This window comes from Prunus persica, chromosome G3 (genome assembly GCF_000346465.2).
Source record: "Prunus persica cultivar Lovell chromosome G3, Prunus_persica_NCBIv2, whole genome shotgun sequence".
Taxonomy (NCBI): domain Eukaryota; kingdom Viridiplantae; phylum Streptophyta; class Magnoliopsida; order Rosales; family Rosaceae; genus Prunus; species Prunus persica.
In genome coordinates this window covers 12,705,567-12,777,655 of record NC_034011.1, presented here as the reverse complement: position 1 = coordinate 12,777,655, position 72,089 = coordinate 12,705,567, and the positions used below count along the sequence as shown (strand labels likewise).

Below are 72,089 nucleotides of genomic sequence, written 5' to 3'. Positions count from 1 at the left end.
TCTGTTTCTTCTGAGCGCTAGGTTTTTTTCTCTGAGCCCCTCTTTCATCTTAAGGCCTCCTATTTATAGGCTCTTGTAGGATGTTTGACCTAAATAACTTTCCCTATTTAAAACCTTGTTTTGTGGGATTTTGATTTGATTTAAATCAATTCCCATAATCTGGCGATTTAACCAGATTATCTTCAATTGATTGACTTGATTAATATTTGATTTAAATCAAAGTCAATCACAGAAGATTTTTTCCTTTAATTTTGTCTTCATCTTGAACCGTTTGATGCATTCTGTCGAATGTCGCCATGTGTCATTTTTGACAACTAATCCGATTTTGATGAGTCACACGTCACATGGGCGAATTACGGAGCTCAAGATTTAATCCACCGAACCCTAATTATTTTCTTGTCCAATTGAATTTATTGCCCTAAAATTTCTTTGTCTAGAGAGCCCTTTGTTATTAATTATCATGTGACATACACGTGATTGAGAAAACAAATAAAAAGCTTCGACGAACATGCGGAAGCCCTCATGTGCACCGGAGCTGCTTATCTCTGCGATCGATCTCTCTCTCTTGGAAATCTCATCCTCATCTATATCCCCAAATCAGAATATGGGCGTCTCACATCTGCCGACCACAAGATGTAATAGCCATCGAACATTTATACTAGAACTACTAAAACTCTAAACCTAAGATCGAAGTGGAGGATAACACAGCAGCTAACGCACAACGATGGCTTCCTGCACACCAGGCTTTACTTTCTCACCTGGGAACTCTCTCTCTCTCTCTCTCTCTCTCTCTCTCTCTCTCTATATATATATATATATATATATATGTGAAATACTTGGGAAAAATAAAACTAAATGTATACAAAACTCCAATTCTCAATTTGTGCGGTTGATCCTTCTTATCTTTTTGGTTGAAAAGGGGGCAACCTGAGAGTGGAAAATTCAATGCTTTCCAACTCCTCCTTTAGGCCGCAGGTTACAAATTGTTGTCATTTCTCAGTGTGTTTTTTAGCTTTCTTCCCAATTTGGTTTTAATTGGTACTCTTTCTTAATTTTGATTTATAAACATTTTGCAGGTAACTTCCGGAATGAAAAAAATGGCAGCAGTTGGTTAATGTAGCGCCGAAGGAAATTGGTACGAAAGAGAAAACTCCAATTGACTGCTTGGGTAATCTTTCTTGTTAATAGTGTGAATCATATGACAAAACAAAGAAATTTAATTTGGGAACCCAATTTTAGAGTTTTCACATGTCTAAATCAATGTTTTGAAAGGCGAGGCGTTAGAGTGAGGCGTTTTATACCTTATGAGGCGAGGCGTAAGCTTTAAAGCGTTGAAACGTAAGCCTTTCGGGTATTGAGTTATTATAATTACAAAAATATAAAACAGCTATTTAATGTATTAAATGCCACTCTAGAATATAAATTAACCATCAAAGCATGTTTATTTCAAAATTTCTCTTACTATTGCTCAATTCTTTACTATATATCCTTTTGGTTAAATTATCTCTCTAAGTCTAGTGCCTTTCTACCTAGTTCGAATAGATAAAAGAGTAGATTATGGAGGTGGACTGAACTGATGGTGGAAGGCGGGAGGCGGTTTCTGTTGGTCTGTTTAGGAACTTTGGCTTTTGGGAGAGGGAAGGAATAAATGGGTAAACTAGTTTCCTTTGAACAAAACGGTGCGTGTCTAATATTAAAACTTAAAACTGAAACGCACAGCTTAACTAAAGGGAAACAAAACAACACAGCCCGTGCAAATGACGTCGTCTGGAATCAGATTTTTCAAATAAAGGAAGTCTGTCTTCCTCGCGAGGCTTGCGCCTTTTACAGCGCATTTGTGTTTAGCGGCCGCCTCGGACCGCCTCGACTTCAAGGCGTACGCCTTTCATGACATTCGCTAAACTGAGCTGCGCCTGAGGCGAATCACCTCCGCCTCGCTCCGAGGCGCGCCTCAACGCATGCCTAGGCATGCCTTTGAAAACACTGGTCTAAATTGAAGTGTTTGTATAAGTGAAAGCTCATCATGAAAAAGGCATAGAGTTATGTAAGTTATCGTAAACTCATGTTTTCATACTCTCTCTCTCTCTCTTCCTAAACCAAGCTTTTGGATGCACAGTTCTGTTTCTAATTGAAGCTTAATATGCTTTGGAAATTAGATTCTTTAAAGTGGGTTTTTCTTCAGGGTATTCTGAAAGCAAAACCCAACAATCTCAGCTAACATTTTTTTGAAAGAATTACATAAATTGGTGGTATGTTTATGCTATTGAGTCAAGTTTTGTTTTTGGGTTTTCCTAATAGGTAGCAGTTTCTATGACGTGGCTCTTTTGCTCTGCAATCACCACGCTTTTGATTTGTAATCTTGAATACTCCATGATTTTAATTAGCATTAGCAATTGGAAATTGAAAATTGGCTATGGTTTTCTTGTGCAATCATTTTTAGGAAGGTGAATTCCCAATGTGGTTTTTAAAGGGCTTTGAAGAGACCAACTCAATCACTTGAAAAGCTAATGGATGTTATGAGGGAAGAGCTTCCTAACACAATGGCTGCTGTTTGTATATCCGGGATGGAGCTCAGTGTCTTGGGTTGCCATTACCATTTCAAAGATTGTATTGCTAAATCTGTAAGTGTATGGTTCATGATTGGTATTGGTTGCTGTGATTGCCGTAACTGCTATATATTGGTTGCTCTGACTAAGGATTCAGGAAAAGAGCAGTTAAGAAAAGTGCATTTTTGTTACACCTAAATGTGTTTTGAGATACCGTCACAGTGTTTAAATAATCTCTCTCTACCTCCCTCTCATTTGCAGAGAGGGGTATGCTCACTTGGACTTTTCATGCATACTTGGCGAGATTCTCACCTTCTTCTGAGAGCCTAATATTTAGGGGCTAATATTTGTGTACTCTACAAGTTATAAATTGAGCTAAACGTATTACAAAATATTTAGGTGAAGTGTTTTCTTTATTTATGTTTCTTTTTTGAGATCTTATTTCTTATTTATGTGACATGTTGTCTTGGTTAGAGAAAATAGATTATATCACATTTAATTTTCTATAGCTTTTAGGTAGAAGCAGATTATCCGTATTGTCATGCAAATGAACGCACACAAAAAAGAGGCCCTCTAGCCAAAAAGAGGAAATTTGTTGATCTTTGCATACATTATAAGAGTGTGAGCCAATGAGCCTTCTAGTAAAAACAGAAAAAGTTAAAAACCAAAAGAAGGTTGGAATGCAATTGCATATTGTAAATTAAGAATTGCAAACCGATGTTACGAAATTGCATACATATATATATGCAATTGCATATTATAAAATGAGAATTGCACATAGATGCTATGAAATTGTATACAGGTATACGCATATGCATATTGTAAATTGAGAATTGCACACATGTGCTATCAAATATGCGATATATGCCCACAAAAACCATTAAACATGGCTAAATTGTTGATTTAGTTATTGAACTAGTATCCAATTTTCAATTTATCTCATGACTTTTTTTTATAAAATTATGGATTTGAATTTTTCTTTATTGCCAATGTCTCCTCTACTGTTTAATTCCCTAACATTTCGTCCAATCTGTCATTAAATATGACGACAAATTGGTCATTTCATACGTTAAACAGAATTGAATTCTGTAAAATAAAATAATATGAAAGGATGTTAAATATATGCCCTAAAGTCAAACATGTGATGTTGCTTTCTTCTCTGGATATTTCACCATCATTTATGGACAAAATCGTTGTTTTGAACTATGATATTTAGTATACAATCATAACAGCATAACAATCCTTGGAATATGATTCGTATGTGGGCTGTGCAATGAGATTGGATATAAGAAGACTTCTCATACTTCCACTTCATTTCCTAAACATTCGTGGTCGTATATTATCAATTGGGCATTGATCATAATCGAAAAAGTCCAGTTTTCTTTTTTGTCAATTCAATGTGGCTCAATTAATCGACCATTAAGTAATAATTTTTGTTGAAAATTTTTAAATTTATATTCGTATCAACAATCATATGTTTGATATTATTGATTTTTTTAATTAACAATACAGTAATAATTGGAGATAATCAACAAAGTTCAATTTTATTCCCAATAGTTCATTGGGTTAAATTAGTAGTAAATCATGAAAGTTATTTTCAGTAATTTATGCCAACAAACCTACCTAACGAATGCTAAGCGACTCATTCATCGGGTAAATGATGTTGTCCATTGACCAAATTACCCAACGAAGTCCATGATTTACAAAACAAACAAGGTATTTTACTTCGAGGATGCAAGGGGTGCGCTCGTTGAGTAAAGTTCGTCGTTTCCAGGGAAATTGGACCAACTAAAATACTTTATCAAATAAACGCGCTATTTTTTCACGCGAACGCATGGGGTGCGTTTGTTGAATAAAGTTGATCGTTTCTCGGGAAATTGGACCCAACTAACTTACTTTTTCAAACAAATGGAATATTTGTTCACGCGAATGCAGAGGTTGTGTTCGTTGAGTAAAGTTGCCCGTTCCCTGGAAAAATGCGCCCAATTAATTTTCTTTTTCAAAAAAACGGGCTATTTGTTCACGCAAACGCAGAGGTTGCGTTCGTTGAGTAAAGTTGTCTGTTCCCCACAAAAATGGACCCTACTAACTTACTTTTTCAAACAAACGGGCCATGCAAACGTAGGGGTTGCCTTCATTGACTAAAGTTGTCCATTCTCCCGGAAAATGGACCCACTAACTTACTTTTTCAAACAAACAGACTATTTGTTCACTCAAACACAGGGGTTGCGTTCGTTGAGTAAAGTTGCCCATTCCTCAGGAGAATGGACCTCACTAACTTACTTTTTCAAACAAACAGACTCTTTGTTCACACAAATGCAGGGGTTGCGTTCGTTGAGTAAAATTGTCCATTCCCCGAGAAAATGGACCCAACTAACTTACTTTTTCAAACAAACGGGATATTTATTCATGCGAACGCAAAGGGTGCGTTTGTTGAGTAAAGTTGCCCGTTCATCGGGAAAATGGACCTCACTAACTTAGTTTTCAAACAAAAGGGCTATTTTTCAGGGGAACGCAAGGAGCGTTCGTTGAGTAAAGTTTGTCGTTCCCCAATAAATTGGACCAAGTAAAATACTTTATCAAACAAAAGCACTTGTTTGGGCCTAATTTGGCACGCCCAGTCCAAAATCAAAAAGCCCACAAAACAGAAAAAGAATGGGCCTTGATTCCAGAAAAGCAGCACAAACCAAACAAAATAGGCCCATGTCTTCTACAAAGTGGTAGAGGTGTAAAAAGCACAAAATAAGTCAATAAAATTGCCAATTAATGGCAATTCATCACCAAAATAGATCGATAAATTTCTAAAGAAAAATTGGATTGGGCCCAGCTCATAAATTCTCACCATTTATCTCAAAAACCCATAGTGCAAGTCCACGTGACTATCTGACTTTGAAAGAAGCCCACGTGACTACCTAACTTTGAAGAAGTAAAAAATCTCAAATATCACAGAGGAGTTGATAGAGAGTTAATAAAGGCATGTCTTACAGGAGGACTTCTCCATTTTTGCAGCCAAAGGAAGAAGATCAAAATCTTTTTTTTTTATTATTATATATAGAAACTCTACACCAAAGCAGGTGGCCTTTCCAAGAGATAAGTAGGGAGCAAAGGAGTTGTTCAAACAGGGAAAGCAAACTGACCATCATGGCAGATTGAGTTTTTCTCTTTATAAGGAACAAACAGAGAACAAAGGGAGTTGGTTTTTTCAGAAAAGTGAAGAAAAGACCTCTATGAAAGCCTATTGTTGATGGTTCTTATCTGCCAAAACAATGACTTCCTTCTTTTACGGCTTTGAAAAGAGAAAAGATTTTTTTGAAGATCTGCCGTCCATTATTAAAAAATTAGAATTCCCACTCCAGCATTTCCTATAAAACTAAGAGAAGGTGAACAGATCAAGGACAACCAAAAAATCAATCAAAAACAAAAACTTAAAATGATCACTTGATCTCAAAAGCCTTCAAAACACTGAAGCAACCAAAAGCTCATTGAGCCACAAGAAACAAGTCAGCTATAATCCAGAATCTCTAACTTCAGTTCAGTTTCAGAGAAATAGTCATTCAATGCTAGATTTCTCTCGTTACAAATTTGGTTCAGTTTAAGCCAAGTCAAGCAGAGTTTAGGTTTTTATCAAATATGAAATCCTCAACAAATTTATGGAGAGCCCTGATCAAGCAGAACAGGTACTACACTGCAGTTCCAGCTTGGTAATCATCAGGTCCAGTCATTTTTGCCCCTTCTAAACTGAAGAGGTCCCAATTCTTCTCATTCAAAAAGCCATCCAGGGCTTGAAATAGATTAAAGCTCTGCCAAACTCGAACGTTGGTATCGATTTATAGTTGAAACCTAATGGTTGAAGGTGTTGATAGTCCAATCTAGTACATATATACCCAGTCCAGCCCAGATCAGAAGCATTCATCTAGGCAGAAATGGAAGTCCAGCCCTCTTTTTGTCTTTTTTTAGAGTTGGTTTTTCCCTTTTTGAGTTTTGTAAAAGGCACTTCTGCCTAAAACAGTTTACTATCTTATCATTTATTCTCGCCAGAACTACCAGTTTTGTACTGTAAAAAATTGTGAAATCCTCACCAGTCTGAGGCAAGAAAAGAACTTACTTGTGAGATATTCCTCACCCAAATTCACAATCGTTTGTTTAGAAATCAATAACTTGGGGCGCAAGTTATCTATTTTTAAGAAGTCTGCTAGGATTTTTCATTACTAGCAATGGCCCGCTCGCACACTAACGAAAGTTGATTTGTTGACCAGTCAATGGTTTTCAAGGCAATGGGGAACTTTGCCCCACCATCACAGGAACAAACATAAAACGGGTGAACAACACTATTTTTTCAAGTGAATGCAAGGATTGCGTTCGTTGAGTATGTTGCGTTCATTTAATAAATTTAAATGTTGGTATGTTCGGTAAGAAAAAATAAGAGTTCATGAGAAAGAAGAAGACACAAATTTTTTTGTTTTGTTTTGTTTTGAGTCGAAGAAATTATTATTATTATTTTTTAAGGAAAAAGTGTATGGGTGTGATATATACTATTGTTAATTTAATTGGATCTTTCCCCTTATATTTTCATGTGCTTCTTTTTTAAAACAATTTAAAATATTTTTCTTATAATAAAAGAAGAATAAAATTGCGAATATATTCACATAACTAAGACTCGAACCTAGGCCTTATACCAAGGGATATACAGTAGAAACCAACTCTACTAAATACACTTTTGTGTCAATGTGCTATACGTTGGAGTATATATACAGTTGTTACAATACTAATATATATTATATAAAGTAAAAAAATTTCGGGGGTCTTCAAAAATCAGGGGCCCTATGCAGTGGTGCCACTTGCACCATGCCAAAGCCGCCCCTGCCTTCTAGTTGGGTTAATCCTAACTATCCCATATATTTGAGGACAGTAGGGAGCTCAAGAGAGACCTATGTGCACCATGTTCAAAAATGGCTTCTAAACTGCTCAGGTTACATGACTTGGTATGACAATTGTATGAATCTAGATGGTTGTTCCTCATTGTTTGAACCTCATTGGAGCTCTTCATTTATGTAGATGGACACTTATCTAAATTGTAATCCAATGTCTAAACAAACTATGGATTTATGCATGGTTTATTCATTCTAATCAATATTTTATTTTCAAAGTTTTCATTAACACGAATTACATACCACTTTTCATCATATGTATATCTTATTATTAGTAAATTGTGAGTTTCATTTGTTCAATACATTCATTGATAATGTACATAACATTTAGGAAAGTTTTACACCAAAATTAGGTGGTGAATGCCTACGTCTGTCATTTTTGTTGATTTTTCCCCGATAACTAAAACGATAACGATATATCCCCTGAAATATCCGTAAATTGAAGGCCTGAGATTATCTGCACGGCTATTTATAACGTCATCCTTTGACAAAAACCGAAGTGGGTACAGTTTTGTACGTCGGTATTGAGTAATATTATGTCAATTTAAATGTTTTAGACGTTGATTATTCAGAAAAGGTGACGTCTAACTCTGTCAAAGGGGCTTCTTTATACAATTTATACCACGATTTCGCAAGAAACAGACGTGGAATAAGCTTAAAACCTCGGGTTTTTCATATTCTGCGACGTGGATAATAACAGATGCGTCGGTGATGCCAAGTGCGGGATGTGGTTATGGCATGTTATGGCTGTTATTGAGAGACAAATGACATGTAAACAAATGACATGTAATACTCTTTAAACGTTTGTTGATTTGTGTGCACGTCGTCGTTTAATTTTAGACGTCGGTTTCTTTGTTTGTTTAACGTAGTATAAATTAACCACGACGGTTTCTAGCTTATCCAAGTCTTTTTTCCTTCATTTAGGGGCATGGATTTTTGTAGTAGTGATTTTTGTAGAAATAAAATGACAATAACTCATAAAAATTTAAATTAATTCCCAAAAACCGACGTCGCATTCATATTTACACGTCTCATATCTATAAACAACCGCCGTCTTATTATAGCAGGAAAGAAAACATCGACGGCACTTCTCAAAAACGACATGTAAGGTTGCTAAACACGACCGTTAATATATAAAACTGAAATCTACGAAAAAATTTGTATAGATATACTACGTCTGTTAGTACAACAGACAGGACATGTTAAAGACATACAACGTTTGTTATAGGTTAAAATGTGACGTTGTATATCTAAACATCGTCGTCCTCAACGTAATAATCAACGATGTAAATTCTACCCACGTCGATTATTCAGAAAAGAGGACGTTGTAACTTACTAACCATGGCGATGAGTACGTTGCGACGTCCAATGTGTTCTACGACGACATGATGTATTATTTAACGTTGTTGTAAACGGATGCAACGTCGGTTATATACATTTGTCATTTAATTTTTATATGACTTTTATATTTTATTCCTAATATTCATAATATTTTCAAAACAAATTTCATAAAATAAACTGACAACTACCTTGCACTCATTGAAAGATTTTACCTCCCCTAAATCTTTGAAAAATGTAATTTTAAAAATATTTTTAATTGTATTTAATTACTAATATTCATAATATATTAAAATCTGAAAAATAAACCGACAAATTCTATGCACTCATTGAGACAATATCTCCCCCTTACATGCCTGAAAATTTTAATTTTAGATTTCAAAATTAGAAGTGATAAAAAAAAGTCAAAAAGATTTAGAGACAAACACAATAGTCATTATACTTTCCATAACATAGCCATAAGGTTTATGTGATCCATTGGTGGTCATAAAATTCAAAATTATTTAATATGGATTCTAGCCTACTAATATAATATAGAAGGCATTGTTGTAAGGAGTCTGTAGCAATTTTCGGTTCATTTTTTCTCATACTTGTGTATTTTGTTTTTATAATTATTGTAAAATTTAGGTTTGGGGTTTAGGATTTAAGGTTTTATTGAAATGACGCCGGGTTTCTCTCGCTCTTTTTGGTCAATTACGCGCATTCGAATCCCAGGAAACACACACCAAATCTAATTATTTAATATTTTATGCGTCGGTTTTTGTAGGGGCGACGTCAAAATGCTTTACAACAACGTCAGTGTATTGTAACCGTCGTCGTAAATATGAAATTAAACGACGACTGGGTTGTATTTACCGTCGTCTTTAATAAACATGGTCATTTAAAAATTTTGACCGGGATCTAAAATTTTCAGAATTTCCCTTCAACCCTAAAGTATTTCCTTCTCTCTCTTCAACATAAATTTGTCTTAAAGTTTTTGCTTTCTCTCAAAGCATTGGGTATAGTCTCTAAGCTCTCTCAAGCATTTGTTATTTTCTCTCAGCTCTCTCTCAATATCCATGTAAGTATATTCTCTCAGCTCTCTCTCAATATTCTCTTAGTTTGTATATTCTCTTAGCTTTGGTTTTTTAATATATGTTTTGGGAGCTATGGGTCTTTTATGTTTTGGTGTTTGCATTCTGTTGAAAAGGAATGGGGATGGAAGAATTAGGCTTCGGTTTTTTGTAAACCACGATGACGGTTGGTGGAACCAACTGCCGTCTAAATTTTTATATACGTCGGTTTTTTATTTCCTACCGTTGTCATCGTTAGGCCACCAAAACCCGGACCTAGTTCTTCAAAAATAATACAAATATCTTGTTTAGGTTGCTTAAAGACAACGGTAAATAGATATACCGTCGTCTTACTCTATGTTAAGCGACGATTATTTTATAAAAACCGTCGTCTGATTCTTGTGGAAATTTTTTTTTTTTTTCCACTTTGTTCTCTTCTCTGTCAATATAGTAGTGTTTCATTGCTGGTCTTTTACTTTATTATATGTATGAGATGGATAAGTCATGGATGCATGCGGATAGAAGATCGAAGACATATGAGTTAGGTGTGGAGGGATTTTTGAATTTTACTGTAGAAAATCTTGGAAATACAACTCATATTCTTTGTCCATGTGTTAAATGTGGGAATATTCGATTGTTTGGAGTTGGAATTATAAGGGACCACTTATTCTTTAATGGAATTGACCAAAGCTATAAGATTTGGACATGGCACGGAGAACCTTGGGAATGGACTACTAATGCTAGTAGAAATCTAGAAGAAGATGAGCAAAGTAGGTTCAGTTTTGTTTCTAAAGAAGTAGGGATGGATGATAATGATTTAGGTGATATTGGATTTGATCCTTATGAGTTTGCCAATGTGATTGGGGATGGAGATCAACCCTTGTACCTTGGTAGCAGTAAGTACACGATGTTGTCGACTTTGGTGAAGTTATATAATTTGAAAGCAAAACATGGTATGAGTGATGTTTGTTTTAGAGAATTATTGATACTTCAAGGAGATTTGTTTCCAACAGGAAATACACTACCTTCCTCTATGTATGAGGCAAAAAAGACATTGTCTGCTTTAGGGATGAGTTATGAGAAAATCCACCCATGTCCCATGAATGCATCTTGTATAGGAAGGATTATGAAGATTCAACTAATTGTCTTACTTGTGGTATCTCAAGGTGGAAGGAAGGCAAAGATTCAACTTCCACCTTGAAAGAGGGTGTGCCAGCGAAGGTGGTGTGGTATTTTCCTCTAATGCGAAGGTTTAAAATGATGTTTCAATCACATAAGACAGCTAAGAGTTTGACTTGGCATGCTGCTAAAAAATCAATTGACAGTCATATGCCTCATCCAGCGGATTCCCCGTCTTGGAAACTTGTTGATGATAAATGGCCCGAGTTTGGTGAAGAGCTGAGAAACTTGAGATTGGCTCTCTCATCTGATGGATTCAATCCCCACAGTTCTTTAAGTAGCAGATACAGTTGTTGGCCAGTTATCTTAGTTACATATAATCTCCTACCATGGCTATGCATGAAACGGAAGTTCATGATGTTGACCTTATTGATTTTCGGTCCTAAACAGCTCGGAAATGATATAGACGTCTACTTAGAGCCTTTGATTGATGATTTAAAATCTCTGTGGGACGGGATTAGAGGAGTGTATGATGCACACATAGGAGAATACTTTACACTCAAAGGTGTATTACTGTGGAAAATTAATGATTTTCCAGCCTATGGGAACTTATCTGGTTATGTCCTTAAAGGATATAAAGCTTGTACAATATGCGGCAATGATACACCTAGTCACAGGTTGAAAAATGGCACAAAATTTGTTACATTGGGCATAGAAAATGGTTACCAATCATCCATATCAGGGGCAGCGTGCAGCTTTTAATGGGAAACCTGAATATGGCACGCCTCCGGAGTCATTAAACGGAGAAGAAGTGTTGCACATGATGGAAGATATTAATTACATATAGGGCTTGAAAAATGGGGGAAGTGTTGTTGAGAATGATAGTGACAGAATTTGTTGGAAGAATAAATCAAAATTCTTTGATCTCGAGTATTGGAAATACCTTCATGTGAGGCATGTCCTAGATGTTATGTATATTAAGAAGAATGTTTGCGTTAGTATCATTGGTACATTGTTGGAGATCCCTGGAAAAAATAAAGATGGGATTGCTGCTCGGTTAGATTTATTAAACATAAGGATCAAAATTGATTTGCAACCCGAGTATGGACAAAGACGTACTCGCTTGCCTCCAGAGCCTTGGAATTTGTCAAGAGTAGAGAAGAAAGCGGTTTGTAATTCTTTCTATGGTATGAAGGTCCCTGAAGGTTATTGTTCAAATATAAAAAATCTTGTACCTTTAAAAGATTCAAGACTTCTTGGACTTAAATCTCATGATTGTCATACCTTGATGCAACAATTGCTCCTTGTATTCTTCTGTTTTGGAGAAGCCTGCAAGGTATGCAATAATTCAATTATGCTTCTTCTTCAATGCTATATGTGAAAAGACGGTAGATGTTTCCAAGCTAGATTAGTTGGAAGAAGATGTAGTAGTTACTTTGTGTTTGCTTGAGAAGTACTTTCCCCCTTCATTCTTTGATATCATGGTTCATCTAGTAGTACACATTGTCAGAGAAGTTTGTCTATGTGGCCCAGTATATTTTAGATGGATGTATCCGTTTGAAAGGTATATGAAAGTACTAAAAGGGTATGTTCAAAACCGTACTCATCTGAAAGGTTGCATTGCTGAGAGGTATATAACTGAAGAAGTTGTAAAGTTTTGCACCGAGCATTTATCTGATGTTAGTACAGTTGGAGTGCCTTCAAGCCATAAAATGGGAGTTTTGAAGCCATTATTAGGTTCCACAGTAAGCTTAGTTGATCAGGACTTGTTGAACTAGGCACATCTATATGTCTTGGAGAATACAGAGGAAGTCCTACCTTATATCGAGTACGTATGAGTGTTATTTTTCATATGGAGCCATTTAAAATATTATTATTCCTTATGTTTATCTTATATACAAGGGACCGTAATGCTTGATTTTTTTGTGTCAATGTAGGGAACATATGATCCATATCAAGACCACTTATCCAAAATTTATAAAGAGAACAAAGTGGCTACAAGATAAGCACAATAGCACTTTCATTTAATGGCTCCACTTTAAGGTATATATATGTTATTGAATGACATGCATATTCAACTTTTAATTTTCTTCCATTCTATATGTTAGATTGAATTAAGATATATATGATTAATTTTCAGGTTCAAAGTGAACTTAATGTGGAAGAGCATAATGGTGTATCAGAAAATTTGAGGTGGCTAGCAGTTGGTCCAAGCATGGTAGTGCCATCATATAGGAGCTATCTTATTAATGGTGTTAAATTTAACACCAAGGTACAAGATGATGTGCGAACTGTCCAAAATAGTGGAGTTTATTTACTGGCAGATACTATGCAAGTTGCTAATGCCAAGAATAAAAACCCAATTGTCTCTAATATGGGTTTTTATGGTGTTATTCAAGAAATTTGGGACCTTGACTACCAAAAGTTTAGAATCCCAGTCTTGAGGTGTGATTGGATAGATAACACTTCGGGCCTTGTAGTCGACGAACTTGGATTACCCTTGTAGATATGAGTAAAATTGGACATAGGAATGACCAATTTGTTATGGCTTCTCAAGTCAAACAAGTATTTTATGTTGACGACCTAATGCATCGTGGTTGGTCGATAATGTTATTAATGCCTAACAGAGAATATAATGATGTTATTGGTGATGATGTCCTAGGTGATACTAGAATTGAGTGTGAGCCATTTACTAGAGGGATACCAAATGTTGACACATTTGATGACCTAGTGGGTAAGTTTGGGAATGAAAATATTAGAGATGGGTGTGAAGATATATGGATTGATTGATTGTTGTAATGTATGACATTAGTTATTTAGTTAATTGTATGACATTAATTAATAACTTTGTACATCATTTTAATTCTGATCGGATTTCCATTATGTATGTAATAACCCAAACCAAAATTAATATTTAATTAGTAATTTATTAAGAAGAAAAGACAATTTCGCCCTTGGAATAATTTAGTAAAGAAAAGTTGACTTTTTGACCGAGAAGGAATTTGATAATTCCACATACACAGTTGCATAGAGCACTACGAAACGAGTTCGTAGACACGAAATGGACTCGAATCGGAGCTTTACCGAAGTAAATACGGTTAAAATATTATGAGGGGCAAAACGGTAATTTGAAAAATCAATTTTTTTTTACAAAACCTCACTTCTCTCTCTCTCTCTCTCTCTCTCTCTCTCTCTCTCTCTCTCTCCCCCCTCCCGTTGTCGTCACGGACCACCACCGGCCACGAGACCGGTCTTGTTCAAACCGCCACCTCCTCCTCTTCTCGTCCCACCCGGTTTCCGTCGCCGTCAGCTACTCCAGCCGCCGAAAATTGCAGAAATCTGAGCGGGTGTGATCGAAACTTCACGGCCGTCGTTCTCCGTCGTCCAGCCACCAAATCGAACAAGCCAGGTACGGATTTTGAACCTCTCGAGCTGTTCTAGCTGCCTGTTGGGTAGGATTCAATCGGTTCTTACCGTCGAATTGGAAATTCGGCCGGTTTTCGGCCTCCGAGTTCGGTCACTTCCGGTCAGTTTTTGGGGTAGGTCCAAGAACAAAAGTGGTTCCAAATATGGTGTTATACCTAGGGTAGTAGTTTGGAGCCGTGGTTTTGAGATTTTTCGGCGATGCGTAATCACTTTGGACACCCAGCGCTGCAGGCGCGTGCGGCCGCGTGTGGGTGAGGGTAGTGAAGTGTCACTATGTCTTGATGAGATCCTTAGGTTGTCACGAGCGTGTAGGAATTCGCGGATCTCAATTTGGATACCGTTTGAGCCTCGAACGGATATTACATATTGTGCGATTTTCGGGTTCAATACTGTTGAGCCGTTGGATCGTAATCTTGTTCAGATATGTTACTCTAGATAATTTCAAAATCGTGTAGGATTCGACGGATTGTGAATCGGAGTCCCGGATACTTCGAAATTGCGAACCCTATGGCTAGGGTTTAGAAATTATGCGATTGCATGATCGTGATCAATCCGACCATCCGATCGAAACCAAACCCTCGGGACATGTGTCCTAGCTATATTGGACCTTCTAGCGGCTTCCGGATCATAATTGCGAGGTTATGGACCCGCGTGGTCCCAAATTGACTTTTTGGGACTTTAGCGCTTTTTGAGTCCCAAGATATTGCTAAACTAGTCCAAGTAGAAGGAAAGCTTTTATGGGCATAGGAATAATTTAATTTGATACACGTACTTCTAGGAGCCGGGGGTCAGGGTTTTTAAATTAATACTATATTATATTAATAGAATATTATGGTCATTAAATCAGGCACCCGGGCACTAGTTGACCTGCAGGAGGGGCAGAGGTCCAGCAAGCACGGACTACCAGTGAGTGGACTCTTTATTTTTATAAATGAATTTAAGCAGTTCAGTTTCAGTTACAGTATTTGATCTTGAATAAATTTTGTTCAAAGATTAGTGTTATAAGCTGTTTTATGCTTTTGAATATTTTAGTTTGCATACTGCCGAGTGGAATACCCTTTAAAGGATATAGGAAAAGAAATTATAGTTACTTATCAGATAAATGGTAGCAGAATTTGAAAGGTTACAGAAACTTTATATTTTCCTAAACCACCTTGTACCCAGATATTAAATGTTGCCTTCGGTAATTCAGTTGCCTTCGGATTTTATTGCTAGCCTTCGGTTTAGTCAGCATGCTTGACAGTTGCCCCACGAGTTCTTTTGTACTCAAACTCGTGTGGAGCGAGTAATGCGGATCAGGTTGACTACGGTCCCCTGAATCCTGCGAGTTGTGCCTCGGACTGACCTCGTGTCACTGAGACCTTTGAGTATGTGTCACCCATGGTGATGCAAGGAATTGACGGAAATAAAGAGTACACCTAGGTGGTGGTTTTAAACTGTTTTCAATGCCTTAAGAAATTAATGTTGACCATGAGTATGATTGGCTTTATACGTGCATAATTATATGAGTGCATTGATTTCAGAAATAAAGAGAATAATTTAGTTTGTATAACTGTTTTTACAGTGGGGTTAGTATGTTCATATGCTATTTTCTAAACTTTGTTTTTGGGTCCACTCACCCTTTTTAATGTTTTGCATCCCCAGGTAGTAGGCGTGCACAGGAATCAACCACCGGGCCGTTTTCCACCTTCCGCTCCTTCCTTTTGATATAGGACTTGTTGTTTTGTAAAAGGATTAACTCCTTTGTAAATTCTTAGTTGTCGCTCTGATAATTTGCCCTAGACTTAGAATGTAACTGTTGGAATGTATATATATGTATGCTGGCAGTTGGTTGTATATATATATACTTGTTTCGCAGGTGAAAACGTTTTGGTATTGAGCCAGTTACAAGGGAAACTCTGCCAGTTTTTCGGTAGAAGTCAACCTTGTTATTTTATCGTGCTTCCTAAGAAGGGCAATTAGGTCATTTGTGCCCAACATCCGCCAGGTGTCAGACACACACAGGACCCGGCTCGAATTCCAAAGCGGAATTTGGATCAGGTCCTGTCAATGTAGGCTTTGGTCACGACAAATCAAAAATTAAAAAAGCTGGGTTTAAAGTTGTAAAGTACGACAGTCCAGTAAAAAAAATTGGAAACACATACGTCTAAAATAAAAACAACGTCAGGTTTTAAAAATGCAAAAGACCGTAAAACAAAGAAACAGACATCTGAAACAGAAATCAAGTCGGATTGATAAACACAGCTCAAAATAAACCGTCGGCTAAAGAGAGAAATAAAGGCCGTTCAATTCCATTAACTGTCATGACAAATGTTCTGCACGTCGGCTAGTCTAAAAAAATTGACGTCTCCGAGCATACATACGTCAAGGAAGGTTAAACAAGCGACTTTTATAAGGACAACCACGTCATCATGTAATCAAAACTGACGTGGTATGCAATTACAACGTCAAGCAGTTGGATCTCTTGACGTAGTGAAATAATTAACCACATCCTTTATTTTAATGCCGCGGACATTGAATATCTAATCCATGTGGGTTTTTTTCCTGTCCACGCCTTCAATATTATTTATAACGTCATCCTTTGACACAAACCGATGTGGGTACAATTTTGTACATTGGTATTGAGTAATATTATGTCATTTTAAATCTTTCAGAAAAAGTGAAGTCTAACTCTGTCAAAGGGGCTTCTTTGTACAATTTAAACGACAATTCACGCAAGAAACAGACGTGGAATAAGCTTAAAACATCGGGTTTTTCATATTCCGAGACGTGGATAATAACATAAGCGTCGGTGATGCCAGGTGTGGGATGTGGTTATGGCATGTTACGATGGTTATTGAGAGACAAATGACATGCAATACTCTTTAAACGTCTGTTGGTTTGTGTGCATGTAATTGTTTATGTTTTAGACGTCGGTGTCTTTATTTGTTTAACATAGTATAAAATAACCACGACGATTTCTAGCTTATCCAAGTCTTTTTTCCTTCTTTTAGGTACGTGGATAATTATCTGTACGTCAGTTCTTCTTTTGATCTTGACATGTAACACTCTTTAGACGTCTTAGTTTTCATAAAACTATCGTCTAATGTTGTCGAAGATTTCATTTTAGGCTAATTATATAGTAATTACACTTCGGTTCGTAATAAATCTGGACGTTGAATGCCTTAACGATGTCGGGTATTAACCGTCATTGTTTTTTGTACAAAAAATGGCAGTCGATTTTATGACGATTGGAAAACCTTCTAGACAACGGTGGTTTCCCGTCGTCTATTTCTATTTTTGTAGTAGTGCTAACCAATGTAATCGTATAAGTGGAAAATTTATATTAGGGTTTTGACAAAAGTATCCATACCCTGATAATATGAATTAGGAGCACTATAGGCACTATAATAGAGGACTCAATTGCACGGCAATTGCAACTTGAATAGGTTCCTCACCTTTTCTATTTAGCTTGAGTAGTCATGACATGCTGCTCCATCAACCATGGCTTGTGGAAGTTCTATAAGGTTAAATTATAATTGGCCTTCGCTAATAGGAAGAATTAAATGGTGAGATTTAATTCACAATAAACTTAGAGAAGTTGAGACAACCCACTGCCTCGCTAAAAGGAACTTACGGATCTACACACCAAAGAATGTAGTTAGCAGAACAAATGAAGAAGAAGAAACTTGAGAAACAAAGGAAGAAGATAAGACGTTGAAAGTTCAACGGTTAATGGTCAAAGTTAAAGTCAACATGTTTGACCAAAAAGGTTGCCTAAGTCATATTATTCAAACTAAGGATATGACTTAATGGTTAAGTCACAAATCATAATTAAAATATTAATTGTGAAGTTAGTTTGACGGTTGGACTCAATTAGGGCTTTAAAGGAATTTTGAGAGAAAGGGCAAGATAGTGCCCCATTAGGCCTAGGAACATGTGTTGTATGACAACACAAGTTAAATGAGCCCAAGAGAGAGCCCGATAACACTGTGGACGAAATTCCCATAGGGAATTTTTCTTCTCATCTTTTGTATTGGCTTTATAAGCCACATTAAGGCTATTTTCTCATTAGGGTTTGAGCCTCCTAAGAAATTGGGTTATGGTGTTGAGAAGAAGGAGAAATCCTCTCCTCCACCTTTGCTAAAATCGGTCCCCAAGAGGAAATCTAGCATCTAAGTCTTCTTAGTTGTTTCCTTCTTCATCCTCTAAACATTTGTTGTGGTGAACTAGAGGGTAGCTACTTTGATACCTTGTGAAGAATCTCTACAAGATATAGAAGAAGGCCTTTCCAAGGATGATAACTTGGAGACTTACAGGATCCGCCCCCAATTTCTCGGAATCCATGACGGACCCCATGATTTTTTAGACATCTAATCGATGTCGAGCCCACTTATTAAAAACATCCTCTTCTTTGAAATAAAGAAAAATGGGTCGAGACTCCTAACGAAATTTCGGCAGAGTCTCCTGAAAAATGAACTTTACCAAAATTTTCCACCTCTGCAAAACAACAGAAATAATAGTCCGACTGCTAGCATGCACAATACAATAGTACAAAGATTACAAAATAGGCCTCCGGCCTTAAATTCAACCATACACGGGCAATATTAGAGTAAGCTAAGAATCTTTAGTTAAACAACCAAAGTAGAAGTTTAAAAGAAACAGACAACAAGTGTCCTCCAATTTAGCCGACCCACAAGAAGAGGAAGGCTCGGCTTGACTGAGAGGGTCCTATCTGTTGAGTTCATAGAGCTTGAGTACCTATTTTGAAGAACACGAGGACTAAATTAATAAAAACACCTCGAATTAGCACTTTAAAACAAACTCCTAACTTTCCCGGGACTCAAAGTGTGTGTATGACTAACAGGGAGTTTCTAAGGCCAAACTAAGACTTTTCGAAATATGAAATGACCTCGGAAGATTCACGATCAACCGATTGGTCACACTTCCCATATTGGCCAAACAAGCCTGTGGGGCCCACTACTTCCGATTTCTGATCTGAAAGTTCTTATAGGTCCAAGATAGTGTACTAAACAAGTCCTGTCTCGATCGAGCAGTCAGAACTAAGCCAATCACACGATCGAATGACGATCGTTTTGCCTAACCCTAGACTAGTTGATTAGGAGTATCCGGGACTCCGATTCTCGATCCGTGAGTTCCTACATGACCTAGAGGCATAGAGAATATATTTGAAATTGGAACGGATCAAATGGTCCGAACCTATCGAATCCGGATATCGCATAATAGGTGCAATATCTGTTTGATAGTCAAACGGTAACCAATTCCAAATTCGAGAATACCGTCATGCTCATGACGATGTGGGGAGTGTTTTTGAATACAATGACGCAGTGGCCCATGCGCTGCCAGCAGTGCATGGGTGTCTTGAAAAAATTTTAGCGACAAAAAATTCACTAAACACCCAACAATATCTATTCCTACACGTTCAGACTAACAAGGGGAGTATGTTTGGGTCTTGGACCATGGCCAAAAACTGGCCGGAAATAGGAAAATCATGGCCAAACCCGTGAAGGTTTTGACCGGATATTCTCGGCCTCACAATGGCTGCGACAGCCACCAACGGTGTCACACAACCTAGGGAAAAGCAAGAGGGAGGAGAGAGCTACCTGATCCAAGTGGTGGCGCAACCTGAGGTGGCCGGAATCGTCGCTGGCGTCAATGGCAGTTTCTGTCGAGTTTTCCAGTCGCCACCATCGTTAGCCGACCTAGTATCGAGGTAGGAAAAGGGGTGGGATAGGTAGTGGCTAGAAAGGCGGTTCTTTTAGGACCGGAATTGTTGAATTTGGTCACCAAACGGCGATGATCTCGCTGGTCAAAGTGGTGGCATCGCGAGAGAGAGAGAGAGAGAGAGAGAGAGAGAGAGAGAGAGAGAGAGAGAGAGAGAGAGAGAGAGAGAGCTGATATGTTTTTAAAATCCAACTTCAAAAAAATTACAGTCGTGCCTCTACACTTCTGTTGACCGCAACTTCATTGTTAAAACTCCGATTTGGGCTCACTATGTGTCTATGAACTCATGAGAGCGAGCTCTATGCAATGGTGCCACTTAAATCCCAAAAATCCTTATAGATCAAAAAGTGACTAATGTGACCCTACCCCTAAGGGCAAAATTGTAATTGCACAATTAAATAAATTGAATAAAATGGTTAAATTGGGCTGGGGTGCTACAGAGACCATCCAAGAGAGCTTTAAGGGTAAGAAAGCTTCATCCGTTCCTCTTTTCTTTTTCTTTTTTTTGTGTGTGCATATAAGAGATTAGGCCTATAAGATGCTTGGCTAAAATTGGATAGACATTAGCTTAATAAGTTTTAAAGATTTGCTTCCGCTTCTTGAATGTTTGATTCATGTTTATTGTGGCTAATAATCCAATTGAATGTCTGACAGGGATGAGAAAGAAAGAACGGAAAAAAAGAAAAGGAGAAAAAAAGACATAGATAATTAGCCTTATTTTATCTTGATTTTTTGTTTATTTTAATAAGATTATTTACTCTCTTTTTTAAATTCCATGTGGCATAATATGTGTGTCCACGTAGACTCACTTATTGCCACATCAATATTTTAACGGAGTGATTGATGGATTGACTAACATATGTATTAATTGATGCAGAATTAAACATTATGTATTCTACTGAGACGAAAAAAAACTTATTGTATAGATGGATGTGAATACTATTCATAAGATAAATATGAAAATAAGTATATAAAAGTCTATCTGTAAACTGAAAACATCCGATTTTAGTTGCGGTTCCGAAATACCCCATTTCGACAAATGTAGATTGTCATTGGTTTTGAGAGTTTGGTTCGGTTACCAAACCAAACAGACCCTTACATAAGCATCTCAAAAAAAATTCTAGTCCAAAACAAGGGAATACTATCATAGTTGTATTGTTATCTTGCTAAACCAACAACTATAATCTCTTTGTTTTAGCACTCATATATAATTAAAGGCTTGTCATAGAAATAACTGGACATCAATTAAGGAACCTTTGAGTTATGCATCGTGCCCTTGTAAGTTGGTCTTTTTTGCAGTTCTATGTTCAAGTTCCATAAGGCTTGGTATTTGGTCATGTGGCTATTGGACTTCCATATGCCCTCTTTCACCACTACCTCCTCCACCACCACCACTACCACCACATGATTAGCGCATAACACTTTCAACATCATGTCTATTTTAGTCATTATTCACAATTACAACAGTTTTATATTAAAATTTATCAAACAGTTTTTACACTACTTTTTGCATCAACAACACTTTAAAATATTGATTACCAAACATGGAGTTGCTTTACTTTACAATAATTATTTTCACAGCACAGTAGAATCAACTTTTTTTAAAAGTGACAGCAAGAAAACCAATTCAAGGATGGTTTGGATCAGGTGAGAACGCTTATGTGCGAACATTACGTGAAAACACCGTTGGATCTAATCTAACCGTTGCATCACAAGCAATTGTAAATGTTGTATTAGAACGAGGCCTTCTTCTCTCTCCTCCTGCCAAAACATCGAGTCAGAAACAGAAGTCCCTTCCAAAACAGACGTCTCCTCCAATCCAGCTGTTCGTTTGTTCGAAGTGGCCAATTTTTTTATCAGCTTTGATTGAGCAAGACCAATAACACTGAAGAGAGAGAGCCCCTGTTATTCCTTATTCAATTCTAGGAAGAACACAGAAGTATTAGCCCTCATTTTTCTGGGTTCCTCATTCAGGCGAAAGAAAGTGTTCGTGTATTTTATATTATCATCTTTGTGGTTCGGTCTTTGTGGTTGGAACATTCATCAATCCTTGAGCAACGTCTTGAGTTGGAAAGAACATTCGTCAATCCTTGAGCAACGTATTGAATTGGAAACTAGTGACTGCGACTATTGTGTTGTTCTCTTGGTTTTGAAATCGTTGAGCACGGTCGAAACAGGGGTTGAGGAAGAAGAAAAGTGTTTAGGGTTGACGTCCAGATCTAAAAGGGCGACATTGTCATATTTGTAGAAATTTTGAAGTTGGAAATGACTCACGAGGTAAGTGATATACTGTATTTGTCAAGTTTATTATTGGGCATAAGCATGAGTTACATTAGTTTGTATGTAGGTCTTTAATATTTCACCAGAGAATCATTTTCGTATCATATATGTTAGTTAACATATATATTTTAAAGATCTTTATACTATATTTGTCAAGTTTATTATTGGGCATAAGCATGAGTTACATAATTTGGTATGTTGGTCTTGAATATTTCACCAGAGAGTCATTTTTATATCATATGTTAGTTAATATATATATTTTGAAGCTCTTTACACTGTATTTGTCAAGTTTATTATTGGGCATAAGCATGAGTTACATTAGTTTGTATGTAAGTCTTTAATATTTCACCATGGAATCATTTTCATGTCATATGTTAGTTAATATATATATTTTAAAGCTCTTTGAAAGCATGTGCCAATGTTGGTATGATGGTGGTGAATTCAGGGTTAAATTGCAAGAAGTGCAATCGAGTGTGAAGGACAGATGACACCGGAAGTAAGGTAAGAGTTGAAATTAAAATTGGGACTAGAATTTGATTGCTATGACAATGTATTCAATTTCTATAATATGTATGCTGCGGAAGCCAGATTCGGCATTCGGTGTTCTACAATGAGGACGTGCACACTGACAGGAGTGGTAACAAGGAAGGAATATGTATGTTGTAAACAGGGGTATGCGTTGATAAGCACTGTTAGTCATAAGAGAAGATGGCGAGGTTGTACTCGAACTGGTTGCAAGGCTAAACTTGTGATATTGAAGGTGAAATACAAGAATAAGTACATTGTTGTAGGATTCAATGAGGTACACAGCCATGACATGACCACAGTTGATAAAGTCCATCTATTGAGATCTCACCATAACTTAACAGAGCCTACAAAGGCCTATAGTGCAGATATGAGCAAAGTTAATATTCCGGTACATAAACAGTTAAACCTTCTTGAGGTGCAAGTAAGGGGATTGGAAAATGTTGGGTTTGTTAAGAGATATGTCTATAATTATATAAGGGACGTGCGTGGAGAGGTGATTGGCAATGATGCAGAACTGCTTAAGGAGCGTTTTATGGCTATGCAAGAAAAGAATGAATCCTTTTATTTCAAGATGGAGGTAGATTTGGAAGGAAGGATGGGTAATGTTTTCTGGTCAGATGCAAGGTCAAGACGAGCTTATGAGTTTTTTGGAGATGTGGTGGTATTTGATACGACGTTCAACACGAACCGCTATGGGATGTTCTTTGTGCCTTTGTTAGGCGTTAATAACCATCGGCAGACAGTGTTGTTTGGTTGTGCATTCCTAACTAGTGAAACCACGGATTCATTTGTATGGTTGTTAGAGGAATTCAAGAAAGCCATGCTAGGTGAGCCACCCAAAATGATCATCACTGATCAAGATGCAGCCATGTCAAAGGCAATTGCTGTAACTCTCCCGACAACATTCCATAGATATTGCATATGGCATATCTTGAATAAGATTACAGAGAAACCCGGCATTGGAGAATGTTTTTTGGAAATGAACAAATGCATATGGGGTATGGATAAGAAAGAAGAATTTGATGCGAAATAGGAGGAAATCATCACAAACAATGGGCTGCAAGATCATGCGTGGCTGAGCTCAATTCATGCTATGCGGGAGAATTGGGTTCCATCATATGTAAAACATGTGTTTTCGGCTGGAATGTCAAGTAGTCAACAGGCCAAAAGCTGTCATTCATTTTTCAAACAATATATTAATCGGAAAAACACATTAATGGAATTCATTGTACGTTTTGAGAAAGCTCTTGCTTCACAAAGACACAAGGAGTTAATGGCTGATCATGTTGATAACAATGAAAAGCCTCCACTGCATTTCAAACACCAATGCAACATCAAATGGGATGCGTTTACACTCGGGAAATTCTGGAAATGCTTGAGAGAGAAGACTTCGGAAGTCTTTTATGCTTGTTCGAACTTGTAGACAAAGATGAGACGCACTGCAGATACAAAGTGAATGAGAGGGTAAATCCGTGGGTAACACGGATGAAGGAGCTTGTGCATGATAAAGATGCCGATAAAGCTTATTGCAGCTGCAAAGGATTTGAATTTTGAGGTATTCCGTGCCGACACATCCTAGCATTCTTAAGAATGAAGCAGGTTGAGCACTTGCCAGACAAGTACATATTGAAACAATGGCTTCAAAGTGCGAAAAGCGATGTAATATATGATAAGAATCACAAAGAAGTTAACGATTACGTTGATGGTTTGCTTTTGGTTAAGAGATCGAAAGTTTGCAAAGTTGTAAGTGATTTGATTGATTCGGCTTTATTGTGTGATGAAGGTTTCGAGTTGCTAGAAAAATCTTTTGAGGACATTCGTGGGAAGCTTACAAGGTTGGTGTCATCAAGAGCTCATGTCGAAGAACCCAACTGAGATGTCAAAACTAGTTATCCCCAACTCAGAATCAAAGATCCACATCGAGTGAAAGTAAAAAGGCGTGTGAAAAGAGTTAAAGGAGAAAAAGAGAAGGCAGCGCAACGACATAAACGTCGGTGCACTGAATGTAGGAAGACTGATCATGATAGACGGAGTTGTCCAAAACTTGCAAGCCCGTAAGTGAATATGTGTTATATCGTGCTTTGAAATTTTTGTTGTTGATTTTTATTTTTTTTTTGGATGTGGCAGCTCTTCATCTTTTAACACAGAACTTGGTGGTCCAGTTGGTGAGAATTTGCAGCCCACTCAGAGCACGCAGGACAATGAACCTACTATGACAGAGTCATTTATGCAAGAGTTTGATTTCATGTATGGTCCCGTAGTTTGAGCACTTATTGATACTTATTTACATGTTTTTGAAAGTATCTGGAAGCGTTAGTGAATCTTAGGTAAATGCCTCATGTCTATTGATACTGGACTATGGTTTATTAAACACATAACTATCTGGAAGAGTTTGATTTCATTTATGGTCCTGGAGTTTTAACATTTATTGATACCTATTTACATATTTTTTGGTCGTGAACGGCACCATGCTTTCAATTCGTAACTCGAAGTTTCGGATCCATCTTTTGTTGAAGGTGGATGTCCCGGATGTCCTCTGGGGTTTGGGATTTTCAGAACCTGAAGCCCTTGCTTGACGGAGAACGAGTTTGGGGGAATCATGCAAGGGGTTTTCTACACAAATTTGCAATGGTTGCAATGAATATGAAAATATCAAAGGGAATCTTGAAACCGTGACTATGTGTGAGTAAGAGAATCTTGAAAACATCACTATGTCTCTGTAAAGTCTCAACCAACGAATATCTATGTCAGAGAATCTTGAAACAAATTGTCTCCCCACTGACAATGAATTAAACAAAAAATTGTGAGCACTATTATGAAATGAACGCTTCTAATCCGGAAGTTAGTGATCAAACTGTGATTGAACTCTAGGTTTGATAGTAGTGTAAAACAAAATAATAAGTTGCACGTAAGCATGATCGGGTATTAACATTAAAACAGTAACCCAGATCGGGCATTCACATTTAAACACTAACCCAGATTAGGCATTCACATTTAAACACTAACCCAGATCGGGCATTAACAAAAACAAACAACTACTAAGGGATTGCCTACGGATTGATACGACTATCACCAGTCATTATCGTGGCCTTTTGCTGGTTGGTGGCCTTGCTCTGTTGGGTGTGCACCGCTGGAGATGATTTTCTGTGCAACAGACGGGGTTATGGCGTCCCAGTCAATATCTTTGTGGACATCTACAGCGAATCGTTGGAATTTCTGAAAACCTTGGTTGAAAGCCACAGACATTGCCTGACCTTGGTTGTCGCCTCCTTTGTGGATGCTCAAAGATTCGTACATAGCATCCTTCTCTGTCATATGCAAATCCTCTGCTGTGTACTTTCTTCTTTGGGCACGAATTCTCTGCTTCTTTTTTCTGTAACGGGCTTTGTTAACTTGCCGAGTCAAATAAGCCAACTTCTGCTCAGCTCCAACACACTTTTGAGTCCAATAATAGACCAAGGAAGAGTTGTGTTCTAGTTTGTTCTTCATATCATTTATTTCCACAGCGGAATCATCGGAGTCCCCCTCACTTGCGGACGAGGCTGGAAGAGGCAGCGGTGGTGGTGGGGACCTTGGATAATTGGGGGCATATTCCCATGAGCCATCGGAGTCCCCCTGATTCGCTTTGGCGCTTGAATTGGCGGACATGTTGAAAAAATCATCAAATTGGGGGATTCAGCTGAAGGTTTGTATGCAAAAAAGACGTCTGGAAAGAAGAAAAGAGAGATGAAAGGCATGAGTAGCCCATAGGCATAAAACAACGTTTATATATCATGTAAGGAAGTTTTCCATTTTGTTTTTTCTCCTTTTGTCCCATCACTTTAATATATATATATATATATATATATTTTAAGTAATCAAAGTATTTGATTTAGTTAATCACAGGAGCCTCACATGATTAGTAAAAATGTTAGTACACACTTGAATTTTGATTTATCAAGTTTGAATGAGTTCGTAGCAATTTGCGAAATTTTTTCCCGATTTTTGTATATTTAGTTATGAATTTTGTAAACAAAATAGCAATATTAATTTAAATTCACACCGAAAGGAAGGATGTGGCAATGGCCACTGGCGTACACGTGTGCACCTACTGAAGGGGGATGCGGTCAGCTGTCGCCATGTGTGTTATTTCTTTATGTTTTAAATTTTTTAATGCAAAATTATTTTTAAAATGGTAATAAATAGGAGAAAAATCGGAAAATTGCCCGAAAAATTGCTTCCAACTCCTTGTGCCGTTACAAAACTGGGGGAAGCTATAAATCATCTAAAGTGATTATGAAAACTCAATTTCGTACTTAATTTCATCGATGTGACAATACAGAGTGAACACTCCATCTTTGGAATATGGTGATAACTTGCTTTCCTTTGAACCGTAACATTATATTTTGCAAAAATTAGAAGTGTACTTCCTTAATGTTCATTATCTAATTTATAAGAACACAAGTATCAGTTTCATTTGCTTCATATATAATTGTTCGGAAAAATATTTCTATATTTTCCCCTTTCAATTGATATTCACAATATGGTTCTTGTTATTTCATTGCTAAAATTATATATTTGAAACCAATAAGCAAACCTCTAAAATGCCAAGTTACGAACATAATTAGCTACCATATAAGTGATCAAATAAATGCTCAAACCTCAAAACTCACCCAATTACTTAAAAAAGGGGGAAACAAAAGCAGACTGCCAAATAAATTTATTCAGCACTGTATTTACTAATATATTTTTCTGCATAGCTACATTATTTTATTCAAATGACCCAAAATGGAAACACACAAGAGCATTTACCTCATATATAAATATGCGATGAACATACAGAGTATCAACTAAGTTTTATATTTTATATTAGTAGATTATATTGTATACAAATCTTAAGCCACAATACTTATTTATTTAGTTAACTTCCAACATATATATAAACATTGTTATATTGTCTTCTAAGTATGTATTCTATATATTTATTATGTTGTCTTACTACTCTTTTTTCTTTTCAACATAGTAGTTATATGATTGGTTTTTTATTCCCTAATGGGGCGGGCCATGGAAATGGCAAACCCATCCCTGATTCAACCCATTGACATCCCTTCTCAAAAGAGATAAAGCCAACCCTCCATTACTTGATTACTATGCGACATAAATACCTGGACTATCAATAAATCCACCTCTGTTGTTTCTATTCCATGCCTTTTAGGCATTATAAAATAACACAAAGAAATATGTGATCAAAAAATAATATAAACAAACTTCATAAAAGCACAACAATTTATGTAGACAAAAGTACGCTTGAAAAACCCAAAACAGTTTCCCCATTTGTTTACAGTTGTCCTTCACATCTTACAGTTGGATACATTACCTAAGAAATATGAACACTTCAAACCACATTGTTTACACCTTTAGGAGCCCACACAAAATGCCAAAAAACGTACCTAAAATGAACCACACATTTGTTCCAAACAAAATACTGAAAACCCCCAAAATGAACTTTCTCTAGCGACGGTTTACTCCATGGTGATCCCGTCCCAGTTGTAGCTTGGGACAACACATCGTGCAAACTCGCGGAATAACTCAAACCCTTTGCGTGCTTCTGCTTCCCTCATCTGCATAGACTAATTCGAAGTACTGAACCTTCAAACGCCTTTTCCTTTCGCAAGCCTAACCCTCACTTTCATTATTTGGACTAATCGAAGGTGGAATTTCACTTTCTTTTTCTCCTTCCCCAATGTTTCTTCATACCATCTTAAACGTATCTTCAGGCAAGTGGAGGTGCAATGGGAGATAAAATATTCCTACATTGGTATTTATAGAGCAGTCCCCATTTTCATTTTACCCGCCAAAATGCCAATGTTGACTTCAAGTGGGGAGCTGCAACTTTAGTTACCTTGAGAACTGGTGATGTCATATTTGCATTATTTGTATCATATACGATATTTTAATTTTCTTTACCTTTCATATTTAGCATCATATATTTGCGAAGATGAAACTGTTGACTTGGTCATGTTCAAATGTAAGTTACCTTCACAACTTGTGATGTGATATTTGCATTATAAGTACCACAAGCACATTTTTTTATTTCTTTATTGGTGATATGAGTTCATATTTAGTATCATATTTCAGAAGATGAAATTGTTTACTTGCTCATGTTAAATTCAAATTACCTTCATAATTGGTGATGTCATAAAACACTGTTTTCATTTTCTTTACTGTTAATGGTGCGTTCATATTTAGTATTATATTTCAGAAGATGAAATTGTTTACTTGCTCATGTTAAATTCAGATTACCTTCATAACTGGTGATGTCATAAACACTGTTTTCATTTTCTGTACTGTTAATGGTGCGTTGATATGATATTTAGTTTCATACTTGGCTATTAAATTATTCACATGGTCATGTTAAAATGCAACGAATTTTACCTCCATAAGTAGTGATGTGATATTTGCATAATCATTATCATAAAAAGTATATTTAATTTTTTGACTGCTGATGTTGATTATTAGTATCATAAATGCGAACACCCACGAGCTGTACCTAAGCATGGAGCCGCGAGAAGACCATTTTGCTGCCAAAACCTGGATCGGTTGGGAAATGAAGCCAATAATACATGATCTAAACCCAATGTTGTCTTCATCCATAGTTTAGGTGACGACGGTTCATTCCAATATATACCTTTCTTCCTGATTTGTTCAGACACACCGTTCATTATTCCTCCACATACCTTTTGCACTCCTTCTTCTCCAACAACCTAGATGGACATCCCAGACTTGGCATGGTTTAAGGTGCTGCTTTTGGTTGCAAAGCACTCCTCTGAAGATCTGTACAGCATGGCGGGGACATGCAAGTTATTTGAAGAAATGCTGAATGATCCTCAGGTTTGGCGAACCGTGTCTGTAGAGAAGTACTAGTGGCATCCTAACTGGTACGGGTTTTATCAAGAGAAACTTGTTGAGTTCTTGCACAAGTGCAAGGAACACAACAATCCAGAAATCATTTACAGAGAAGCTGTAACTCAATTCTTCATATTCAAAGATGATGAGGCTGTCAACAACTTCCGGATGGCGGCTAAGGCAGGGCATATGGAATCCACCTACATTGTTGGCTTGCTAGGGCTGGTGAACCCTACAGAGGTCGAAGAGGATGCGATGGAATTTTTGTGCCATCTAAGCAAAACGAAGAAAATTGACATGCAAGCATGCAAGGCATCAATTATGAACCGACGAATGAGGTATACAATTTCGGGCGTGGTGAGTCCTCCAACTCTTGCAACGTTTACTGCTAACAGAAATTTTTTTCTTAACTGCGGTAACTGTGAGGGTAATCGAGAGTGGTATTTCTCATGGGACTTGGCGGGCAACTACTCTGACACGGTAGCTGCCTGGAACTGCTGTGAACCCTGCAAATGGAAGAGGAAGCTGTACTGCTTCCAGCGCAAACTCCGTAGGGAGACCTGTTGGTTTTAATCAATTAAATATCCATGGTATGATATGTGTATTAAGGTGTGTTTTGGGTTTTGTTTGTTTTTATTTACAGGGGAAGTTTACCTTCTGCTTAATGTTTTTAATTCAAGGTCTGTTTATGGTAATGTTGTAGACGTTTGTGGTTTTAAGTCCTCTTTATGGTTTGAAGGTCTGTTTTTGTAATTGGTGCACTTTTAAGATCCAATTTAAGTACAAGTTTGTAGACGTTTGTGTTCCATAGGCCTTTGTAGCTTGCGTGCATATGTTTTGGATGGTTTTGGGTCCTATGGTTTGACTATGTGTTCTGAAATGGGGAATTGCTGGTTCCGATTTCCGAAGCAATCATTCGTTGAAGATGACAGACACCCAAATGCCAGGGAGGTTGCGTGTTGTCAACGCATGAGGGATTATCCTTTCAGTCAAACCGGGTCTAAGCTATCCTTGATCTTCTAAGATACTCTAGTGATCCTTTAATTACGTTTTCAATTTCCCCACATTTCCTGATTTGTCCTGCACTTGAAACGATATTTGAAATATAAAAAATAGTTTAAAAAAGAAATCCGAAATTCTATTTTCACTAATAAGAGTCTAGGGTTTGAAAAGTGTACTAGTGTTTTGATTTGCATCATCCAACACTAGGGTTTGTTCCCTAATTTTATTTTTCCCTCACACCAAAATCCGTTATTCTACTTTTAGTACGAAGTATTCATCCCGATACATACTTAGGAATCCCCCCCCCCCCCCCCCCCATTTTTTCTGAAATTCCTGTATTTTTTATGATTTTCTGAAGAAAAAAAAAAGGGAATAAAATACACACGGAATGCCAAGTGGCGGAGCTGGAGTGGGAAGCTGCAGACCTCAGCGACACGCGGCGCATTCCCATGCCGCCACACGCCCCTTTTCAAATTTTTTTATTCATTTCCAATTAAATATTCATTTAAAAATCGAATTTAAGGGGAAAAAATTCTAGAAAAAATCCTCCAGACTCATGACGACATTTCCTTCCATGAAATATCCGAGAAAAGGCCACGTCATATAAATATCCACACGGAATTAATGTGATCGAACAAATAAGAGTCTAGGGTTTCAAAAGTGTACAGGTGTTTTGATTTGCATCATCCAACACTAGGGTTTGTTCCCTAATTTTATTTTTCCCTCACACCAAAATCCGTTATTCTACTTTCAGTACGAAGTCTTCATCCCGATACACACTTAGGAATTTCCCCCTATTTTTTTTTGAATTTTTCTGTATTTTTTACGATTTTCTGAAAGAAAAAAAAAGGGAATAAAATACACACGGAATGCCAAATGGGGGAGCTGCAGACCTCAGCGACACGCGGCACATTCCCATGCCTCCACACGCCCCTTTTCAAATTTTTTATTCATTTTCAATTAAATATTCATTTAAAAATCGAATTTAAGGGGGAAAAATTCCAGAAAAAATCCTCCGGACTTGTGACGACATTTCCTTCCATGAAATTTTCGGAAAAAGGCCACGTCATATAAATATCCATACGAAATTAATGTGATTGAACAAATAAGAGTCTAGGGTTTGAAAAGTGTACTAGTGTTTTGATTTGCATCATCCAACACTAGGGTTTGTTCCCTAATTTTATTTTTCCCTCACACCAAAATCCGTTATTCTACTTTCAGTACGAAGTATTCATCCCGATACATACTTAGGAATTTCCCTCCATTTTTTCTAAATTACCTATATTTTTTTTACGATTTGTTGAAAAAAAAAAGGAATAAAATACACACGGAATGCCAAGTGGCGGAGTTGGAGTGGGAAGCTGCAGACCTCAGCAACACGCGTCGCATTCCTATGCCGCCACATGCCCCTTTTCCTTTTAATTTTTGTCTTACTTATATTTTCATATGATAAACGCCTTTAAGGCTATGGTTTAGGGTAAATAAATTATTAAAAATTCCCCACAGCAATGTTTTTTATTTTCCCGCTCATGTATTAGGGTAAAAAATATAAAAAAATATTCAACTTTGGAATTTCCCGCTTACGGATTGTCGGGACCAAAAAAGGTGAATTCAAACTTCAAACTCCATATATGTTTCAACCAAATAATAAAATCCAATTCCTTTTCAGAATCAGAGGAAAATAATTTGGGGGTTTTGACCAAATATTTGGAAGGGTACAATTCTTCTGTTTTCTTCATTTTCAACTCTGGGCAAAGCAATGTCGATTTCTTCATCAAACACTGAACCAAAGAGGTGTCGGCACTGCAATGCTGAGATGGTGAAGCTAGTTTCCAAATCCAAAAGGAATCTGGGCAGATCGTGTTGGAAGTGCTTCAGAAAATATGTAAGTATAATCTTCCCAAACCTTGTATGTAAAACCGAATAAGTTGTATATAATAAACAGTAATCCGAAACTGAAACTGCTCCAGATAAAAGAATATGGTCTGACATTGTAATCCCAGACTGAAAAATGTAGTTTTTTTTGTTTTTTTTTTTTAATAGGGAGCTACAAGGTGTAGTGGCTATGAATGGGTGACAGCAGCCAACACCCCAAATGAATCTGACATTCTAAACCAGGTGGATGTGAAGGAACTTAATGCTTATGCTGAAGTAATCCATATACTGAAGGGCATTCATAAAATCCTCATACTGCTGTTAGTTCTATCATTTCTAAATTTGGCTGTTAAATTGATGAAAAAGTAAGAAATGTTTTGGTTTTAAGTATATGTTATGTAATTTTGTAATCCGGACAGCTACATATAAGACATGTTTGGAAATGTAGAAATATAATTACGACTTCAGCACAATTAGTCAATGAAAAACTTCAACATTTCATATGCCTGCATCTTAACTTCACAATCGTGTTGCCCTAAACAAGATAGATTACTATTTATTCGACATTTGAAAAGAATCATGCATCATTTAGGGTTCGGGTTCAGCATACTGTCAACAATATGTGTTGAGGGTTTCATATAGCTTGTATTTGAACAAAATACAAAAACTAATTCTTTAATTTTAAGTGAAAAGGGGGAGTTGGATCATAAAGAAGACTTTGTTCCTTAACAAACAAGAAAACTACCTTTTCAAAACCTTACTAAAATAGAAAGGAGAAAGATGCGCTCAAGCATGCGAAGAAAGCTCTTCAAACTTCACTTATATTATTATAGAAAGATTTGTTTTGTAACTTGTGAATATAAGGTTTGTTACCAACAAAATTGCCACCCGATTAAATTAACTTTGCAAGTTCATATACTACACTACACCCTCCCAGTTAAAAACTTTGCAAGTTATAGTATCTCCTAATGAATCACAGCTACCAATATCCCTACAACAACTGTACAACGAGCTTCAACAAATAGAAGGGCATGACGTCATGGGAAATCTTGGCCAAGTCTATATTCGAGGTCAGAAACTCGTAGTATTTGAGGATGTACATCCCACAGTTGCCCCTGAAACATATCGAAGAAGCTGTGATTCATTGTACAACAAATCCATTTCATAAGACAATCCTTTAGGTGGAATATTACTCACCCGCCTACTTGTTGGGGTGCATCCATGACGCGAATAACTGGCCACTCACTTTTCAGAAGTAGACCGTCGCCAATATATCTAGATTCCTTTAACAACCGGGGCAGCATTTTCGTCACCAGCTGCGCAGCCCATTCGATGGCTTGAGTTCTGCACAGATCTATTTTTGAATCATATGCCCTTATCTCACACTCTTTTAAATCGACAACAAGTAAGATCTAGTGCTTCTGCCTTTGTAGGTTGAAGGGCAAACAAACGCAATTCACAGACGACCATGATTTAGCCAACTTAGGCCCTTCGCCCTTGACCATTCCCAGTACACCCTTGCTGTGCTGCCTGTCCTCCTTTCCCACATACGCCTTTATTTGCTTGTAATCCAAGGCAGCACATTTCTGTATAGTGGCACACGAGTTATGCATCATAATAGATACCAAATTTGAAAATAAACAATGCTTAAGAAATAATACAAACTTGAAAAGTGGTGTCCAGTATCGTCCAGTCAGAACCTACCCAGTTGCCAGAGCTCTCGTGGCGCTCCCGTAGCAAAAGCAAGGCCATGTCTATGTTCTACATAAAAGGGTTGTTTCCATTATCAAATCAATAAATCGCTACATAGCATGGGCATTTCGACAAAATCTCAAATCAATCAATGCTTACCGAGCCATCCAACCAACCATCCTTGGTCAGCAATCGAACAAAGAAGTTATGCGAACCTTCCATACCGTCTTCTCCACATAATCGCACATGTGAACTATATTTGCAAATCATTATTATTATCGATTCCGTTTCACCATTCACTCAATAACTAATCATAATAAACCATTTATATTTTACTAAGGATGACCAGTGGGAACTTACTTTTCTTCTTGTCCTTACTCCCAGCAGAATTTCGCAACCTCCAAAAGGGAATCATGAGGAACAGGCCTGAGGGGGGTCAGCAATTGTGTCCTCCAAAATGTTGGGAATCTCCCGACCTATCCATGGAGTTTCCCTCACCACTGCCTTTTGCCTCTTCATCGCAGGGCCAAGAATCTCACTCTTTCCCCGACCCCTCTTTTGCCGGACCCCAACTATAACATCTTCGCCACATTCACCCTCAGCAGTGGACATGTCAATCTTTCGAGGAGGATTCGTAAGAAATTTAACAAGGGTAACACACACCACACCCGGATCATCCCAATTTATATCCAGGGGCGTATATTGCACCTCTTCTTTAGCATTTTGTACACACTGCTCTCTCGATTCGGCTACTACACCATCCTCAGTTTTATCACTCTCCTCTCCAACATCCTCAGTCTTCTGACTCTCCTCTCCAGCATCCTCATCCTCAGTCTTCTGACTCTCCTCTCCAGCATCCTCAGTCTTATTCCTCTCCTTTCTAGCATCCTTAGTCTTATTCCTCTCCTCTCCAGCATCCCAGTCTTCCTCGCCATCCCCAGTCTTCCTCGCGTCTGCATGACTAGTACACTTTTCCAAGCATAAAACTCTCTCCTCTAGCTGACCCTTCTCACGGTGCAATATTGCAACCTCATTCCTCAACTGCTGCACAAGAGAGTTTAACTCATCAAGGTCCTTACATACCCGCGGACCTACACTGGGTGCATCACATTCAGGAACATCTGATCCCCAACCCCAATATGGTTGGCTCATCTCCAATTGACTTGGTCGTAAGAGGCGCAGTATAACAGGCTATCAAACAAATAGAGTTAACAGGTCATACACAATACTAAACAGCTTTCTTCATGAAACGAACTTAGTACTGAAATAAATTATTAACTACATACCTGTTTGCTTTGAAATATATAAGCGTTCAGCTTTCTAAACTCAGGCACTTTATCCATGGATTTCCACCAGCAAATTCGAGGGACTAATGCAGGTTCCTCAATCCGCTTACAATATCTAAGGGGGGGAATTCCCAATTCAGCAATTAATTCATACACCCAAATCTACAACAAATAGATTATCAAAGTCAGTACTTAATTACGAACTAAAATTTTACAAACACTAATTTTGAACTACATCATACCTGGAGAGCATAGCTCAATCCCTTTATACTTCATCCAGGTCTATTAATTCTTTTAGGCTTCTCATCTTCCACGTTTTTCTTCCCTTTTCTCACTAAACTCCGCACCGCCTTTTTTCCCTTTTTATGTCCTTTTCCCTTCCCATCATTCTCTTCATCACTCTCTTTCTTCCTGGGAGCAAACAACAGAGAATCTTGCAGAAACTCAAAAGATATAGATCTACAAGGATAATTATTGAATTCGTCCATTTTATGAACCAAATGTAAGTACTCCTCGTTTATCTTCACATTTTGGGGTTTACCCATTATCACAAACTCCACAAAATACAGCAGTCTCAATTTGAACGAGTCCTCGCTTCCTCTTTCAGACTTTAGGAATGCATTTTCTAAGTCAGTGCAAGTAATGTGACCCCTGTTGCTAAAATGCGCTTTCATAAATCGATTATGAGCATCCCCCCGGATGTTATGTCAGGCTCTGTTCCACATTTCAGACCACTTATCAAACAAAAATCCTTTACACTAAATTGAGCAACATTGGACCCTATTGCATAACTAAGGCCCAGCATGTCCTTAACATCAAGTTCTCCGACTCACCGGAGTGCCAGAGCATGCACAATTTGACCACTAAATGCAATTTTATGGAGGCCCAACAGGTGCCCAAAACAGCTCTCTCTAAATCTTTTCATAAGCAACTCAATGAAATGCGCCCCAAAATTACACAGAACCGAATTCGCAGCACACAAATTATTCACCCGCGCAGCAGAGACCTCTGACTCTGGCAAACAAAGTTCAAACCCACATTCCATTTTATAACTGCAACAAACACCTTTTGCTTAAGAAACAGAAGTGATACCTGATCACAAAATTATGAACACATTAACATATAGAAGTGATACCTACTCACAATATTATCTACACATCTTCATCACATTAAGATACATAATGAATACCCACAAACACTATTTTCAACACATTCACATACATAATGGATACCTACTAACACTATTTTCAACATATTAAGATGCAAACTGATACATTATTTTCAACTTATTAACATACATAATGAATACCTACAAACACTATTTCAAACATTCAGATACATAATGGATACCTACTAACATTATTTTTAACGTATTAAGATACAAAACTGATACACTATTTTCAACTCATTAAGATGCATAATTTTCACCTACAAACACTGTTTTCAACACATTCACACACAGAACTGATACCTACCAACATTATTTTTAACACATTAACATACAGAATTGATACCTACTACAAGATGCATTGATCCTTCTGCATCCCAAATCATCTCATATTCACAGTTAAGATTAATTTTCTCTTCTGCGTTCTACTTCTAATGGTACTTATTCTTTGTTTTCCAAACCCCATTAAATCCCTAAAATGATGTCATATACTCACACCACTAGATGAGCAAAGCAGGATTACAATGACCAACACATGAACGTTCCTGGAATTTTAAGAAAAGACAACAAGCAAGCACAATGCAAAAAAAAAAAAAGGAACAACCAACAGCTGTGAATCTACACTTCAACAAATTACCACAATAAATTGCGATAAAAAGACAACCCAACTTTTGGAAAAAGTAAATAATATTTAAACCGCAGAAATACTTTAAAAATTAGTTACTATGCTTCAACAAATTACTAGAAACTAGAAAAAGACGCAAAAAAACAACTGAAGCTTTTATATTTTTGCAAACACAACTACTACAGAGACAAACTACTCTTACTGAGAAAATCAAAGCCTAAAATCCTATACCAGAGACAGACTACTCTTACCTAGAAAATCAATGCCCTAAAATCCTAAACATTATTTAAACATTAAGTGATTTAAACATTAACTAAATGCAATATAACATGCAAACTTTAATATGAATGAAAGAGAGGGAATTCGAAAGAAACATACCTTCTCAAACGTTCAAATGAGAAATATTAGATGAGGGAGGAAGCGAAAGAGACAGAGTACACCAAGGAGTTTTTGCGACAAGAGAAATACACAAATTTATGTCTGGTTAGGTATTTTGGGTGTTTAGGGTTGATTCATAAATTCATCAATTCATCAATTTATTGACAAGAAAGGCGCGACTGGCCACTGTCAGGAAGAAGAAAGGCGCGTTTTTTCGAAACAGGCGTGATTTGACACTTGGGCTAAGGGGAACTGCAGCCTACCCGTTTTTACCGTAAGCTTGCTTTTTTTCTTTAGCCGTTCAGAAAATTTGGATGACTGAATTTGGTTCTCATATAACATTCGCACATAAACTTTCTCACTAGATAACCGCCCGTTCAAGAAAATAATAAGAGGTTCAGACCAAAAAATAAAAATGATTAGAGGCCTAAAAAATTGGGTCCGTTAATAAGTCACCCTAAACAATAGTAAAACTTGGCCCATACTCTTGGTCCTTTATATGTCCTAAAGGCCAAAACATTTCGCGTTTTCGCTCGCAACGTGTAAACCCTAAACCCTTGTACTACTGGGGCCTGCAAATTGGGTCCGCCAAATCTCCGGTTCCGCTCTGCTCACTGCGTCCTTCGTTCATCGTCGGCAGACCTATTGCTAAGGTACCACTGCGGTTCTGCGCTCTCCGATTCTTTGTTTTGGTTTTTGGTTGGTTTGCTGTCATTCCTGCGATTCTGCAAAACCGATTCTTGGGTTTTGGGGTTTGCTGGTTGTTTTGTTGAGCTTTTAGGGTTTAGGGTTTAGGTATTTTCATGGAAAATTCCTTATTGGCGTCGCGCCCCCTTCACTGCCTTCATCTACCAACAACATATTTCTCTGCCTGTTTCTTTTGCTCTGAGCTCTGATCTCTAAACTCCCTCTCCTTCTATCTCTTTCTCTCTGTTCGGCGCCGCTGCCATCCAAAACCTCCATTTAAAGCCCAACATTCAGACCTAGAAATCTTCTCCATTTCTTTCTCCTCTGCCCCAAAGATCTATCACCTCCACTGGTACCCACCACCACCACATCTCTCCTTTCATTATATATTTTTGTCTAACGTTCTATTTGGTAGCTGAGAAAAGGATACGGGAACAAATTTTATGTTTTTATATTATTTGGTCCACATTTTCTGCCTGGTTGCTGAGAGTAGGGTTTTTTAAACAAAAATTGTAATTCTGGTTGTGTTTGGTTATTTTTGGACGATTTCTTGTTTATATTTTGAGCCCTTGTTTTATATTTTTGCTGTTCTTATGGCTGAGACCTTGAATTTCAGTTTCTTGGTTGTTTTGATTTTCTGAAAAAGATTGAATTTTGTGTTTTGCTAAGAGAATATGATATTCCGAAATTATATCTAAAATTCTGAAAATAATATACTTCCGAAAATTCTGCATCAGAATGGATTTATTATATTCCAAAATTTTGGAAATCGGAATCGGGACTGAAAATCAATTCCGAAAGTTTTCGGAACGGAATTCAGAACACTTGTTTCCGATCGGTTCCGGCCGAAACACAGCCCTAATTGGAACTGCTTTCTAGTGAGAGGAGTTAGTAAGTTTAGTAAGTTTTCAGATTCTCTTCCTTGTTCATTTAGCAAACCTCTAGCAATTCATTAGTTGCCTAATAAGCACTTGCTCCCTTATTTGCAGTTCTTTCCAGATTCACATTGCTCTGTCTAGTTTGCAGCTGCACTTTAGGCTTAGAATGTGGCGCTCATGACTAAATATTTTGTTTAATTTTCTTGGTTCGTGGTACATTTGCATTTACCACATTGTTTCTTTATATGTTCTCAGCAAGGAGGAATATGAATTTCAACAACGTTAAGGTTCCCAAAGTGCCAGGCGGTGGTGCAGTTTCTGCTTTACTTAAAGTGGGAATAATTGGTGGGCTTGGCTTGTATGGAGTTGCCAACAGTATATACAATGTCGAGGGAGGGCATAGAGCCATTGTGTTCAACCGTATAATTGGTGTCAAAGACAAGGTATTAGTTCTAAAAAATTATTAATTATATATATACAGAAATATATACACTGATGGTGCATTTGCATTCAAACTGTCGATTTGAAACTTACGGCCAATATCACACTTTATATACATTTAGACACAAATTTATGATCGTGTTACTTATATCAATTCAAAATATTCCATGATTGACTGCTAGTTTAGTCCATACTTTTGTTGATTTTCGGAGCGTATTTTCAATAGAAATGCAGTTATTTTGTGGGTTTATTCGTTTAAGAGATGTCTGTTTTAAGTCTCCATAATATCCCTTCAGTAACTCTATTTATATGTGATTTTATGTTTTCTATCTATTGAGATGGATCCAACATGAGTAGCAATCCTATTGATAATAACAGAACAGATCCGCCAGTGATGATGATACATATTTCAGAGATATCTCATCTAAAAATCATTTAACAGATATGAGAAACTTTCTGGGATGGTGGTATCCTTTATTAAAAGAGTTTTTCAATGAATGGAGTTTGCCACGCAATTTATAAAGTTAAAGTGGTGCCTACCAAGTCATGTTCTTAATTTTTCCAAGTGAAAGATGAATCTAACAGCTTGTACACTTACTGTGTACATGTCAAACATATTTTAGATCTCAAAATATGTTCTTTATTGTTAATAAATCTGTACTTCATTATCAATCTGTTGCAAAATCTGTTTGCTTTTGCCCTCTGTTTTATGGTCTGTTATATAATATTGTACACTAATGTTGCATGTGCAGGTTTACCCAGAGGGGACACATCTTATCATTCCCTGGTTTGAGAGGCCAGTCATTTATGATGTCCGTGCACGACCTCATCTGGTGGAGAGTACTTCTGGCAGCCGCGATCTCCAAATGGTCGATACATTTTCTCTTTCTTACTGTTACATGAAATTTTGACGTCGTCATGGTTTGTAATATATGCTTAAATAATTCTTTTAATTCTTTGGTTGCACATGTTTAATGTGATGGAAAATTGGGAACACATGTTACTCATTGCATCTCAGTTTCAGTGGCAGGTGATCTCAAGCAACTGCCACAGTAACTGTTGTGTAATAGAAAAGTATATTATACATTGTTACTCTACTCATCATGTTTTGATTGTTTCTCCTGTCTTAGGGTAACTTACAACTCATTTGTAGTTATATTTCATTTAGCTATGCAAATTTGCAGGTTTATCATGTTTGGGATTTGGGGAGCACAAAATTTTGCCGATGAATTGTTTATTCTTCTACTTGAAGATTCAATGCAAGTTCAAATTTTAGAGGACAGTCAGTTGGACAATCAAATTTTAGAGGACAATCAGTATTCTGTTTAATTCATATATTTTCATTGTTGGTTTTCGATGGACAATCAGTTCAAATTTCTAACCTTAAATTAAATGTCGCATATAGTTATGGATTAAAATCGTGAGTTGAAAGCAAACCTCTGAGATTTATTCAGGTGTATGCTGGCATCTAGTTGTTTACTTTTCTGTTCGGTCATTTTGCACTTCCTTTCCTATAAACCGAATCTCTACCCCCTTTTATATATGTGATGTGTAGTGCTAACTTTTCTTGTTGCTTCAAACGAAGTACTTTAGTATGTTTCTCCTCATTTTATGGGGAAATCCAAATTTGAATTTTACCAGTATTCATCTTTTAGCACCTGCATCCTATGTTCCAAACGTGCAATCATCAGAAAAAAAGTTTAGCAACTAGGTTTAATTTTAGAGGTAATTCAGTGGTTTCAGCTTATATTGTCCGTAGTTGCGATCCTGAATGTTATCTTTTGTTTTCTCATTGTGCTGTACAGGTCAAAATTGGGCTTCGAGTTCTTACTCGTCCTGTACCAGACCAGCTTCCTACAGTTTATCGTACTCTTGGTGAGAATTATAATGAGAGAGTCCTTCCTTCTATTGTTCATGAAACTTTGAAAGCTGTTGTTGCACAGTATAATGCCAGCCAGCTCATTACTCAGAGAGAGGTAGGGAGCATAGCCCGTGTTTGACAGTTCATGTGCAATGAGTTTAGTTTATTGTATATTAGTTAAACACTTTTGAAATTGCTAATGATGTAGGTTTAAGATGCAAATTGTTCATGTTCTTGGTCCTTGCTTTCTATTTATGCATATGCTCTTCATTTTCCTATGTGGTCACTTCGAAGTTTTATACCCCTTTTTCCGTTGTGCATCTACTCTCATATGGTTTCTGGATTAAGTGTTGTGTTAGTGTTGATTGTCCATTTTATGTTTAGACTGTTAGTAGGGAAATACGAAAGATTTTGACTGAAAGGGCAGCCAATTTCAACATTGCGCTGGATGATGTGTCAATCACCACCCTCACTTTTGGGAAGGAGTTCACCGCTGCAATTGAGGCGAAACAAGTGGCTGCACAAGAAGCTGAGAGAGCTAAATTTGTTGTGGACAAGGCTGAACAAGACAAGAAAAGTGCTATCATCAGAGCAGAGGTCAGTTATAACACATTCTCAAAATAGATAATATATACTAGACCTGGCAATGTTGCACACGACCTGTTAACACGACACAAATTTGCACGAAATTATCAGTATTTGGGTTGAGCTTAATGGGTCGGGTTGAAAACGGGTGAACCCGTTAGCCACCTGTTAAGTTAACGGGTCGTGTCGGGTCCATTCGCGAATATTTGCTATCCACCCGTTAAGGAGGGTAGTTTTGTAATTTTGTATCACAATTCATATTTAAAAAAAAAAACACCCACCAACTTCACTTTGTTTTTTACTCTTCTTCTCTCTCTGTCTTCACTTTATTTTTTATTCTTCTCTCTCGTTTTTTCCTCTTCTTTTTTTCTTCTTCTTTCCCTGGCACAGTTTTCTTCTTCCTCTCTATTTTTTTTTCCTTCTTCTTGCTGTTTCCCAGCTTTCTTCTTTATTATTATTTTATTTCCTTCTCATAAGTATATCTCCTTCTCTCTCTTTTTAGAATCCAAATTTCCTTTCTTTAGATGTGAAAGTTGAGAACCAGTGAAGAAGACTTCTTCACTGCCCGTCCATGTCGTTTGGGCTTTTGAGTGGTTGTTATGGTGTTTATGAGATGGAAATTGGGGGAGAAAGGACAGAGATAAGGGGTTGCTGGCTGGGCTCGGTGATAGTTTTTTATTTTATTTTTTCTGGTTTATTCTTAACGGGCCGTGTCGGATATTCACGAATTGTAATGGATAGTGTTTGGGTCTAATATTTGTCACCAGTTAACTTAATGGATCGTGTAGTGTCAACCCGTTACCCGTTAACACGACCCGTTTGCCTGGTTATATACTGATCTTGTATTAATTGCAAGGTTACCAGCCATTAAACTGAAAGTGTTGATTCTTATGGATATATCCTGAGTGAAGTCATGGAGAAGCCGTTTGCATGTAACCCAGTGCCTTATAGCTACAACTTCAAAGTGCTTCCCTATTAAGAATTACTTTGGATTTATTTGCGAGTTCCAAATCATAATATAATGGTTGTCCTTGAATCAACATCAGTGATTTTTTATTGCATAGTCCTCCATGGATGTTCTTTAGAAATAAATCATAAAGCTCTGTTTATATAATAAATTTTTTAAAATCATTTTTACTCAAATATGTCCTATTACTGTCTTTACATTATATCTCTGTTCGTTCCATGTGATGAACATAAAATAGCAATGTTGCACGGTTATTGTCTGTATGAACATGGACATCACTTTTAAACACATTTTACTTAATCATTTGTCCCTGTTGATCAGGGTGAGGCCACAAGTGCCAAGCTGATTGGTGAAGCTATTGCGAACAATCCGGCATTTATTACACTGAGGAAGATTGAAGCTGCAAGAGAGATTGCACATACGATCTCAAATTCATCGAACAAAGTTTACTTGAACTCAGATGATCTGTTGTTGAACCTTCAGGAGATGAATTTGGACTTCAACCGGAAGAAATAGGCTCTGCAGGTTGTACCTGTAATCTTTTCAATTTTCGGATTGTAAAATTGTGGAAATATTTCCTTTAAAAGTTGAGTAAATGGACCTTAAAAGTTCAGTCATTTGACGCACCACCAGTTGGCATGGCAAGCGGCTCTCTGTGGAGATAAATTCTAAACATTTAATGGAACTTTTGAGGGTGCAGTTACTGTTAGGTGTTTCACATGTTGACATAGGATGCGCGTATTTGTCTGTTCCTTAAATGTTGCGTTTCTCATGTTGATTTATGATGCTCGTATTCGTCCGTTCGCTAATTGTTGCGTTTATCACATTGATGCTACTGTTTGCGATTAAGTTTCACTGCTAGACATGCCCTTGTCGGGCTTTGACATCGTTGGGTGGCTCAACTTGTATTGGATTGGAGTTGGAGTCAAAGTTCATACCTATGAGTCTCACCATTCTAGGTGGCACTTGTAAGACTATGTTACTGTTGTCCAATTTAACAACTTGAGTTTCAACACACCAAACGATGGGTAGGATTTTGTCCGTTTTAATTGAAATAGTCTAGTTCAGTGTTATCTGCCAAACATTGTTGATTTTACTCAAGAATAGAGGTTAATTGACCCCAAACCAAAATAAAAAAGGCTTAGGGCCCATTTGTTATCTATTTTATTTTTAGTTCTTAGTTTTCAATTTTTGTACTCGAGTATGGAGGGAAAATGAGAGTAAGAATGAAAGTAAGGATGAGATTGAGAAAGAGGATGGATGGGAGGTGGAGGAAACAAAAGTGAAAATAATTTCAAATAGATTTCAATTTTTAGTTTTTATTTCCACTTTTGTTACTCATTCCTATCCTCCCCTCATCTTTTCTCTCAATTCATCTCCACTATCATCCTTACTTCCATTCTCTTTTTTTTCTCTCTATACTTTAACACACAAAAATAAAAAATAAATAAAAATATTTATCAAACCAGACCTAACTAAATGTAACCATCAATTTCGGAACCACAATTAAGGTACATAACAAATATCACTTTTTTTTATCTACCTTTATCCCTCTCATCATCGCAAGCCTTTTGGCCAGTCTATATCAATTAGTGCCTGCATTGAATGTTTGAACGCCTTTAATTAAGAAGTTTTCAAACAAGTCTTTGTCTTGAAGTTGTCTAATCGCTATCCAATCTCCCAATAATTCAGTGACCTAACAGTGGACAAGAATCATCAACTGGATTATACGTATTAATTTTATCTCCGTTGTGGAAAACTTTTGTCCTCCTAATTAATTTGATGCTTTATTCAATTTTTTTTTTCTTCAAGTTCCCCCTAAATGCAGTTTGTTTTCGTGGATTTTCTTTCTCGAATCTTTGTGTTGGGCATTCTCTCTCTCTCTCTCTCTCTCTCTCTCTCTCTCTCTCTCTCACTCACTCATAAAACAGATGGTCCCATTTCCCTTCCTAAGAAAAGATAGTAGCTAGCTAATTAGCCTTTATAAGAAAGAAAGAGAATGAGTGCGCTTTTAGGTTTGCTTTCTAAGGCAAAAAGAGAATCTTCGATCTTTTATGTCATTGCATTATTACATGATCATTTTGTTGGTAGTAGCTAGCTTACAGCATGTCCATAGTCCAACATACCACAATACAACAATTTGACTCTTCTCAATTAGTGAACATATATATATATTTTAATTTAGTTAAAAATTTGAAATTCTTGACTTAGTTTCACACATATACATTTCATTGAGGATGCCTCACTTATTTGAGGGACACTCTTATAGAGCCTATTCCTTATTTTATTTCACGAATCCAAACCGTCTATTTTGTAGATATTTATTCAAAGATTATCTTTACAAAAAATCACTTAAATCCAATATCATTTGACAACTCAATTAAATTATTGAAATTTAAGTACTTTCTTGAAGCACCATGTTTATTGATTTTGTTGGTCTCAATTAGATGCCTTAATTGAAATACAACTCAGTTTGCATCGTGTTTATTGGTGTGGGACTCCCAAATTGAAATGCATATGATAAGATATATTCTTGCTTCTGATTAATTAGCCTCTTTGATTAATGGTCTGGTTTAGCTACGATTTTTCAATAATTTTTTTTTATACAACTAATTGAGGGCATGAAAATCTCATTATATAATCAAATGACAAACTATAAAAGTTCCTTGGTACCATGAAATAATTCTAGACTGAAGAAGATTGCCGACTTTTGATTACCAACTGATATGTTGTGTTGGTATTTTATTTGATGTGCACGTATAAGGTTGAGATTGAGTGCAAATATAGAATAAACGAGACAATGCCACATGGGTTTGTGGTGTCTCCAAAAATGGTGTAATAAGTTTGGGTGATACATATTATAATAACTTAAAGAAAAAAAAGGAGAAAAATAAAAATGAAATAGGTGGGTTTGCAAAAAGTTTATATTCTCCAACTTTTTATAAGCGAAAAGCATGTGAGTCTCTGCAATATGGATTCCTTAGATCCAAATCTGGTCTCCTTTTTTCTGGAATTTCGTTCAAATGTGAAAAGCATTCTCCCTCTGCACCGTTTCGAAACCTAATTGATAATTTGTCCATTGAAGTTAATTCCTGAACTTGCAATTACTTAAACCTACAAAAATTACTAATTATTAATATTTACCTGCTTCTCTACGAATTCTTACTACAAAAACAAACCCTAGGGTCTTCTTTTTCTTCTTGCACCCTAGGGTTTCGAAGAGTGCAATTTGCAATTATACATGGTACATAGATAACATAAATTTCATCCTATTTATTTTTGTACTGTATGTATAAAGCATTCAGTCGAATCATATATAGAATTAATTAATTAGGTGTACTGTAATCTCACATGAATAAGGTTTCGTTGGATGTTTGGTTCAAAGTTGGGAACATGTCCATGCCTTGAAATCAGAGAATACTTTCAAAAGCTAGTTTGAATTGAATTGAATTGATCAAACAAGGTTTACAGCAATAATAATAATGCAGTCTTGTTCATTTTCAAGGTTATAAGACAAGCCAGGAAACAAACATACCAGTGGTGACAACATTTTGCTTTTACCCAAACCCTTCTATTCAAATATCTATATGCATGGTTCCTAACTCATAAGAGAGAATTATATTTGTCTGATCTATTTGTTTCGTCCCTAAGACTACAAATTGATTGAAATTAAACTTAATTAAGTAATAACTAATGCAGGAAGAGAGAGAGAGAGAGAGAGAGAGCACATATTAATAATTATATTGCATATTGCATATATTAATAATTATATAGGAATCTTATAGCTAAAGGAGGGCGGGCCTTGAAAGTTGAAGCCTTTTGGGGGGAGTGTTGGAGGAGGAGAGAATATTCTGAGGACACCAAAGTTCAACAGGAAAACTCCAAAAATCAAATACTAAACAAACTTGGAAAGCAAAAACATGATTAGATTATGATTATGGGTGAGCAGGAAAAGTCAGCCCACAAGGAGACGACTGCTCACACTTCCAAAAATTCACTGCCTTTGTCAGCTGGCTGTCTTCTCATCGCTTTCATGCTTAATTAATCCCAGTAAATTCACTCCTAAAGTACTCTGTTGCATTGCCAAGAAAACCCTCGTTTAGCATTAACCTTTAAAACCTAGCCCTAGCTCGCCCCTTACAAAATATAATGGAAATTGTGGGAGCTCAAATTTCGTGTCCAAATGAAAAACCGGAATCAAGTCACGCATATATGATCTCTTCGCTCGCTAAGCAGTTAATGACCGAATTCTGAGTCATGAATTAGAAGTTCTTGTGTTGTTTTGGTTCTCTTACAGTATAGCATGTTGCAAATATTTATTCTAGTTTGTTGCTATAGTTAGAGGTGAAATTATTGGAATTAATTTGTAATAGTTAGTGGTGGAATTATTGGAATTAGTTTGTCATAGTTAGATGTGGAATTATTGGAATTAGTAGTTTGCTTTCTTTTCTTTACTTTCTTTTTTTATATAAAGATTTTATAACTTTATATTACATAGAAATGAGAGCACCAGGGTGAGAATTTAGAGAGATTGAGAAAATTGAACCTTGATGTTTGAGAAACTAAAAGAATGAGAGCACCACAACAAAAGGAATGAAGATTTTAGAGAGATTGAGAAAATTGGAACTTGAAATTTGAGAGAATAAAGCTTGATAAGTTAGAAAATTGAGTGAAGAAGTATAGTATTTAATTGAGTATTATATTTATTATTTATTATAATTATGGCCAGGGCAAGCCGGGCCAAGACGGGCTTAACTAGGCTCGGGTTACGAGCCTAACTAAGATTTCAAACCCTTAGCCCAAGCCCTATCCAATCTTAGAGCGGGATGGGCCGAACGTGCCTAAACAACGGGCAGGGTTGAGCTTTGGATCATGTCTCGTACTACCGACTTCGAACAATGGGCCGTAGGCGAGATGGTGATCTTAGTTTGAGTCATGAATTAGAAATTCTTATGTTGTTTTGGTTCTCTTACACTAGAGCATGTTTCAAATATTAACCGAGTCGGCCCTAGACGGGCTCAAACAAGCGAGGCCTTGAGAACTGAATGAAGAAATTAAGAGAGCTAATTGCAAAGTGTTCAATAATTGGTTTTCCACATTGTTGTATGTGTCTTAGTTACGGTTCATCATTGGGTCGGGCTGGGACGAGCCTTATGGGTTTTTTTTTTTTTTTTGAAAAATTTTTGGGTTGCGCTGGGCCTGGCCAAGGTTTCAAATGTCACCGTCCGGGGCTGCCCATGGACCTAGACGAGTCGGGCCTTTTTTTTTCTTTTGTTTACTTATATTTTTATTTTTTCTAAATCTTTTATAATTTTATATTACAAAGGAATGAGATCACCAACCACCACGAAGGATGAGAACTTAGAGAGACTGAAAAAATTGGAGCTTGAAATTTGAGAAACTAAAAGAATGAGCGCATCACCGCCAAAGAAATGAGGATTTAGAGAGATTGAGAAATTGGAGCTTGAAATTTGAGAGAATTATTATATTTGTGGTCGTGCCGGGTTGGCCCTATTCGGACTTAATCGAGTCAGGCCTAGAATTCATGGCCAAGGTTTCAAATTGTTGGCCCAAGCCCTATCCAATCTTAGAGCGGGCCCAAATAAAGGGCCGGGCCAGACTTTTGTCCATCGGACCTCGGATTACTAACTTCGCCCCATGAGCCGTGGGCCAAATGGTAATCCCTGGATACACGTTATTCATCAATTAGATAACGATCCCCTATTCTAAACCAAACTACTAATCGGCATGATTGGTACCATAATGAGATCAACCAACCAATTGACAAACGCTTAGGAACAACCATGCTAAAAAGAAACAATATAAATAGCCAACACCTGCAACTAACAAAGGTAATGTGACCTAAGTCCAAGAACTCTAACTCTTCAAAATCTCTTAGTCGGTTCAGTTGTTCTCTCTTCAATTTCAGGTTGTGAAGAATAGTTCATATAGATCATGGAATTCATATTCCACAAAAATGGTAGAAGATGAGTTTCATCAAGAATTATTTAAAGACTATGTAATTAATAAGACACTTGGTTATAAACATTAATGTAAACTTGTGAGCATGAGATATATGTTAGAATTATTGTTTGTACCATAATCAATCGAGCACATTCGACACTAGGAGACTAGCATGTAGACAGACCCACAACTTGCTAAAGGTAAAACACTTCTAAGCCAATCCCTAAAACACTGATGACATCATCATGATCCCAGCCTGCCTAAGAGACACTTTCCTCCGATACGGAAATTGCCTACCGAAGGCGATGGACAAAGCTCTTGAAGTATAGAACCTAAGTCTTGGACACGTGGCACCACCTCAATGGTTTGAACAAAGTCCCACATCAAAAATTTGCCCAAACTCCCACTTGCATTTCTCTATTAAAGAGGAATAGTGCCTAAATAAAAAAGTAACCACTTTGGTACTGAAGCTGTTGTACCAATGGAAATTGGCCAGCCTTCCTACCGAAAATCAGGATTTGACGCTGGAGCTAACGACGAGCAGCTGGCTCTAAACCTAGACCTCATTGAGAGCTTTGTGACCAGGCCAACATGTGCAAGTTTGCTTACAAGCAATGTGTTGCCAAGTACTACAACTCTTGTGTGCTGCCCCGTGCCTTCAGACTTGGAGATTAGGTCATGCGCAAGGTTTCAATGGCAACCAAGAACTCTGCCGAAGGTACCCTCCGCCAACCTGGGAAGGACTATATGAAGTTTAAAGTTTGTCGCCTTGGCACTTATCAACTTTGCGATTCCAACGGCAAGCCCCTACCTCATACCTGGAATGCAAATCACCTTAAGTATTACTACGAATAAACAGTATTTACCTTTGGCATTTACGTTTTCAAGTTCTCCTACGCCTTCAACACCTATGTTTTAAGCTTTATCAAGCTTTTTTTGTATTTATGCCTATCAGCATCCATTTAATGAAATGCCTGACTTTGGCTCATTTCTACTCACTACTTACCTTCGACATACATTCAGTATTGTCAATTAGCAAGACGCTTGAACAATAGATAAAATACCAAAATAACCTTGCCTTATGGCAAGGTTAACAATCCATACAATAAAGGAGACACTTTCCTCTTATTCGACAATTATGTGTTGAAGGTAATGGCTGAAGCTCTCAAACTACAGAACCTAAGCCTTGGACACACGTTGCCACCACAATGGTTTGCACAAAGTCCCACATCGAAACTTTTTGCAAACTCCCACTTTCATTTCTCTATAAAAGAGGAATAATGCCCAGATAAAAGGGTAACCACTTTTCATCTTTATTGTTATTCTGCCAAAATTACCACTCATCACACTCTTGTTGACTTAAGCATTAGAGAGCCTTCGGCTGGCACCACACTGGCTTCCGAAGCTTGACGACCGTTTCTTCTGTGCCATCTCCTCCTCGCCAAAGGTTCACTTAGCGGAGATTGAATCCTTCCATTCTCCTACTGAAGACTCCACGCTTCATCCATTGAAGTTGAATCCGATTTTGGACATCAACAGTTTGAGTATGCATCTCGAATTAATTAGAGATTAGTGAATATGCAAAGATGTTATATAATTTTATGCAATTAAGCTTATTTGTATGAATCTCCAAATCCCCAAATTGGACTATGTGAAGGTACGGGTCATAATGGTGATCCACTAACATCGAAAAAAGAAGATTACAAAATAAAACTCCATGAAACTTATATTCTCAGCAGTTGAAAACCTCACAAATAAAACTCCATGACATCCCCGTTCATGAAATCTATAAAGATAAGCTTAAAAGTTTTATTTACCATTCAAAAACTATGACCAATAACCAAACTTTCCAACTTTTGTTCATATGAAAATCTCATGATCGATTTACACGATGATGAAGATTTGAGGAGGCGATCGATGCCCTGGTTGTACTGTCATTGGGTCGATTATTCCCTTTAATTACTTGTTAAACTTGGTCGTTTCCTCTGGATTCATCTTCATTTGACATTTAGCACGTGCATGGCAGACTTGTAAGATTTCCATGTAAATCATATGTAATCTTATATATATTAGCCCTTAATTAATTTGATTAAGGCAAAGAATTATATTAGGGAAGTCTTAAATGTTCACTTTGACTAAGGAGGTAGCAAACTGAAAACGATTTTACTGTTGTGAAAAATAAATATTAAAGAAGGTGCCTCTGAATGGAAGGACATCTCTAGCTAGAAAATAAAAGAAAAATTAAAAGAACAACTAGAAATGCATACATATGATTCATCTTATTGTAATTAAAATCGTTTTTTTTTTTTTTTTTGCAATAGTTGAAGCAAGAAAATTATCTTACTAACTCATTAAATCATATTTTTTTTTCTTCTTATTTTTAAGAGATGGAGGTTGGACTAATTAAGTTACTGAAATATTTTAATTAGTAGGCCACAGATACGGGTATATCCGTGGTTTATTTGGAGCTTTTCTAGTAGTGACTGGAACTAAAATTTGTACAAGTTTGGAGGAAGAAAGGTATTAAGCATATAAGCTATTGAAAATTACAGTGGTGGATTTCTATAATGAAAGGTGATCAGGAAATTAATTAAACCAAAGCTTTTCATAATTTCGAATGTAAAGTTGTCTGAAAACTGTTCATTTGTTCATTTGAGAGTTTGAAAAGATAAAATAAAGCATAGCAAATGATAGTAACTAATAGGATTTGTGTAGTTTATAACATTATCTTGGTGCTGCGCCGCCCAAATTCATTCTCATCAGTTCAGCGGTAAGTATCCTACCATGGTGGTAAACGTGAAACCAAAGAAATATTACAATCTACAATAATATACAATTGCTTTTGAACACATATGTATATATAGATAATATATATGTCAGCTAGCTGGCTAGGTTTCCTTCAAATATTTGAGTGGAGCTCTCTCAAAGAAATATTAAATTAAAGAAATTAGTGTCACATACATAAATAAAATAAAATAATAAATAAAGACAGTGGATTATAAATATTGAAAAACTAAAGGCAAACAAATTATGGGATAATCATTCGAAATGGGAAAGGGCATGTAGACTAAGCTTTTTCCCGGCCTCATCATATGTGTCATCATGCACCTTTGCTCTTCAACTTTCTCTCTCCTGCCTTCCTGCCCCTCCTCCCAACTTTAACTTTTTACCGCCTCTCAAAATATATATTATTCCATTCCTCCTAAAAAGTAGATAATTAAAATGACTGCAACTTAAGAGAGAGAGAGAGAGAGAGAGAGAGAGAGAGAGAGATCATATATATCTTGTATATATTATAGCTTTTGTTGTTAGGGTTGAAACCGCATATAATAACACCATTACTCTTGGGTTTTCTTCCAAATCACAAGTCTCTAACTAATGCTATTCTTAGTGAGAGCTTGTCTTTTTCTTGTCAAGGTGTCTTATAGATTGAGTCAAAACTGAGAAGAGAAAGCCTTGAATGTTTGAAACATGGCTTTAAATGAAGAATCAATTCCACCAATGAATGGGTTTGTTCAAGACCCAGCTGCTGGATCCATTAGCCCTCCTCCTCCTCCTCCTGCGAAAAAGAAGAGAAACCTCCCAGGAAACCCAGGCAAGCTTCTTTCATTTCCTAGTCAATTCATTTTTAATTATTTTCTGTTTTTTCCATGTATATGTACATACATATGCTTATATACATACGGATGTACAGATCCTGAAGCTGAAGTAATAGCCTTGTCTCCGAAGACTCTGATGGCCACCAACAGATTCTTGTGCGAAATATGTGGCAAGGGCTTCCAAAGAGATCAAAACCTGCAGCTCCATCGTCGCGGCCACAACCTTCCATGGAAGCTGAAGCAGAGAACAAACAAAGAACCGAGGAAGCGCGTGTATGTGTGCCCTGAAAAGAGTTGCGTCCACCACCACCCATCCCGGGCTCTCGGAGATCTGACGGGCATCAAGAAACACTTCTGCCGGAAACATGGGGAGAAGAAGTGGAAGTGTGACAAGTGCTCCAAGCGATATGCCGTGCAGTCAGACTGGAAGGCTCACTCAAAGACCTGCGGCACTCGGGAGTACAAATGTGACTGTGGGACTCTATTTTCACGGTATATACACTCCAATTTTAATTCATTCATTTCCTAGATTAATTTTAATTTAATAGATATTGGTTTCAATTATATATGCGTTAATATATGTGTTTATATATATACACAAAAAAATTTATTATTATTTGTTTTTACAAAATTAACTCAAATGCATTTTCAATCAGTGGTCATTTTTTAATTTTTTAATTTACATTTTGTGAAGTGCTATTTTCCATGTTTTTAAGAGCCTCTAATAATTAGTTTCTATTTTCCAATTTAGTTGATGTGGGTTCAGTTTTGTGTAATATATAATTTTGTGGTTGACATGCAGGCGTGATAGCTTCATCACTCACCGGGCCTTTTGCGATGCGTTGGCTGAAGAAACGGCTAGAGTAAACGCAGCATCCAATATTAACAACATTCCGATGGGTGGCAATATCAATTATCAGTACATGGGATACTCAATCGGAGCAGTAGCAGGGCCGAATAATAACATCACGGCACAGCAATATTTTTCTTCCATTTTCAAGCCAATGATCTCAACCCCTAACAATATTGATGATGAGGCATCCCGCGGGATGTCTATATGGATGATGGGCGGCAATAACAATTACAATAATAATAAGAATCATGATCATCATCGTCATTGTCCTCCACCGTCGGATTATGATCAGATAAATAATTGGGTTGTTGGAAATAAGCAGCTGATTTCATCACCATCACCTTATTCAATCTCAAACAGCAATGCTCCTCATCATCAAGAAAGCATTACTTGTACTAGCACTACTAGTAGTAGTTGTTCTAGTTCATCGCTTGCTTTAATTAGCAATAATATAATAAGTGATGTTCCTTCCTTTTACAGCAGTAAAATGTCAGCCACGGCTTTGCTGCAGAAAGCCGCTCAAATTGGGTCAACAACTTCGAGTGAGGCGCCATTGCTGGGGAGTTTTGGGATGAATAATATCAGCAAAGTTTGTGGGCTCTACGGAGTTACTAGTCCAGATGATCATGGCCATGATCATCATGCCAAGCGCCGCAGCATACAGAATTGTAGTGCGGCTACTACTACTACTACTAATGATCATCATCATCAACAAGAAACTATTGCTGCAGGAGGAGGAGGTGGTCAAACTAGGGATTTCCTTGGTGTTGGTGTGCAGGCCATTTGCCACTCATCATCACCATCAATAAACGGGTATTGGACTTGACGATTTTTTTGTTTGTTTTTTCTCATCAGACTATATGGACAAGAAAATGTTTAAGTAGAGCTAATATTGTAATAAAGAGAAATGAGATGAAGTACTACTTGAGAGAGAGAGAGAGAGATGTAAGAAAGGAAGGGTCATTCTCATCTAAAGAGATGTTTATCATGTCACACAATGAAAACTAAAACAAACACGAAACCAAAAGAAAGTTGAAGCTACAAGGACTTCCACACACACTCCACACCAAAGGGGTTTTGATTTAATTTTGTAAATCAAAGCAAGGAAAAGAAAAGAAAAGAAAAGAAAATTTAAATTAGACTTTGAGAAGAATTGGTTTTAAATCTGTCAAGAACAATTGCTAGGACTCACTATCCACCTCCAAACAATCAATCAATTCATAAACAACAATGGATAATCAATTTCCAGCAAGCATATGATGACTACAATCACAATAAGATCATGGCATTTGACTCGAGTTGTATGATTATCTCTTAAGTGTACATAAAGTGTATGACATTTACATCAATACTTGTATTCTTAATTGAAATCCAAGATGGTATTTACTCAAATTAACAATCAAGAATTCATTAAGAGCAAAGAGAATATGACTGTCACAAAAACCCTAAAACATGGCATTTGTTATTAGGAATTCAAGAATCGATTTCTCATAATTAGTTCTTAACCCAATTATTCGTTGCAAACAAGAACACGGGCAATATGAAAATTAACCTATGTTCTACAACAATTTAATTCCAATACATGTTTCAAAGTTAGCTACTTAAAGAAACAAAATATCATAATTCACACAACAAAGAGAAACCGAAATCATCACGCTTGTAGAAACTGAAAATCCATTCGAACTTATTTATAGAATTGAAATCACATTTAGGGCTTCAAGATTAAGCCCTAACTTATAAGAAATCAGTTACTCATGTTCTTGAATGAAATTGAAAACAAATACATAAGAACTGAAAATTAAAAGAAAAAGGAGAAGAAAGAATTCAACGACAGCTTTCTCTTCTTGTGCAGTTGATGTCCTTAGGACGTGAATCCCATGTATCGGAGCCTTGGCTAGCCCTTTATATGATTATATCAGAGTTCTAAACCCTACAATTGATTAAAAATTCGTCCAAAAAGTCTTGGTGAACAAGAAATCAAAGTAGGAAAGTAAAGATCACAATTCCTAATTCCATAGAGAAATACAGCTCATCCCTATTGCTACACGATTTAGGGATCTTCCACCTTCTAGAAAAATCTGTAACAATATGATTCAGACATGTATATGTCTTATCTTTCCAACCATATATGGCACGTAGCTTGCAAAATTCGGGAAGGCTTCTGTTTCTTCACATTCAAGCAACATTTATGAAACTGTCATGTCTGCACGTGGACTAACACTATGCGAAAATTGACTTTTACCTTTGGATAATATCCGTTGCTAAAGGTACTTAAGAAACGAAGTATTGGGAACCGATGCATATGATATAGTCATTCGCTTCGGATATTATCCGTTGCTAAATATTATTTACTGCTTCGCTATTTACATAATCGTTGATGCGTAAGTTGTTACCATGTGCCAAAAAAGCGTTGACCTCTTATGCCTAAACCTTTAATAGCATCAAGGAATATATTAGCACTGATGCTAAATACTCATTATAGCATCAAGGGTTTTGATTATACTGAAGCGTGTTCTAACTTACCACTACAGAGAAGAAGCTACTGTTGTGGCAAATTATGGTTTGCGGCCTTCATTTTTTGTGCTTACATTGAAGTGAAAAGCCTACAAATAATTTGACTTTCTACAAATATTATTGACCATTATGATTATAGGCTTTGATTCCCATGGAGTGCTGATGTTGTTTTTAATTTTTAACTTCAATTGTTGTGGCAAAACTTAGGTTGTTATACACAATAAACATAGTTGTTATCAGTAAAGTGTAAGCAATTTCCATGTTTTTGTTTGGGCTAAAAGAGAAATCCACAAGCACAAGCCCATCTAGGCGAAGAAAGGCCCACAAAACAGAAAAGACGGAGGACTGGGCTTTGATTCAAAAATAGAGAAAGCCCAAAATCCACATCAGAGGCCCAGCATCTAAATACTCACCATTGATCTCAAAACATGGAGTATAAGATCAGCTGATTTTTTGGAAAGTCTATTCTCAGAACCCACGTGACTACCTGACTTTGAAAAGTCAACAATTTCAACTATGACAAGAGAGTTGATTGGTAATTAATGAAAGCAGGTCATTAGCAGAGGGACTTCTCTGAAACTCTGGGGCTAAAAGATCAGAATCCTTTTCTATATCCAGAAAAATTGGGTGGACATCATTTTCAAGGGATAAGCAGGCCATATTTTCTAAAAAGATAAGTAGGAAGCATGGAGTTGTTCATCTAGAAGATCAAAAATAAATATCACAGTTTGAACTCTTGCAAGGAGTAGTTAAATTGGAAGAAGGGTTTGGTTTTCTTTCTGGAAAAACAGGGAAATGATTGCCTTAGGAACTGACTATTGAGAGCTTATCTGCCAGAATTGATAGAACCTCTTTTTCTTTGCATTTAAAAATGAGAGATCTTTTGAGAATTTTTGCTGCCCATTATTAAAAGAATTAGGAACCCTACTCCAAAACATTTCTTATAAATATACGAGAGGGTGAACATAAATAAGACACAACCAAAAAATCAACCAAAGACAAAAACCCAAAATGATCACTTGATCTCTGAGAACCTTCAAACAAATTGAAGCAACTAAAAGCTCATTTGAGCCACAAAAGAAGCCAGCTATAAATCAGAACTTCTAGTTCAGACTTAGAGAAATAAGTCATTCAAAACGAAATTCCTCTCGTTACAAATTTGGTTCAGCAAAAGCCAAAACAAGCGAAGTCTGGGTAAATATGAAAACCTCAACAAATTTATGGAGAGTCCTAATCAAGCAGAACAGGTGTCACAGTGCAGTTCCAGCTTAATAAATCCTCAAGTCCAGCCACTTCTACCCCTTTCAGACTGAAGAAGCCACAATTCTGCCCATTCAAAAAGCCTTCCAGGGTTTGAAATCGATTAAAGCTCTGCCAAACTCGAACGTTAGTATCTATTTACAGTTGAAGCTTAGTAGTTGAAGTTGTTGATAACTTAGTCCAGTACATGCTTACCCAGTCTAGCCCGGATTAGAAGTTTCTATCCAAGCAGAAATGGAAGTCCAGCCTTCTTTTTGTCTTTCTAGAGTTGATTTTTCTCTTTTAAGTTTTGTAAAAGGCACTTCTGCCTAGAAATAGTTTACTATCTTATCATTTATTATGGCCAGAATTACCAGTTTTGTACTGTGAAAAATTGTGAAGTCTTCACCAGTCTGAGGGAAGAAAAGAACTTACTTGGGAGATATTCCTCACCCAAATTCACAATCGTTTGTTTAGAAACCAGTAACTTGGGGCGCAAGTTATCTATTCTTAAGAAGTCTGCTAGAATTTTTATTGCTAGCAGTGACACGCTCGCATACTAAAGAAAGTTGACTTATTGACCAGTTAAAGGTTTTCAAGGCAATGGGGAACTTTACCTTTTCATCACAAGAGCAAACATCAAACGGGTGAACAATTTGGCACGCCCAATGGGACCTCTCAGTATACATACTCCTAGAGAAATTTTCTAAAAGTATATGAATATTGGAAGTTCTAGCCAAAATCCACGCTGTGCCATGAAAAGAGATCAAGTAGCTCTCCGGGAAGGACTGGAGTCAGAAGAAAGTGATGCTAGGCAATCAGGCCATGACAGTACCAGAAGTAGATGTTCTAGGTCTGGCTCCAGGAGGTTGAACTAGATACAGGAAGCTGTGTTCCGACAGGAGGCCACAGCACAAAGGAGCCAGGATACTCTAAACAACATGACAGCCATGATGCAATGGCAATTTAATAGGCAGTTTAGGAAGGACCGTGAAGCTGCTATGGCCAGGATTCCAAACCCAGATGTTGTGGTCCAGCAGCTAGACCTCCCTTACGGCCCTCCACAAGGATTGGCATGGCCATACCAAGAGAACCCTCTCATCGCACAGATAGCTAAAATACCAGGGCATTGAGAGATCCAAGCTGGACAGAGGGGAGGAGCCCTTCCAATCCAAGAGCATGAGGTTCCAGTTCGGCAAGAAGGCCCTACACTAGTTCAGGTCTCCCAGAATCAGCCAAAACCTCCACCTATTCCACAACTTGTGGCCCAACATGATCAGCCCTTGGCACTTCTGCCTGAGGCACCGGCTGTGTTGCCTTACAGACCTAGAAGGATGGACCCCAATCTATTCCCTCCACCAGCAAGAGGCATGAGAGGCAGATGGGGAATTAACCTTTTGGCCAATAATGACAGGAACAGGCCGGGGGCAAACTGGAGGAATCATTTGGATCTTGAAGAAGAGGAAGAATATATGGAGGAAGCTCTGCACAGGCCATGCAGAATGGAGCACAGGATTGACCACACCCAGCCAGAACAGGGGCGAAATCCACACCTTATCAATGCTTTGAATGACATGGGGGCACTGCTGAGAATGATAAGAGAAATGATGGAGCCTGAAGCCAGAAGAGGAGAAAGGCCCACCTACAGAAAACCATATCCGGCTTACATTGATCAGATACCTCTATCCCCAGGTTTCAAGGTACCAAACTTCACCTTGTTTAAATGAGAGGATCCCCATGCTTCATCAGTTGAGCATACACTGCTACAAAAAGTGAAAAAAACGACCAGAAAAAAACAACGGTTTGACGGAAAACCATCGTTATCTTTGAAAAGACGACGGTTTTATAACACCGCCGTGTATGATTAACTTAAACATCTAAAAAATGGAGATTCCAATTGCTGTTTTTAAAAAACGACACACCTAATTAAAAAAGCGACGTCTTATTGAAAAAGTTTTTCCTCAGAGTAAACTCGGAGAAAACAAACAACGGTAGAAGGTATGAATCCACAGACGAAGAAAGTAAACATGACGGTGTTAAAAAACAGCCGCCGTTTTTATTCTGTAATAAACACGACCAAGCTTTCGTATCTGGCGCCGTATAATTTTGAAACAATCCACGGCGGTAAATTACAAACTACTGCTGTATTAAATGCATGTACAACGACGGTAAAGATAAATTTATCGACTTATTTCTTGAATCGTACTACAACGGTATCTTTAACACTAACCACGTTGGTTTGTTCAATTAACTTGTATAATAAAATTTACCACGTCATAAAGTTAAAATTTACTGTCGTATTTATTAACTTTATACGTCCACCCTTATATATAAACCGTCGTCTTATTAATATAATTTTTTTACTATTTATTTATTGGATTTTGGTATCCTACGACAGTAGACCAACTTAATGACAATAATTGAGAATAACCACGACGGTTTATATAGAAAACCGCCGATATAATCAATTTTCTGAGACTGTCGTATTTATTCAATTTATACGTCTCAACTTATATCTAAACTGTCATCTCAATTGTAATTTATTATTATTATTTATTTATGGTATTTTTGTGTCCTACGTCGGTAGATCAAATTAATGACAAGAATTGAGAATAACCATGACGGTTTATATAGAAAACCGCTGACAGAATCAGATTTTTCCTGAGATCCCAAGAGTTTCGAAATCCTACCAGATGGAACTTTGTTCCTCATCATAATCGGACCACAGAAAGACAATATTTTAGAAATTGATGATGTTTGTGTCCTTATGTCTTTGAGATACACAAAGGCACAAACACATCAAACATCCAAAAATTTGCGTCTAAAATTTGACGACAGCAGCCTCATATTTGAAGTCAGACAAACAATTTTTTGGAAGTTGATGATGTGAGTGTGTTTGTGTCCTTTAGATACACAAACGCACACACACATCAACATCCAAACAATTGCCTTTTAAAATTTTGATGACAGCAGCCACAGATATTCATTCAGAGAGAAATTTTTTTCAACGTTGGTGATGTGTAAATGTATGTGAATCAGATACACAATCATACACACACACACACCAACATCCAAACAATTGCCTCCTAAGAGGTGAGATTGAAACTGAAACCCTAATTGAAAATTGAAACTGAAAGAAACCGTGGAAAAAAACTCAATTTATAGAAAAAATTTCATATCCACGGCGGTTATATAAACCCTAACGACGTTTAACAGAAGGAATCAACGTCGGTTCGTAAAACACGGAAGACGTATTAAACATACAAACAACGTCGGTCATAAATCTACAGGAAATGAGGTTTCGACAAACAACTTCGGTCCATATAAAAAAACGACGTGGTAACTTGTAATTTCACGTATTCAAAAGTAAAATTTTGTCGTGTAGCGCCCAACTAACCACGTCGTTTTCGGAATACAAAAAGTCAAAAAGCTTTTTTACTAACCACGTCGGTTGATGTTATTTGACTGTCGTAATAAATACTTACTAGGGCGGTTTTCATGACTACCGTCGTTGTATTTATCATTGGGACACTATATAAACTTTTTGGTCACCTGACCTAAACTTTTACGTTCTCTGTAAAATTTTCAGTTTTCTCTCAGTTTCCCTTTCATTTCCGAAAAGCTGCGTTTCTGATTCTCAACTTTTACGTTCTTCCTCGTCGTCGTCTCTAAAATTTGATTCCTAAGAAAACTTTCTTTGCAAGCCAAAGGTTTGAAAACTTTCTCACTCCTTTTTTTTCTTTACTTTAACAAAAAACCGTCGTTGTTTCAAACTGAATTAATTTAAAATTTCTTCGGGAAAGCAAAATCTATTTATAATTTCCTCGGGTTAGTAATATTGCGTCGTGTTAGTTTACAAATTCTAGAACATTAATTTCCCTCATTTTAAATTTCCTCGGGAAAGAAAAATCTATTTATCACGCTTTGTAATTGAAAACTAAAAATGAAAGAATTGGGGAAAAAAAACTCTATTTATAATTTAAAAATAAAATCCACGTCGGTTGTAGTACACTTAACGACGTTTAACAAAATAATCTACGTCGGTAATTATAAATCTACCGCCATCTTACCTTAATATAGACGACGAGAAAAGACGACGGTAGAACAGAAAACCGCCGTTGTTTCAGTTTCTTTAACAGTTTGGTCCTTTATCTTTCTGCAGGACTTGTATAGTTCAAAGCATTGACAATGTCTTCATCATATCTCCTAGCAACTACTGATTCGATTGCTCATGCTTTAGAGGCCATCTGAAGCCATTTCTATTCTTTATCGCATTCTTGAAACCCATCTTCTTCTTCTGAAGCTCTACGGATAAAGGAAGAGGCTATCACAAATCTGACGGATCTTCTTAGCCAAGAAAATCAAGCAGAGGATCAGGCACATCTGATCTTCATATTTCCCTGAGAAGCGAACTTTCCTTCGATAGCGAGTGGAGGCCAGGCTTGCATCTCTTTTGATGGAAAGCAAGGAGTATTCAGAAGCACTAAGTGTCCTATCAGGCTTGATCAAGGAAGTGAGAAGGCTAGTTGACAAGCTTCTTCTTGTGGACATATATTTGATGCGAGTAAGCTCAATTTCTCTTTGAGAAAGACATCCAAATTATTGTCTTTGAGACGTGAGAGACAGTGTCTCTGAGCGAGGAAGAACTTGGAACCCTAAATGTAAACCGAAAATGAATGAAAGCAACAAATTTATAGAATAAATTTTTAAAACCAACGGCAGTCCTTACAAAAAAACCGCCGTTTAAATTGTAAAATCAACGTTGGTATGACCGACGTATATTACAGAAATCCACGTCGGTACATTAATAAAAACGACGTGTTAAATAATCTACCATGACGCGAGTTATTACTTATGTACTTTAATTTTTGAGTTTACTACGACGGTACCTACAACACTACTGTCGTATTTATTTACCACGTCCGAAGTTAAATGTACCGTCGTATTTTGTAATTTATACGTCGTAGTTATATGTAACCGCCGTATTATTTTTTTGAAATGGTTTTATATGTAAGCAACTTTTCATCTACCTGACTTACACATGCACTGTTTCCAAACCCGATTAAAAATTTCAATCTCCCAGAGAAAACTTTTAGACTTTTTTCCTTGTCAGAGCACTGTCAGAGTATCTCATCGTCTTCCTCTCGTCTTCTTCGTCGTCTCTGAACTTAAACATCGTCTTCCTCTTGCTTTCATTGCACGCAAAAGGTAAGCTTTCATTTTCACTATTTTGGTTGCTGTTTTGCATGCTCATAAGTTTTTTGTTTGAAAAATCTTTTTACCTTTTTTCTGGCCAAAATCATTTTACTTCTTTCCAAGTTCGATAAAATATACAGACAAAGAGGGAAAGTTTCCAACTTTGAAGACAACTACCTCAACTAAATAAGACGACGGTAGCTTCTTATTTATGTGGTTAAATATGTAGACCACGACGGTTCGTCAGTCGTTCTAGCGTCGTCTGAAAATTGACAAAGTTTTTTTTAAAATTATAGTCTTTTTTTTATTTGCTTGTTTAATTGCAGGTTTGATTTCTCTGAACAATGGTTTTTGTTTTTTCCTAATTTGATAAAATATAAAGAAAAAGAAAGTAGGGTTGGTATCTAATATAGACGACAGTATCTTATTGTTTTACGTCGTGTGAATGTTAATACCACGACGTCATATTAAAATACCGTCGTCTATATAAGATTCCAAAACTTTCTTTCTTGGCCTTGTATTTTATCAAATTAGAAAACAAAAACCATGGTTCAGAAAAATCAAATCTGCAATCAAACATTCACAGAGAAAGAAAGAAGGGTTTTGGATCCTTATATAGACGACGGTATATTACTATTGACGTCGTGTGAACATCAATACCACGACGTTATATAAATATTTCGTCGTTTATAGTTAATTATCACGTCGTCCGGTAAATATCGACGTAATAAGTTATTATCACGTCTTATTTTATATTATTTCGTCGTTGTTTAATTACCTTGGTTTTAAACATTTATTACGTCTGAGATTATTTCATTGCGTCGTTTAAAATCATATCATACGTCGTATTTTATTAATAATCGTCGTTTGTGTTCTTAATCTTTTCCTGAAATATTTTCACTTGCAGTTTTGTCTGTAAAAATGGTTTCTCAAGACCAAAGTAAGGACTCTGGCTCCAAGAAAAATGGAGGTAAGGAGCTTGAAATGGTAACTCCTCAAGAGAAGTCTTCGAAGAAGATGAAGTTTACTTCATCATCTGCTGAGATAGAACCAACCAGCACGACAACAATCTCTGATGATTCAAAGTCTGGTCGAGGTATGAGCACAATGCCTCGTGTTGTGAAGAGAAAACTTCAGAAACTCAGGCCAATTGTTGAGTACAATAAAAGGGGGAAAGGAATTGGCCAAGCACATAGTGAGATGCAGTCCTACATTGGTGTGTTGGCACGCTCCAGAGTTCCACTTGTGGACATGAAATGGGCTCAAATCCCCAAGGATATAAAGGAGCAGATTTGGGAAGCAGTTGACATTGCTTTTGTGGTAGGTCAAGGGGGCAAGAACTCTGTGTTAGCTTCTGCTGCCAAGAAATGGAAGGATTTCAAGTCTACACTAACGAGGCATTATATCCTTCCATACACCAATGACAGGGAGAGATTAAGCCAACCCCCTGAAACATATAAATTCATAGAGAAAGCACAATGGGATGCCTTTGTAGCTTCAAGGTTATCCAAAGATTTTGAGTCTGTGCATTCTCAACATGCACAGATTAGGGAGAAACTTGAGTACAATCATCGATTGTCTCGAAAAGGATATGCTGGTTTGGAGGATCAATTGGAGGAAACCATGCCTGGGGTAGAAATTGATCGATCTACCTTATGGAAGAGAGATAGACAGGACAAACATGGTAACATCCCGGATCCAAAGGTGGCAGAGAAAGCAAAATTAATTGTAAGCCTACTCACTCTGTTTTAAATTTTTATTAAACTGTGAATAATTCTTATTACGTCTTATGTTATATTTTGCGTCGTGTGAATGATATTACCACGTTGAAATTTTTTTAAAAACGTCGTTAAAGGTCTAAATCAGGAATCACTACTCTGTTTTCTGTAATTATAGCATAAGATGTCGGTGGTTTATTTTCGCGTCGTTTGTATTAAATTACTACGTCGAAATGTTTTAAACAAGGTCGTTAAAGGTGTGAATATTGAATCATCCCTCTGTTATCTGTAAATAAAGCATAAGACGTCGGTGGTTTATTCATTTCGTTGTTTTAAAAAACTAACCACGTCGGTATAACTACCGTCGTGATAAATTATAATAACGTCGATTTATATGTTACTGCGTCGTCTGAAATTATATAATACGTCGTTTGTATATAAATAACCGTCGTGTGTTTTTTGTTCTTACTTTTTTATATATCTTTGTTTTAGGATGAATTGCAAAAACAAGTCTCGGAAGGCAAAGTCACTGTATCTGGCAGCAATAATGTGCTGACCATGGCTTTGGGCCCCGAGCATCTAGGCAGAGTGAGAGGGGTAGGTGCTGGAATTTCCCCAAGGCAATATTTCAATTTACCCAAACCACAGAGGATGAGCTTTGACGACCGTTTAAAGGACAGTTTAAGAGTTCTCCTTCAAGAAGAGAATAAAAAGATGGAAGCTAAGGCAAGGGAAGAGGCTTTAAGGATGGAGGCTAGAACCAAACAATTGGTAGAGGCTGAGAGGGAGCATTTCCTGAGTCAGCTTTCCCAATTAATTCTCGATTTTGATCCAAGCATGCTTAAACCAAGAATTAGCCAAAGTCCCAAAAATCCAATGTCTGACAAAGCAAGCTGCTCTGGAGGTGATGTGAGATCCCTACATTTTGAGGATGATACTACCAAAAATGGGAAACATCAGGAAGAAAAGGTAACATATCTGAACTTTGAATTCTCTGTTTTTTAAAAAACTATTAGAATTCGTTATTATTAATAAAACCGTCGTTTGAAATACATACCACGACGATTTTAAAAATAAACCGTCGTTTGTATTTCAATACCACGTCGTATTTAGTTTACTTGTTTTACACGCCATTAAACGTCGTTATTTTTAAAACTTTGTGGTTTTTAGACGACGGTGTTAGTCATTCCCGACGTAATAGATGAAGAGAAGAAAGAAGAAAAACAAGATGAAAAGGAGAAAGAAGATGAAGAAAAGCATGACGACCAGGTATGTTCACATAACTTTGCCTTTTTTATTTGTTTTTCAAAATTTCAGACGTCGATATTTTTCTTTAAACCGTCATTTGTTTACAACTTAGACGGCGGAATTTTTTTCTAAGACGTAATAAATTATTCACCACGACGGTTTTTTCACCGTCGTTTAAATTCTTTTCAGACGACGTTTTATTCCTTAAACCGTCGTTTTTATTGAATTACCACGTCATTTTTTTTATTTCTTTAAACAGGTTATTGAAGTTGTTGATTAGTCAAATATGGAGGCGCCATCTTCTTTAAAATCCCTTTGTCGTTATGTGGAAACGACACTCGTACCTCAGGATAAGACCCTGAACTTTACAATTGATAAGGAGGTGTTTGGTCTAGAACGCGATACCTTCCTCCTGCCTGAAGATATTACACAATTTGCAGGCGTGGAAGAAATAGGAGCTACTGTCATTGCTGTATATATGAGGTTTGTCATTCTAAAATAACCACGTCGTTAGTATGTACCGTCGTGATAAATATATTATAACGTCGTTGTCTATTTCAGTACGTCGTGTGAAATTTTATAATACGTCGTTTTGTTATACATAACCGTCGTGTGTTTTTTTGTGCTGACTTGTTTATATTATTTTATATATTTAGGTACTTACACGATCTTTTGAAACAAGCAAATATGTGCAGCATGGTTGGCTTTATCGACCCTGCTACAGTTAGTGCCAACTCTGGCACAATAGCTGACAGATCACGACTGGTAGCAGCTCGACTTCAGAGGACTGACGGTGAACAGATTTTCATGATGCCTTACAATCCAGGGTTAGTCTCCTTAACAGGATTTTGTTTTTATGATTTTCAATAAATGACAGCGTATAAACTAACCACGTCGGTGTTTTATGTTATTGAGTCGTTTGAAACTACTAACCACGTCGGTAGTTATTTATCGTCGTGATAAATATATAATGTCGTCGATTGCTACTTTATTTCGTCGTGTGAAATATTATAATACGTCGTTTTTGTAAATAACCGTCATTTTTATATTAATTTTGTGCAGCCGTCATTGGATCTTGCTGATTGTGAGAGCAAAGAGGGAAACCGTCTATTTTCTGGATGCTCTGCCCGGAAATCATGTGGTCGATGAAGAGGCCAAAAACATCGTGAACAGTGCTATAAAAATTTATAATTCTCACATAGCCAGATCAGGCCGTAAAGCAGTAATTTCGAAAACTCTGTCAGGCACACCAAAGCAACCCAGCAGTGTCGAATGCGGGTATTATGTGATGCGCTTCATAAGGGACATCATCATGGATCCTTGTTTGGCGTTTGAGAAGAAGGTAAGAAGAAATTACCTTCATACATTTTACGTCGTTTTTTGTATTATCAACGACGGTCATGTAAAATTACCGTCGTTGAATAGATATACTACGTCGGTTATGAAAAATATCGTCGTCTGTGATTGAATTTCTTTTTATTTATAAACCCTAATAGTCATTGTTTATGCAGTATGCCAAGGGAAAACAGGAAGCGCCATACCCCCAAGAAGCAATTGATGAAGTCCGGAATGAATGGGCAGAGTTTGTTTGCCTTCACCTGGAATAGGGGAATTATTGAACACTTGATATTTATGTATAATGTACAAATTTTGTCTATAATATATAATGTAAAAATTTGTTGAGGTTTTCTTAAATTAAAAAAAAAACAAACATACAAATTGCGTAACCGACGTGTAATACTTTTCCAACGACCTAATAAAGTCAAAAACCGTCGTTTTTTGTTGTTTCGTTTTAAACAAATCCGACTTAAAAAGATATTTAGACGACGTTCTTTGAACAATTGAGTCGTTTATGGTTTACAACGTCTTCAATTTCTTAAGGGTTCAGGGTAGTACTTTGTAACGACAGCGGTTAAGTCGTGGAATATATATTTTACGTCGGATAGTTAAATATCCGCCATGGTTTCTCATTTAAACGACGTCATTTTAACAACTTAGTCGTCTATTACAATTTACAACGTCTACAATTTATTAACACCGACGTGGTTTGTTGTTGTGATAAGAATATTTTATTATTTTTATATCAAAATATTCAAAATAAATTTAAAATAAATCAGAAAAATGCAAAGTCAACTCCTATGAAGTCATTGATATATTTTCTTCCCCCTAAACCTTGAAAAAATTCATTTTGAATAACAAAAATTTAAAATAACCATCCAAAACAAAATTGTTTTGATGAGTTATAAAATCACTTCTAGTTTTATGGTTTAGGGTTTAGAGTCTAGGGTTTAGAGATTAGGGTTGTTATTTATTGGGGTTTATTTTTAAAGTATAATTTTTGGGTAGTCTAGGGTATATATTAGGCTGTAAAACCATAAACCCTTTTATAAACTTAATTTTTAAAATTATATAATTTAGTTTTAAGGGTTTAGGGTATTAATTTTTAACGACGGTGGTTGAGTCGTGGAATACATATGTTACGTCGTGCAGTAAAATATCCGACATGGTTTATACTTTAAACGACGTCATTTTAATATGTAAGTCGTCTATTATAATTTACAACGTTTTCAATTTCTTAACCCCGACGTGGTTTTTCAGTCGTCTTTATATCAAAATATTCAAAATAAATTTAAAATTAATCCGAAAAATGAAGCGTCAAAATAAACGGCGTTACGTTTAGTGTTTCCGTCGTGGAATATTACATTTACGTTGGTTCTTGTAGAACTTTCGCCATGGTTTTTCTTTCGACGTTTTAAAGAGCGCGCTCTCTAAAAATTTTCGCGCGCCCTAAATTTTTTAGATTTGGCTCTTATTCTTATACTTCTAACCCTGAACCCTAAAATTTTCAGATTTCGCGCAACATAACATTTCGCTCTCTCACTTCTGCTCTAATTAAAAGTTGCACTCTCCAGGCTCCGTCGAATCTGTGAGCTCGTCCAACCTGTAAGTACAAACCCTATCTTCCCCTTGTAAATTCATTGAATGATATTAGGTTGTTTTGTTAAAGGGTTTTAGGTATATGCTTTGCGATCTGTTAATAATGTGCTTATAGGTATGGGTTCATGAATTTTCTGTTTAATGGGTTCATGGATTACATTATCTGTTATGTTGAATTGGGAATGGATTTAATTTTGTCGGATCTTTTAATCACCCTATGTTATGTTGAATTGGGAATGGATTTATTGTTTTCATGCTTGGTTTCATGTATATGTTGGTTTTTTGCTTGGTTTCATATATATGTTGTGTTCTTAATGGGTTTTGGGTTCTTGAAAATAAACTGAGACACAACGCCTTTTTAGGCATACGACGACGATTACACGACGGTTTATGAAAAACCGTCGTTGTATTACTTATACACGACGGTTTTTTCATAAACCGTCGTTTGTATTACTTATATTAGACGACGTCTGTTGAAAATCCATCGTCTATATATGCCAAATACGTCTGTTTTTGTTTAAAACCCGTCGTCTCTGTTGTGTATTACTTGCTATTAGATCTTTGTATAATCTGCTATAGTGATGGTCATTGCCTGTATTTTCACTTTATTATAGATAATAGGTTATAGTGTCGGAGATGGATAAGTCATGGATGCACTCGGATAGAAGATCGAAGGCATATGAGTTTGGGGTGGAAGCATTTTTGAACTTTGCTGTAGAAAATCTTCTAACTACAAAACATATCCGTTGTCCATGTGTTAAATGTGTTAATTTGAAGTTGTTTGGGGTTGGAATTATAAGGGATCACTTATACTTTAATGGAATTGACCAAAGCTATAAGAATTGGACATTTCACGGAGAACCTTGGGAAGCAACTACTAATGCTAGTAGAAATGTTGAAGAAGATGATGGCCATAGTAGGTACAGTTTTGTGTCTGAAGAAATTGATATGGATGATAATGATTTTGGTGATTTTGGTTTCGATCCGTATGAGTTTGCCAATGTGATTGGGGATGGAGATCAACCAGTGTACCCTGGTTGTAGAAAGTACACGAAGTTATCGGCATTAGTGAAGTTGTATAATTTGAAGGCAAAACATGGGATGAGTGATGTCTGTTTTACAGAATTATTGATACTTCAAGGCGATTTGCTTCCAGAAGGAAATACAATACCAACCTCTACGTATGTGGCTAAAAAGACTTTGTGTGCATTGGGGCTGAGTTATGAGAAAATGCACGCATGCCCCAATGATTGCATCTTGTATAGGAAGGAGTATGAGGATTCAACTAATTGTCCTACTTGTGGTATCTCAAGGTGGAAGGAAGGCAAAGATTCAATCTTGAAAGAGGGTGTGCCAGCGAAGGTGGTGTGGTATTTTCCTCCAATTCCAAGGTTTAAAAGGATGTTTCAATCACATGAGACAACTAAGAGTTTGACTTGGCATGCTGCTAGAAAATCAATTGACGGTCAGATGTCTCATCCAGCAGATTCCCCGTCTTGGAAACTTCTTGATGATAAATGGCCTGAGTTTGGTAATGAGCCGAGAAACTTGAGATTGGCTCTTTCATCTGATGGATTCAATCCCCACAGTTCTCTAAGTAGCAGATATAGTTGTTGGCCGGTTATCTTAGTTACATATAATCTCCCTCCATGGCTGTGCATGAAACGAAAGTTCATGATGTTAACCTTATTGATTTCCGGTCCTAAACAACCCGGAAATGATATAAACGTCTACTTGGAGCCTTTGATTGATGATTTAAAATCTTTGTGGGATGGGATTAGAGGAGTGTATGATGCACATAATGGAGAATACTTTACACTCAGAGCTGCATTAATGTGGACAATTAATGATTTCCCCGCCTATGGAAACTTATCTGGTTGTGTTGTTAAAGGATATAAAGCTTGTCCAATATGCGGCGATGATACACCTAGTCACAGGTTGAAAAATGGCCACAAAATTTGTTACATTGGGCATAGAAAATGGTTACCAATCAATCATCCATATAGGAGGCAACGTGCAGCTTTTAATGGGAAACCTGAATATGGCATACCTCCCGAGCCATTAACCGGAGAAGAAGTGCTGCATATGGTTGAAAATGGTGACAGAGTTTGTTGGAAGAAGAAATCAATATTCTTTGATCTCGAGTATTGGAAATACCTTCCTGTGAGGCATGCCCTAGATGTTATGCACATTGAGAAGAATGTTTGCGATAGTATCATTGGTACATTGCTGGAGATCCCTGGAAAAAATAAAGATGAGATTGCTGCTCGATTAGATTTATTGAACATGGGGGTCAAAACTGATTTGCAACCCGAGTATGGAGAAAGACGTACTCGTTTGCCTCCTGGGCCTTGGAATTTGTCAAGAGCAGAGAAGAGAGAGGTTTGCAATTCTTTCTATGGTATGAAGGTCCCTGAAGGTTATTCTTCAAATATTAAAAATCTTGTATCTTTACAAGATTCAAGACTTCTTGGCCTTAAATCACATGATTGTCATACCTTAATGCAACAATTGCTCCCTGTGGCAATTCGTTCTGTTTTGGAGAAGCCTGCAAGGTATGCAATAACTTGTTTGTGCTTCTTCTTCAATGCTATATGTGCAAAGACTGTTGATGTTTCCAAGCTAGATAAGTTGGAAGAAGATGTAGCAGTTACTCTGTGTTTGCTTGAGAAGTACTTTCCCCCTTCATTCTTTGATATCATGGTTCATCTAGTAGTACATCTTGTCAGAGAAGTTCGTCTATGTGGGCCAGTATATTTTAGGTGGATGTATCCATTTGAAAGATATATGAAAGTGCTGAAGGGGTATGTTCAGAATCGTACTCGTCCCGAAGGTTGCATTGCTGAGCGGTATATAGCTGAAGAAGCGGTAGAGTTTTGTACTCAGCATTTATCTGATGTTAGTACAGTTGGAGTGCCTTCAAGCCAAAAGATGGGACTTTCAAAGCCATTATCAGGTTGCACAGTGAGCGTAGTTGATCAGAACCTGTTGAATCAAGCACATCTATATGTCTTGGAGAATACGGAGGAAGTCCTACCTTATATCGAGTACGTATGAGTTTTATTCTTTAAGTTTCCATTTTAAATTATTTCTTATGTTTATCTTCTATATTTGGGACCGTAATGCTTGAATTTTTCGTGTCATGTAGGCAACATATGATCCACATCAAGACTGCTTATCCAAAATTCAGAAAGAGAACAAAGTGGCTGCAGGATAAGCACAATAGCACTTTCATTCAATGGCTACGCTTCAAGGTATATGTTGTTGAATAACATATTTCTCTTTTAATTTTCTTCTTATTTCTATGTTAGATTGAATTAAGATATGATTAATTTGCAGGTTCAAAGTGAACTTGAGGAAGACAATCATGGCGTATCAGAAAATTTAAGGTGGCTAGCAGCTGGTCCAAACATGGCAGTGCCATTATATAGGAGCTATCTTATTAAAGGTATTAAATTCAATATCAAGGCACAAGATGATGTGCGGACAACTCAAAATAGTGGAGTTTATTTACTTGCACATACCATGCAAGTTGCTAGGGCCAAGGATA

The 72,089-nt window shown here is 36.9% G+C and overlaps 4 protein-coding genes across 5 annotated transcripts; 3 read left to right on the top strand and 1 right to left on the bottom strand.

Annotated features, from left to right (window-relative positions):
• On the top strand, nt 23,024–23,974 carry LOC109948035 (protein FAR1-RELATED SEQUENCE 5-like). Its single transcript, XM_020559932.1, has one exon. The coding sequence runs from the start codon at nt 23,024–23,026 to the stop codon at nt 23,972–23,974; it is 951 nt and encodes a 316-aa protein (XP_020415521.1).
• Nucleotides 33,695–34,617, bottom strand: LOC109948034 (ubiquitin-like-specific protease ESD4). Its single transcript, XM_020559931.1, has 5 exons — nt 34,555–34,617; nt 34,408–34,464; nt 34,151–34,289; nt 33,901–34,057; nt 33,695–33,818 (listed from the first exon to the last, which is right to left on the bottom strand). The coding sequence occupies exons 1-5, from the start codon at nt 34,615–34,617 to the stop codon at nt 33,695–33,697; spliced, it is 540 nt and encodes a 179-aa protein (XP_020415520.1).
• Nucleotides 38,332–44,080, top strand: LOC18787879 (prohibitin-1, mitochondrial). 2 transcript variants are annotated; one of them, XM_020560433.1, is made up of 7 exons: nt 38,367–38,505; nt 39,277–39,439; nt 39,673–39,860; nt 40,611–40,727; nt 41,664–41,834; nt 42,104–42,316; nt 43,593–44,080. In XM_020560433.1, the coding sequence occupies exons 3-7, from the start codon at nt 39,684–39,686 to the stop codon at nt 43,785–43,787; spliced, it is 873 nt and encodes a 290-aa protein (XP_020416022.1). In that variant the 5' UTR covers nt 38,367–38,505; nt 39,277–39,439; nt 39,673–39,683; the 3' UTR covers nt 43,788–44,080. The 2 variants fall into 2 exon arrangements, with proteins under 2 accessions (XP_007221322.1, XP_020416022.1); XM_007221260.2 differs by lacking the exon at nt 39,277–39,439 and having other exon boundaries at nt 38,332–38,505.
• On the top strand, nt 52,542–54,738 carry LOC18787860 (zinc finger protein MAGPIE). Its single transcript, XM_007221284.2, has 3 exons — nt 52,542–52,830; nt 52,930–53,326; nt 53,637–54,738. Exons 1-3 carry the CDS (start codon nt 52,707–52,709, stop codon nt 54,511–54,513), a joined length of 1,398 nt encoding a protein of 465 aa, XP_007221346.1. The 5' UTR covers nt 52,542–52,706; the 3' UTR covers nt 54,514–54,738.

Bases quoted from the DNA above. Each gene is read 5' to 3' on its own strand.
- LOC109948035 (XM_020559932.1), top strand. From the start codon at position 23,024: ATGAGGACGTGCACACTGACAGGAGTGGTAACAAGGAAGGAATATGTA.
- LOC109948034 (XM_020559931.1), bottom strand. From the start codon at position 34,617: ATGGAAGGTTCGCATAACTTCTTTGTTCGATTGCTGACCAAGGATGGT. The intron at 34,465-34,554 runs GTAAGCATTGAT...CCTTTTATGTAG, and splicing joins ATGGTTGGTTGGATGGCTCG to AACATAGACATGGCCTTGCT. The intron at 33,819-33,900 runs GTGAGTAATATT...GATATGTTTCAG, and splicing joins GCACCCCAACAAGTAGGCGG to GGGCAACTGTGGGATGTACA.
- LOC18787879 (XM_007221260.2), top strand. From the start codon at position 39,684: ATGAATTTCAACAACGTTAAGGTTCCCAAAGTGCCAGGCGGTGGTGCA. The intron at 41,835-42,103 runs GTAGGGAGCATA...TTTTATGTTTAG, and splicing joins AGCTCATTACTCAGAGAGAG to ACTGTTAGTAGGGAAATACG. The intron at 42,317-43,592 runs GTCAGTTATAAC...CCTGTTGATCAG, and splicing joins GTGCTATCATCAGAGCAGAG to GGTGAGGCCACAAGTGCCAA.
- LOC18787860 (XM_007221284.2), top strand. From the start codon at position 52,707: ATGGCTTTAAATGAAGAATCAATTCCACCAATGAATGGGTTTGTTCAA. The intron at 52,831-52,929 runs GCAAGCTTCTTT...ACGGATGTACAG, and splicing joins AAACCTCCCAGGAAACCCAG to ATCCTGAAGCTGAAGTAATA. The intron at 53,327-53,636 runs GTATATACACTC...GTTGACATGCAG, and splicing joins TGTGGGACTCTATTTTCACG to GCGTGATAGCTTCATCACTC.